This window comes from Phaethon aethereus (genome assembly GCF_964289735.1).
Source record: "Phaethon aethereus genome assembly, chromosome: 16".
Taxonomy (NCBI): Eukaryota; Metazoa; Chordata; class Aves; order Phaethontiformes; family Phaethontidae; genus Phaethon; species Phaethon aethereus.
In genome coordinates, this window is record NC_138592.1 from 15,297,371 (window position 1) to 15,368,404 (window position 71,034).

The 71,034-nt window shown below is 48.9% G+C and overlaps 2 protein-coding genes across 4 annotated transcripts; one reads left to right on the forward strand and one right to left on the reverse strand.

The window, feature by feature from the left end:
- Window positions 1–9,007: 9,007 nt before the first annotated feature.
- RALY (RALY heterogeneous nuclear ribonucleoprotein) lies at window positions 9,008–27,070 on the forward strand (the record flags this gene model as incomplete). Its single annotated transcript, XM_082007013.1, has 7 exons — window positions 9,008–9,263; window positions 13,749–13,821; window positions 21,627–21,674; window positions 21,903–22,063; window positions 22,670–22,783; window positions 23,398–23,543; window positions 27,026–27,070. 7 exons carry the CDS (start codon window positions 9,008–9,010, stop codon window positions 27,068–27,070), a joined length of 843 nt encoding a protein of 280 aa, XP_081863139.1.
- A 21,047-nt stretch (window positions 27,071–48,117) lies between these two features.
- EIF2S2 (eukaryotic translation initiation factor 2 subunit beta) lies at window positions 48,118–59,947 on the reverse strand. 3 transcript variants are annotated; one of them, XM_082007037.1, is made up of 9 exons: window positions 59,714–59,947; window positions 54,874–55,054; window positions 53,838–53,935; window positions 52,682–52,814; window positions 51,744–51,844; window positions 51,153–51,301; window positions 50,163–50,219; window positions 49,057–49,142; window positions 48,118–48,312 (listed from the first exon to the last, which is right to left on the reverse strand). In XM_082007037.1, exons 1-9 carry the CDS (start codon window positions 59,726–59,728, stop codon window positions 48,137–48,139), a joined length of 996 nt encoding a protein of 331 aa, XP_081863163.1. In that variant the 5' UTR covers window positions 59,729–59,947; the 3' UTR covers window positions 48,118–48,136. The 3 variants fall into 3 exon arrangements, with proteins under 3 accessions (XP_081863163.1, XP_081863162.1, XP_081863164.1); XM_082007036.1 differs by having other exon boundaries at window positions 52,682–52,817; window positions 53,832–53,935; XM_082007038.1 differs by lacking the exon at window positions 50,163–50,219 and having other exon boundaries at window positions 52,682–52,817; window positions 53,832–53,935.
- Between the last annotated feature and the right edge of the window lie 11,087 nt (window positions 59,948–71,034).

Sequence of the window (71,034 nt, forward strand, 5' to 3'; positions counted from 1 at the left end):
CCAAAGCCAACGCAGGTCAGCAGCTTTGGGGTAAAGGCAGAGCGTCATCGTCCCAAGGTGAGGAGCGCGTCCACGTGCACACCGCCAGTATCTGCCTTACAGGAGCCACGTCCTGCCCCGCAGGCAGCCTGCTTGGACGGACCTCGGAGTTTCCAGCCATAGGTCATCCCTTTATCGTGCTTACTAGGAAGGATTTAAAACTCTGATGAATAGATTTTTAAGGTTTCTGTAGGCATGAATAATAATATGGGACAGATGGTTACGAGCCGCAGCTATAAACTATATGCTGACCTGATAGACTTTGTAACCATCGTACCTTTAACAACTGATTAAATACATATTAAAACAGCTATTATTTATTGCTCCTTTATGAAGGATTTACCGGTTGCACTGAAATTGAAATCAGAGCCAGGTTTTCAAAGGATTGGCAGGATTTCTCCAGTTCAGAATGACTTGTTGTTTTAAGTAAAAATTAAAAAGGGAGGCTATTTGCATAGCAGGACGAGTCGTTGAAGGGAGGTTACGTGGGAGCTGACCCTGTTCACGCTGCTGTGCGCTGGACACCCGCTCGTCTGAGCAGCAGCACCCTGCACCAAACGGGAGTGAGCCCCAAGTTTGTGGAGATGCCACTCCGAACCAGAGGGGTTCAGGAAACGAGTTCTGCCTCGCACGCCGTCGTCCGGCCCAGGGGCACCAGCCCGGGGGGTGCAGATGTCCCCACGCTTGCAGGTCCCGGTGCTTCAGCGATGGGTGACGTGAGGGCACCGGGTGGCGGCGACGACGGCAATGGGTGCTGCAGCTACACCGAGCCCGGAGCGGCTCTGGGAGAGGATGCGCCGATGTAAAAATTCACAGTGCGTCAGACGTGGCACGAAGTAAGATGGATCGAGGGGACAGAGCCAGCCCCTCCTGCCAGAGCCCTGTGAAATGAAGAACTCAGCATCTGCCACAGGCTAATGGTGTCACTCTGGATTACTTGCTTGCGTCCTGCAGCAAATGTGCTTTAATGAACCAGACTTGGCAGGGGTTTTCTCTCCCTCCCGCTCAGCGGCTTTGCTTTTGCCTCTGCGCAGTCGCAGTGCGCAGAACAGGCGCAGCCTCCGTCTAAGCAGGGGTGAAGGAGGCCAGGGGTGGGCAGCAGCTACCCCCCACCCACCCACCCCGTAAACGGCGACCGGAGCGCTCGGCGAAGCACGCCGGCAACGGCTGGGTGCTCTCCCGTGACCCGGTGCCACCGCATCGCCGCACTGGTGGTGGCGGGCGGTCCCCAGCCCCGTTGTCTCCCCGCACGTCAGGGCTCCACGTGGTTTCATTCTGCCAAGGAAAATCCACATCCCCTGTGGAAGGAGCCCTGTGTCTGACGGGAGGTGGCACAGCCCAAAACAGCACTCCGGGGGCCCAAGGACCCTCCCGTACCCGGCTGCGCTTCATGGGGGGGAAAGGATCCGCAAAGGGAACCTGCAGCTGCACAAGCGATTCCGGCTCCTGCTGAGCTGCTCTCCCGCTTTCTGGCCCTTCCAGCTCGCTCAGCGTAGCAGAGGTTTCCCCAAAAGGCAGCCCTGGTCCTGCAGAACTAGTCTAATAATCGTGACATCTTTGTCTATCCCCTTTTTTGTAATAACTTTCTGGTCCCTCAACAATCATGCTCGGGAGAATCAAAACCGTTTTCCCCAGAAAACCCGAGGACTGGTTTTCTTCCAGTTCATTCTATTTATTGAACCACACAACAGTGGGAAGGGTCTTGCCGCTCTCCAGGAGGAGGGCTGAGCCCCTCCGGGTTGCCGTGCAGGACTTGTTGGGGACTCAGAAGTTATTAAAAAGATCGCGCAGTTTGTGTTGGTTATTAAACTAATGCTTTGGAGTTTGGCTCCGGCATTTGGGGACTCGCTAGCAAATTACTCGCAGCTCTTGGGGGAGGAATGATTGGCACCAGGGGTAGCAGGGACTTCACGTTTAAATGTGTGTGCATGTCTGTGCTGTCGACGGTGCAGTCAGGGCAGCCCCTCTGTCTTGAAGCCAGACATGTTCCTTCTTAAAACTGCTCGTTTTGGCTAAAAGAAGACCTGTTTTATTCCAAAATGCCTCAAAGCCAAGTGCCTGGGTTGATCGCTGCCTGAAGCAAGGTGCTCGCCATGTGACAGCCGCACCAGTTTGTTTGTGCTGGGGCAGGGTAACGGCCCTGTTCCTCCCCAAAAATCATAGAGTGCAAGCAAGCGGCAAGAAAGATGTACGGATGTTAAAGGTTAGGGGGGCAGCCTCCAAAAACCAGGGAGGTGGTGCAGAACTGGGTTTTGTCCTATGCAGGAGTATACGAGATGGTTAGAGAAGACCTGAACCAAGCTGCATCCTTCAGGCTTCCTCCAGCGCCGTCATTTGGAGCTGGGGACCAGCCAGCTCTCGCCGAGGTGTTGGTGGGTGCACCATGGTCTTCAACGTCCGTCACGCACGCTGGGAAGACACAAGTTTTTTTTTTGACAGCCCGAACGCCAAATTTTCCCCGAAGCTGTAGCTGCAGCGGCAGTGCAGGGAGCGGGTTCGGCCCTTCGCCCCGTGCCGGAGGTCCCTGCAGGACATCTGCGTCTGCCATCTGGCTCCCGGCGGAAAGCCACCGAGCTGGGAGAACCTGCTGCTGGACGGAGCCAGGGACAGGATGAAAAACCGCATCTCCCCGTTTGTGAACGAGCACGGCGAGAAGAGAGCGACAGCCCGGCCGCGTGTCGCCGTCACGCTGAAGCGGGGCGAGATTTCCGCCGGAGAGGGCCGTGGGCTCGGTGGCTGCCGCCGCTGCCCTTGGCGGCTCGTCACTAGGGCTGAGGCCCCGGCGGTGTTGGGCACCCGGCGCTCAATTAAACAGCTAATCTGTGAAGCAAGGCACTTCAAGCAGGGAGGAAAAACAGCTTATCAAGTAAACCAGCTCTGGCCTTGGGCGGTTACTGGGGTGAATATCGGTATTTTCAAGGGATTCCTGAACGTCAGCGGCGGCAGGGGCCGGGAGGTGCTTTCCAGCCACGCTGTCCGAGGGAGAAAGGAGAAGCGCCGGCAGGGAGGGGGCTTCGTTGTGGGGCATCCGGGCACCTCCGGGCGCTGCAGCGGGAGCGGTGCGGGAGCTCAGAGTGGTCCTCGCCACTGCCAAGAGGTGGCACAGGGGCTCCTCGGCTTCCGGGGGTACAGAGCTCGGTTATTCCGTGTTGTGTTTTCTTCTCAGCCTGGCAGCGGCAGACGGGTTTCCTTGTGCCGTGCGCAGCAGGACGGCATGTCCACGGAGAGCTGCGGGCCTGGGGTCTGTGGTGGGGTCAGATTGCAGGGATGGTGGCCAAAGGGCGGTCAGAGAGCCCCCGGGCAGACAGCCGGGGTGCAGACGCATGTCTGTCTGGGGTCACCGCGGTGCAGCTCGACTGCTGTCCCCCGCAGGGCTTGCGGGGTCCCCGCTAGCGCAGGCACCCAGGGACACCCCAGGACACGGGATGCAGGGGGAAGGAAGGAACTTCTGACAGTCCCATCCTTAAGTGCATCCATCTTTGGGGGCAGTTGGGAGTGGGAGGTGTCATTGTGATGTTTCCGGAAGCTTTGGAGAGGTCCCTGGCACAACCCCACCCCCCCAACCCCTGACTTCTCCCGTCTGGGCCTCAGTTTCCCTTGCAGAAAGCAGGGATCATCACACTGATCTGCCCCCGGCGTGCTCTGGGGTCCGACAGATGAAGGACCCCTTTGTACGTTCATTTATCTATGTCCATGTATTATTACTAGCTGCGTTTTGCCTTGTTCTCTTTTCCAGCTCAGGTCTGGGTTGTTGCAGTCGTAGGCGGGGACGCGAAAGGTAAAACACTAACTGTGAAAATGCATCTGCTGAAGACAGCGATAGTTATTGGAATATCAGGCTATAGCCAGGGATAGGCATCTCTGCTGGCATTATTCTTCTAATCAGACGTATCGCCAAGGTGCTCTGCTCTGACGCGCGCCCACGCGGTTTGTACGCGTCCAAGGGACGGTGGCTTGAGAAGACGTCGCGCTCGGTAGCGCTGCGCCGGCGAGCTGTGGTGCTTCACGTGGCGGGGCACCGAGACGGCGCGGCTGACGCTGTCCTGGATGCAGTCTGGGCGCAGTGCAAAGTGCTCTGCTGGAATGCAGTCAGGTGGGGTGCGAACTAGTAATATGCGATGATTAAAGTGTCCTTTTCCAGTTGTTGCGGGAAGGGGGCCAGTGAGAGGCGTGAAATGAACACCGTGTGTAAGAAGAAGCCCTAAATGGATGGGACGGAGAAGGCAAGGGAGGCTCTTTTCTCCAGGGGATGCCGGGCTTGCCGGAGACGGCAGAAGAGCACTTTGCATAGGGTTTTTGAACCCCCAGTGCTGAGTGGTTTGTAAGTTGCTAAGTGAGAGCTGTGCAGGCCACTTGTTAAGTGCAGGACATCACAAAAATCTCAGACCGATGCCATGCTGCAAGCCCAGAGTCCCAGCTCCCCTGCCAGAGCCCCGCTCCGGGGCAGATGGCACTGGGGGGGCATCCCATCCGCAGAGGCTTTGGCTCCTCGCTGGCTTCCTCCCAAGTCTTCCCCGGCGGCATGGCTGTCACCTTGCCTGACCTCGAGTTTGCCATCTGGTGGGCCCGTCCCGTCGCTCATCAGCCGCAGGCTCATCTCCTGCGCAGACCGGCGGTGTCCTGAGACGGCCCCGGTGCGTGGAGCTGCCGGGGCTGGTGAAGGCGAGTGCTCCCATCTCCAGCTCCTACAGCCGCAGGCTTTGTGGGGCTGGGGAGACCCAGCACCCGAGAGGAGAGGAGAGGAGAGGAGAGGAGAGGAGAGGAGAGGAGAGGAGAGGAGAGGAGAGGAGAGGAGAGGAGAGGAGAGGAGAGGAGAGGAGAGGAGAGGAGAGGAGAGGAGAGGAGAGGAGAGGAGAGGAGAGGAGAGGAGAGGAGAGGGGAGGGGAGGGGAGGGAGGAGAGGAGAGGAGAGGGGAGGGGAGGGGAGGGGAGGGGAGGGGAGGGGAGGGAGGGGAGGGGAGGGGAGGGGAGGGGAGGGGAGGGGAGGGGAGGGGAGGGGAGGGGAGGGGAGGGGAGGGGAGGGGAGGGGAGGGGAGGGGAGGGGAGGGGAGGGGAGGGGAGGGGAGGGGAGGAGAGGGGAGGAGAGGGAGGAGAGGGGAGGAGAGGGGAGGAGAGGGGAGGAGAGGGGAGGAGGCAGCGCAGGGGACAGGCACACACTGGTCCAGCTGCAGCAAGTCACAGGAGCCAGGACAAGGACGGTGCAAGGTGGGGTCGGGGGAGCAGGTTCCCCTACACACCCCCTCCGTGGCGGTCGAGGCCGTACCTTGGGAGTTGCCTTAGGAGATGTCCTTCTCCACGTGAGGCTTCATCTGGTGCCTGAGTGCCCCCCTGAGAAACACCTCCTCTTCACCCAGCTCTTCTACGTTTAAAGCAAACCCGTGGCGTGGAGGATCCCTTGGCAGCAGCAGGGCTGGCTCGTGCTGCACCTACTGAGCGCGGGCAGCCCGCTTGGAGATGGAGGAAAACACACATTTTTTTGCACTCACGTACCCACCCTACCCGCAACCTCCGGCCAGTCCTTTCTATTCCCATGCACAAAGGCAGCTTAACCCACAGGAGCTTAATCCCTCCCACGGAGGCTTAAGGAGCTCAGCGCCCTGATGTAGTTTGTGTTTGCAGCTGCAAACATCTGGTCAGAGATTCAGAGTATTGTAAATAACACACTCCTGGGCTCGTTAGAATTTGGGAAGGTTTTGGGCAAAGAGCAGCCTGGGGTTTCCGTAAGCTGGGACTGGGAAGGTAGCAGCAGTAAAACTCTGCGGTGATGGGATGTGAAAACAGAGACGGGGTTGTATTTTATTTGAACCTTATATTTTATTTTGAGCAAAAGAGCATTCCTCCTGCCTGTCTGCCACCGGGCCAGACCTGGAAACGGTGTGGCCAAATTGGACCACTTTCTGTGGCCGAGGATGAGACATGGGCGATGTCTGCCTTTACTTCAGGAAGGCGTTTGACGTGGTCTCCTGCAGCGCCCAGGCTGGGACACGGCAGTCCGGGGCGGGCCTGCAAGAGCGGTGCAAGCCGGGCGCTGGGCTCCAGGGGTGGTGATGAGGGCCCGTACGCTGCTCGGCGGCCAGCCGCAAGAGTTGTTCTGGGGGATGGGGGAGAGGAGGGCCTTGGGTGGGTTAGCAAAATGGGTTGGGGACTTGCATAAACTCTGGCAGATGAGCAAGGATGGAAGAATGGGAGTGCATCGTCTAGAGGGGAGGCAGCTAAGTGGGGCCAAGGATGTCCATGCGGCACAGGCCGGTATGGGCAAGAGGGGTCTAGAGACCAGGTGCCAGGGCAGATTTGCTCTGATACAAAAAATACGGGCAACAGGAACTGGGAATGGGCATCTCCAAGTATAAAGCCATACGGTACATCAGTGCCCTGCAAAACATCGCTGAAACCCCAGGGCAGGGAGAGCCACAGGTTCACGACGGCTCAGACTTGTCCTTGGGTAGCCAGACCATCCAGGGCTACCTGGACGCAGACACCCTGCACGTGTGCAGGCTCTCTAAAGGTCCTGCACAGCCTCAGCTCGTCCTGGAGGGTTTAGGATGGAGGATCCCTGGGCCGTCCTGGAGCAGCCTCCAGCTGGTCTTTTTGCAAATACTCGGGATTTCTGCAAAACGAGTCCTTGGGCACCTAAAGTGACCGAATGGCTGAAAACAGCCTTGGCTCTTCCTCCGTTTCTCCACCTTTGCACCAGGAATGAGGACAGTTTCCTGTGTGAACCTCTTCCAGACCACACTGCAAAAACATGTTAAAAATAGATAGCATTAAACAAGTGTTATTATATAGGCTGGAACTTTGAGCAACATGAAGAGGTTGGGCACCACTTGCCAAAGACATGAGGATTTAATTCACTTAGATGCCTTTAAAAGTCCTGTCCTTTGGTTATTTTTTCCACTGTTTTTAGGAACACTGTGTCTGCTGGGAATTGTTTTTAAAATAATAAGTCTCTGTTTCTTTTAATCCGTAAGAATGAAAGGGAAAACATAAGAAGCGAGACTCAGACAAATCTAAGGGGGTTTTTTGTTGGATATAGCAGGGAGATCACTTCCAGCCTCAATGGTAGGTTAGAGTCACAGGGGTTAGAGCCGGACAAGATTTACTGTGCGGTCGCATCGTCCCCTGCTCCACGTGGAGGATCAGCCTCGCCAGGTATCTCCAGTGCTTTGTGTGGTCTGGTGGTAAGCGATGAAAGGAATCGAGTGTCCAGTCCTCTGCGCTCTGAAAACTAAAAAGGTGGAGGTCTGGACCCCACAGCTCGTCTATTCAGAGCTCATTGACTGCAATCAGTATTAAAACGCCGCGTGTCTCCCCAGCTCGGGCTGCAAGCACCATGTGTGCGGGGATGGGCGAGCCCCCTCTGTTGCCTCTTTGCCTCCGTGCTGGACTGAAGTTTCAGACCCTGGGGACACAGAGCTAGCGGCAGCGAGCCCTCACGCCTTGGTGCGCGTCTGTGTGGGTGGAAGTACCCTCAGGCACAGTGGGACTATGGGCAGAAGCAGCCCCCCCGGGTGTCGAGGGGCGGGTGGGTGAGCAGGGCTCTGTCAGGAGGACATCCGTCACCTGAGGAGCCTGGGGCTCACCTGGCGAAGGGGAGGAAGGTATTCATGAAGTTCTCCTCCTAAAAGGCTCAAGAGGAGATGGGAGCAACCAGAGATTTTATGTTCTGTGCAGGAGAAGGAGAAGGAGGAGGACTTCGGTTCTTTGGATGTCTTGGGTGCAATGCCCAAAGAGCATGTCAGGGAACGTGCAGCTTTTTCCCAGGCCTCTGCCTGTCTCGTGAGGAGTGTAGGAAAGACTTAACTCTGTGCATCGCGGGCGGCTTTACAGACACCCCGGTGGCATTGCCCCGGCTGCCGCGAGTACCTGCCGGCACTGCTGAAGGGGCTTCTCTAAATAAAATGGGGAAGAGCAGCACCGCAACGTGCCTCATAAAATACCTTTCGCAGCTCTGAGCTGGCTTTTCCCAGGTAAATACCGCGCGCTATGTATGCAGTCCACAACGGCGATCCCAAAGCGTCTCCTCTGTTTCTGGAAAACGAAAACCAAACTGATGTCTTTGGACAACTGTAATTTTTGCCGCAGAAATGTGAGCAGGCAGCCTGATAGGCAGCCAGACTGTCTTTAAGTTCACACGTTCTCCAGCCCTGTCCCTTGGTCCTCTTAGTCCTCAGAGGTGGAGCCTGTTCTCAGGGGCTGCCAATGAAATACTCCAGGCAAGAAACTTGGAGGATCATGCCTTGCAGCTATGGGGAGCAGGTTAGAATGGCTTCCAGCTGATCTGGCTGATGGTTTAGTGATTCCCAGGCTAACAGTGACACCTCCTGTTTGCACAAAATTCAGCTCAAAGCCCAGCGTGTAAATAACAGGCAGGCAGCAGAGTGCAGATACCAGCCAGGAGCACATGGGCGGCTTCGCCACTTAAATCTCTTCATTTGCATCCCGAAAATCCAAGTCCTCCAGCGGCGAGCGCGGCTCTGCGGGGACGAGGCTGTCCCTGTGCGTGGTGAGAGCTGGCCTGTGCTGGGGGCGGCTCAGCGAGGGGATGCCTGGGACGTTGCGCATAAACAAGGGTGCTGGATGCAAACTGCTTCAAAAAGAGCAGTCCTTTGAATTGTAATTAAGGATAGAGAGATAAAAGCTTTTGCATAATAGCGTTAAAGCTTTTGCTTAGATGTAAAATTTATTTAAGTCACGTTTTGGTCCCCTAAAGCAACCGGCTTACACCCAGAGCGTCAGCCCGATAAACAGGTTTCCAGCGAGAGTTCTGCGCTGGCTGCGACAGTCACCTCCCCAACACACAGAGGCTCCCCGGCGATGGGATCCCCCCAGCTGTGACTAGTTGAAGTTGAGGAGCTGGTTCCCTCGCTCCAGGCTTGCTGGGAGATCTATCCCCCTCCCCGTTTTGTAAGACTCTGGCAATTCCCTTGCACACCTTCCTGACTCCTGATTTGTTCATTCAGGTGTTCAAGATGTCATTGAAGGTGCAGACGAGCAACATCACAAACAAGAATGACCCCAAGTCCATCAACTCCAGAGTCTTCATTGGCAATCTCAACACAGCTGTGGTCAAGAAGTCAGATGTGGAGACCATTTTCTCCAAGTATGGCCGAGTGGTGGGCTGCTCTGTTCACAAGGGCTACGCCTTCGTACAGTACTCCAACGAGAGGCACGCGCGTGCCGCTGTCCTGGGTGAGAACGGGCGCGTGCTTGCTGGCCAGACGCTGGGTAAGTAGTTTCTTCAGCTGTTTTGGGTGTCTGGGTGCAACACAGGTTGGTTGCTCCCTAGTAGGGGATGGTCAAGGGCTGGCCAATCCAAGGTCAAACTGGGACATCGATCTGCAGATCAGGATCAGGTCCAATGATGGTGAGCAGGTCAGACACAAGCCAGTGATGACCAAGCAGGTCCATAGTGATGAGGTAGGTCTGGGGCCAGGCTGGGAAGTCAGCCAGTGGGTCAGGACAGCAGGGTCCGTGGCCAAGCACAGGCATGGCTGTGACAGAGCTGGAGACCAGCACTCCTACAACACAGCTGAGGTAGGGGCTGAAGGCTCCCAGGTCCCATGGGGGTAAGGGTCAGAAGTGAGGCTGGTCATGGCCGTTCAGGCATATTAGTACCCTCAGGGCTGTGGCATTGTGGCCCAAAAACTCATGTTATGGGCTGCGATTGCAGAAGCTAAAACACACTTCAGAATCATCCCATGTCCTTGTCCTTGTCCTTGATCTGGTGGGGAAGAACAAGGGTGGGAAAAGACATTGCCTGGTTCCCTTTCTGAACCAGGCCTTACCCTTTGCCTGTCAAGAGAGGTGATAGTCCAGCTCAGACTAACTTTAGCCAGCTGATGTTAAATGAGATAACTTCCCCCCAGAGACATGAAAGTCTCTCGCCTGCACTGTTGTGCAATAAGAAATAACAAAGCCACCTCAGCTGCTCCCAGCTGTATCCTTATTTTGCAGACTGCTCCGAAGTGTCACATGCTGAGAAGCCCTTGTCACCAGCTCTAAGCTGAGAATTGGAACTGGAGACAGTATTTTTAATGAAATATTGGCATTTCCAAGCCTGCTGCATTCAGTGGTCACTGGGCACCCAGGAAGGCGATTTGCAGCCCATTCCCACCCTGCTTCTGGCACAGCAGTCTGAACTAAAAAGTTGCATGCTAGATCACTTTAAGACAGCGTGCTGTTTCCACCCATGGTTTATTCAAATACCAAAAACCTCTTTTCACTTCTCTTACGGCCCAGAGAGCAGAGCCGCAGAGCGAGGTGAAGCGCAGGGTGCCAGGGGTGCTGCCAGCCCCCGTGTGGAGTCCGTAGTCTGTTCCTGGGCAGGATTTTAGGGGAGTCCTTTGAGGTGATGGTAAAAAGGAAGGTCGGCTGCTGTCTGCCCGGCAGCTCCCGCCGGTCGCTTCAGCGGGGTGCGCCCGCGCCATCCTGCGGAAGAGCGGCCAGCCCCGGCTGCCGGGCAAGGGGCTGCATTCGGCGCGGCAGGAGCTGACGGGGAGGCCGTGCTGGGGCAGGTTTCAAGCTCCCGACCTGCGCGGGGCAGCGGCCTGTGGGTAGTGCCAGGCCACCCCTCCCCGGTGCCCGCCGGCGGTCGCTCAGCCGCGAGCCGCTGCTGTGCGGCGAGCCCTGGCTGTGCTGACGCGGCCCTGCCTGGCCCCGGCGGCCTGCAAGCGCCCTTCCTGCCTCAGCTCTTCGGGTGGGAAAGAGAATCTGCGCCGACGCTTAAGAAACGCTGCGGGAAAGCGTCACAGCTTTGCACGCGCTGTGAGCGCTGTGCCCAATGCGTCTGAGAGGGCACGGAGTTGAGGGACCTCGTATCTCCCCCAGCGTCCATCAAGGCTCTTGCAGCTCCTAGCAGACCGGGGAAAAGCGGGCCCCTGCAGAAAGCCTTGGGGCAGCGACTCGCAGCCGGCGCACAGCGGGCTGCGCTGCCGCAGGGCAGGTACACGCACCGGTGGGGCAGGAGGGTTCGGTCTCCGTCTGCTCCTGAGCGGTGATTTGCAGGTGACGTTTTCCAGCGCGTACCAGAATCTTTCTAGCTCGCATGTCCCAGCTTAAGGTCAGCTCTCAAGCTAAGTGGTCTGATAGTGTTTCTTCAGGATTTTTCTTTTTTCTTCTTCTTCCTTTGTCACCAGATACGCAAACAATCAAACTTGCATTTTAATTCATCAGCGAGTTACTGAGTGCGTCGTGAAACAAAGGGGTTTGAAACCACGGCTGTAGCCCATCGTGTGCTGGGACGTGAGCTGCTCTGTCCTGGCACATGCCCACACGTGGTCCTGGCAACCTCTGCGCTTTCTCCAGAGGCTCCAGACACCCCAGTCACGGCAGGAGGCAGTTACCGTTCCACGGAGGCAAGCTCTGCACTGGAAGCCAGATCCAGACCATAACCCGCCCCTGCCACGTTGGCCAGACAAAGCACAACCTCCCCGTTTAGTGTAGGCAAAGGTGCCTGGACATGAGCAGGAGGGATAGATGCTGCCACGGGGGGGGCAGGTGGATTCAGCGACGCAGAGGAGGGAGCCAGAACGGGAACAAGATGCAAAATGTGTCCAGGCTGACACGCACGCCGAGCTCTTCTCTCTCCTAGTTCACTAACAAGGGAATCCTGAGGGATCTGACTGCTCGTCACCACCAGCGGTTGAAAGTATAAATTTCCTGGTCTGTCTGCATGCACGGATGAAGGCTCCGCATTGCTATTTCTAGCCGTGCGTGCCAGCAAATTGAGCTAATTGTTGTCATTATCCACCATTGGGCTTTCATTGCATCTCCACTGAGGGGTGTTAATCAGCATGGTGCTGTCATTAGCTCTCTGTTTTGCAAGAAAAGTGACTGGCAGCTGGCAAGATGCACCCTGACAGCAAAAAGGGTTCACAACAAGGGGACTGGAGCTGAGCTGGGATGTGTTCTGGGACACACCAAGGAAGTTCCTCTCTTCCTTTGCAGCAAACAGCGTTGCCGGAAGCGTTGCGTCGCTCAGCAGACTCAGGAAGGCACAACCGCGTGCATAACGTTCACGCTGGCAGCAGTTGTCCACAGACCTGTCCTATGGCCCTGCTAGCGTTCAGGCTCAACGCTCGACTGCATTCCCCTTAGCAGTGGGGTGTGGGAGGGCGGAGGGTGAAAGGCAGCAACGAAAACACACGCTCAGATCAACACGCCTCCAGAGGAACGTTCGGCGTAATGGCTGAGCGACGCCCTGATACCACGCTCGTTATGCAAGCTTATAAGTAGGCTAAGCTCCAGCTTCGGTAGGAATGACATCTCTTGCTAGACCCTGAAAGGCAGTCCGAGGAATTGCACAGCGAGACGTTGGGGCAGTGGGAGCATGTCCGTGCTCCGCCGGAGCCGTGTCCCACGTGTGCAGCCTCTGCGCCTCCCGCTCAGGTTGTTCAGCAGTGCTGCAGCTTTCTCGTGCCCCTGAAGATGATTTTCTTGGCTAATAATGAAGTCGGCACGGTGTTCGCTTTGGATCACTTTGCAAGCTCCTTATTCTGATGGTGAGTGGACCAGCCTGTCCACATTTCTCCAATACAGTCCCTTCCTGCAGCATGAAAAAAGCAACGATTAGTAAGCTATTGAGTTTCACGGCATATCCTGCAAATCCTGAAGAGGGGAGAGCTGCTCTCCCCACCTCCTGCTGATGTCCAGGCACCTTTGCCTACACTAAATGGGGAGGTTGTGCTTTGTCTGGCCGGCTTGCAGTCACAGATCCATGAACCCTGAGACCTTCAAATCCACCTGCACTTCGGAGGCGGTCACTTGTGCCACCAGCTTAGCACGAGGACCTGTCCCAATGCCCAGTGCAAGCAGTGCTTTTGGTCTGCCTAGGGCAATCCTGTCTCGCTTGGCTCAGGCCTGGCATGCCCAGAGGTCTGACACCTATTTAGGACAGAAAGGACCTGAAAAACAGAAAAAGTTCAGGGCTGATTGGAGAAGCCAGCAGGGAATTTGCTCACTCCTGGGACAAGAAACAAAGAGGAGTTGAGGCCTCGTGCTCCCCGTAGCTCACCGCTCTCTGGTTCTGGGGCCACGCTCGGTGTTAGATCGCCAGGCTCTTGGCAGCTTCCATGAAATTGGCTGTATCCCTCTATTCACGTGTCAAAAGCACATTTGACACCAAGGCCGAGGTGAGAAATTTCCTCAGCGGATTAGAAGAGCTCATTCTCACCTCCCCTGGTAGAAGATGCTCTTCCGAGATCAGCTGGGGTGGCTGCAGGCGTGTGCCTACATCCCGTGCGGCTTTTAATGCAGCCCAGTCCACAGCAATGCCTGTCTGGCGCGTGCTTAGCATCCGTTGTTGTTCCAGAAGGAGCGAGGGATGAATTGTTAGCAGTTAGCAGCTGGCAGTGGTTTTATATATTGTCCATGCCTTATCGTAACAGCACCGAGCTCTCCCGAGAAGCCTGTCCTGAATTTATCTGTGCGGGTTAGACCATGTGCAGGGTGTTGACTTCAAAAATAAATGGCTAGTAGCTTTGTAAAGGAAAAGAGAGAGGCTTGCCAAGTGCAAGAACATACTCGCCTTCCTGTGGAGGTCCAGCAGGGCCCCAGGCATGCTAAAAGCAGGTGGAAGTGCGGTGGGAGGTGTGGAGGAGTTTGTTTCTGCTGATGGCAGGGCTGCGCACAGCCTCCCTTGCTCCGTGGTCGGGTGCGGCTGCCGGTGAGCGTGGACGTGCCGTGTCACAGCTGCGTGTCCGCTCGTTGCAGATATCAACATGGCCGGGGAACCTAAACCCAACAGACCTAAAGGGCTGAAGAGAGCAGCCTCCGCGTTGTACAGGTAGGTCTCCACCACACCAGGTCCCTGCGACCAGGTCTCCAGGCTGGTATTTGCCTTCTGGCTGGGGCTGATTTTCCCCCCCCCAGCTCAGGCAGCCCTGGGCACTGCTGCACATTCAGATCTTCTCCCTCCATGAGCTTCTTGGCCCTTGCAACACCCCTCGGTGGTAGGCTGCAGGGAGGAGAGCCAGCGAGAGGCGGCAGCGGCAGACCCGAGGTTGACCAGTGCCCATGGCGTTGTGGGACTCTGCCTGGGCACAGTTCAACTTGTGAATGGAGTTGGACCTGGAGGTTGTTGGAGAAAAGCGGGCAGTACCTGCTCGAACCCCATCAGAGGTCTTGAAAGAGGTTAACAAGAGGAGCACTCCCCTCCAGTTCCAGCTCCTCCAGCTGGCTAGTGGGAACTGGGCACAGTGGCACATGTTGGTGTTGGGGGAGAACAGGGATAATCTAGGGAAAGAAACTGGAGAACAGGGCAAGAGAAGAATGACAGGGAAGGGAGAGGAGAAAGGAAGAAAGTGCAAACAACACTTTGGCCAACAGGTGGGTGTGGGCCAAGGAAGTGGCCGGGAGAATCCCCAAGGGAGCCTGTGCTCCCTTGAGCAGTGACCAAGGAATCAAGGGAACAGGAGGGACGGGTGGGACGTGGAGTAGGTCTGTGGGAGATGTAGGGTGTTACAGATGTCAGAGTGAGCCTTCGGTGCCGCTGTTGCCGGCCCTAGAAACTCTATCAAGATTTCCACAAGAAGTGAAGATTTTCATTTAAGCCCCGGAGTCTGGTGTCATGGGAATATGGGAGAAACTCATTTAAGTTCTTGCTCCTGAGGTTGCAGAAGGGAAAACTTGAAAAGGTGTTTGGAGAGTACCCTGCAGGTTTCAAGAACCCAAAACCAAATAACAAAATCCCAAAATGTGTTTTATTTATAAATTCTCATAATTTTTATGCCAGTCTCATGGTATAGAGACTGGGGCACTGAGTCAGGATTTAGAAGGTGTGATGTTGGGAAGAAAAGACTAAAATCAGTATCAGGGCTATAGGTGGGTATAATAAAAAAGGAAATCGGGAGAGAAGTGCAGATTTTTTCTACAAAAAGAAAAAAAAGTGAGGGGGATGAAGAAATGAAAGAACCCTATGATTCAGACTCGGCCACGCAGTCCAACACCAGCGTGCTACGCAATGGCAAACCTCAGCGGTGGCAATGCTCTTCTGGCATAGGCAAACCCACCAGAGCTTCCACAGCCCCCCCACTACCATCCCCAAGGCATCTGGGGAGACCTTCCCCCAGGCTCTCAGCTGAGTTCTTCCACCAGGCGAATTTTTCCTCCCACCTTGGGCCAGCTGGGCCCTTCCCCAGAGCTTGGCCCTCTGGATTCACAGGGATCCCAGTCGCGGGGAAGTGGCCTCCCTGTGCATTACCCACGCTGATGTATGCAAGTAGAGATGACACAAATCTTTCTGTTTAGCTGCACGTATACTACTTACGTGGTGCTGGTAGCCATAATGCAAATCAATTCATTCCATACATCTTGCAGTAAAGAGCATTTCATTTACTCTTCGTCCGTGCCTTGACCGTTAATCCATTTCTGTTGAAATTACCAATATTTCAGACTTCCAGGCTGCCATGTAGGTGAAGAGAGAGTGAACGAGAGATGTTTGCTTCCTCACACAGATATGGATATGCTAAAATATGGGCCAGAGAACTACACTGCTCTGAGCTTCAGCAATATTTCATCCCAGATTGGTGACAGATTTAAACTTTGCCATCTGGACTAGCAGAACTTACGATATCTCATGGAAAGCAGGGAATCCAAGTTTGCAGTGAGCCGTGGTTATAGCTTCCCTAAACATCGTAAATTTTTCTAAATGTTAGACTTGAAAAATCACAGCACTATAATTTATAGAAATGCTGTGTTAAACACGTAAGATTTTTTTTTTCAGCGGTTGGGTTTTACTTTGCCTCACTCCCAATCTGTACGAGAGGGTCAAGGGGAAGGGAAATCTCATTTTGGACGTCGAGGAAGGAGCAATCTTGACAGTCTGACTTCATCCACCAACCCAGGGGGGTATCTGGCTGTTGGGTAGAAATCCTTCGGGATGTAGCCTCCCATCTACCTCCAGTAGGTAAAACATAAACCCAGGTTCATGCTATCATGAATTTTCTCAGGTGTCTCCACAAAAGCAACCTTCAGTTAATACCAAACCTTGCTGTCATCGCTGCTCTCCCCTGATCTCTCCGGATCTTCAGGGCCTCCCTCCCTCGGCCTCTGGCGTTTGCCAGAGCATCCCTTCGCAGGTGGAAGGTCCCCTGGGTGCTCCTGCCTGGCACCCCAGCCACCGCTGCTGAGCGCAGGCGTTCCTGGAGATACTGCAAACGCGTTAGTGAGGATACCTCAAAAAAAAAAAAAAAAGAACTTGTATTTTGACCATGTCCCCCAGGTATTCACATACTGTGTCTCAAAACCTTTTGTCTTCCGGCAATACCTTTTTTGCATGCGTAGCAAATGTCTGGACAGGATTTCTTAGGGCAGTTTGGGCCACATTCAGGTCGATGCCGGTGATCCTGCTGTGCCGTGAGTTGGCTGCTTGTTGCCGTGGGCTGGGAAGGGAAGATGGCTCTGCCCCAGGGCAGTGGGTTCTGCCAGTGATGCACTTGACCTTTGGAGACACAAATCTCTGCCCTTCCCTGTAATGCCGGTGCTAATGTTGCTGTGTCGCCAAAAGGACAGTGAGGACAACCTAAGCAAGAGCTGCGACAGCAACCGGCTGCCTGGCAGCTCGGTGGCCCGAGGAACTGTCTCTGAAACGGTGACGGACACAAACCGCCGCTTATTTTCGCGGTCTACAGATGCAAGCAGGCGATGCCCTCCCGGCTCAGCTGGCATTCGCATCTCTTGTTACAGCTGTTACGATCCCCGCAGGAAGCCGGTGTCAGCCCGTCTCCAGACGGCTCCACTCCTCCCACGCCTCGGCAGCGGCGCCGGGAGCAGGGACACCCCGGCAAGCGCCGGTGCCGCATCCGCACGGACCAGGCAGAGCAACAACCCCAGGGCGGAGGAGGGGGCGAGCAGTGGTACCCAAACCCCACAGACCCGGCTCTGGCAGTGGGGGTGTGCACGCCGTCCCAGCCCACCGCAGCCCCTCTGCAGCCCCGGCGCCTCGGAACTGCCGGGCTCCCTTCCCACGTCTCTCTCCCAGCTTCCTGATACCGTGGCTATTTGCGAGAAGGAAGAAGCTCGCACCAGATACGCACGATCTTAAAAGCTTACTGTTTGATCAATGCCAGGCTTTCCAAGTAGCTTTCCAGCGGGTGTTACTTCTACTGCTGCAATAATTAAGGATGTGCAACCATTAGTAGGGGGATACGAGCTGAGCACAATGTGTCACCTGCGATTATCGGTGCGGGGCCGTCAGCCTGTAATTAAAAGCACAGCCGCTCAAATGGACGTTTGCTACTCAGGTACGTGCTCAGAAATGGCACCGCAAATGTAATGCAAAGGCAGCACATACAAACAATTGCCCTTCAATTATGGGTAGTTGTATTTTGAGCCTTTGTGAGTCATTAATAAATGTTATCTAATTTCTAAAGAGAAACAAAGCAGAAGAAACGTGCTGGACGGTGGAAGCATCGTGTTACCGGAACAGCCTTATAGCCTTCTGCTGCCTCGCTCTCCGATTGTCCCTGGTTTATTTTTAAAGGGCGCAATGTCATCAACTGATTGAAAAATGGCAAAAATTATTGCTGTACACAAAGGAAGCCCTGCCAGGTCACCGAAAAATGATCCATCAGTCTCAGGAAGGTTTGTCCTACGTGCAGTGAAATTTTCAGGCACACAATGCCCAGATAAATCACCCATGCTAAGGCACTCGCTTTTTAACAGCTTTTTTTCTGCATTCATGTTAGAAGCCCTGCCTTTTGCTCAACATCTGGCTTCTAAGGATGCTGGTAAAAGCATCCAGCCACTGCCTCCCTGGCGTCATCTGTAAAGCCATGACCTGACTGGCATGTCATAGCAGGGTCATACAGTCACAGACTTCCAAAAACCCCTTGTTTCAGCCCGCTGCCTTCCTTGAGGGCTGTCTCATGGGTAGCGGGTACTGAAGGCAGTTCTGCCAGCGGCTGAGATTGGAGCATTTGCCGGCCCACACGGCGCCGAGTCTAAGGGTGGATTCATCTCACATGGATTCATCTCATGTGAGTCCAGCCCACTACGTCAAGGCTTTTAGGTGGTCTGGTTGTCTGGACTCCCTTTGTGCTTGCTGGATAAAAAAAACCCCATTTCTTCACTGGGCAGTGTTTTAGATGTCTGCCTTGGGACGTGATGCACCATCACCTGGAACTGCCTCTTTCTTTCCCCTCGACTTGGATTTCTCTCTTTACATTCCCAGCATCTGAAGCCAAGTGAGACGAATCCCAGTGTTTTTGGGAAGCCAGGCCCCAGCTCCCCAGGATGATTATGCCCCTAATTCCTTTTGAAATGGGTGGAAGTGTCTGCAGTCCCCTGAGGATTCGGGGCCAGGGCAGGAGTACCTCTCCCACCCCCTTGCTTTTCCCCCACAACCGTTAGTAGATGCTCTTGGACCCACTGCCCTGCAGCTCAGGCATGTTGCGAGCCAACTCCGCAGCCTCTGCGAACAAGCTGCAAAACTGGGCCAGTAGTGATTCCCACCAGAAGAACGCAAGGCTACGCAGCTTCGCTCACACATTCCCTGCTGCAAATAGCGTCATGGCGTTTACAGTGTTCATCACCCACTTTGTATACCAAACCGCTGTTTTGACCAGTCTTGAAAAAGGCTTAGGACTTCACCTGAGGTTTTAGGCTTCTCCGTCCTCCTCCAGTCCAGACCAAGTTGGATCTGCAAGTACATGAGGCCGGGCTTCGTCCAGTTGGTGCTGTAGCAGAACGCGGGAGTGAGGTGGAGGTGCCCAAATGCCACGGAGCAGGGTCGAGGATGGAGGGGGCTGGTGCCCACCCCAGTCGGGGCTCCGTTCCTTTGCCCGGTGCGGCGCTGACAGTGGCAGGGCAATGCCCGCACGACGGCGGTGGGGCTGCAGCTCCATCCCCACCTCTCCAGGGAGCCAGCCGTGTGCTGAGCCCACGGTGTCCACAGCTCTACCAAGGGGCCTCCCACCAGGGGGCAAAGGCTGGGGAAAAAAGCCGGCTCAGACCAGGAGCGTGACTGGGGCGAAGAAAGGAGTGTGGGCGTTTCAGAATTTTGCCAAATGTCCCCATGCTTTGTGTGGTTTACGAGCAAACGATCTAAAGCTGCCTCACGGTCTCCAAGTCACAGTGAGCTTCCCAGCAAGAGCAACAGCCCATGGAGGGAGTTTTTGCTGTGAATAAAGACACTGCTGCATCCCGCTTGGAGTCGTTGAGCCGCAGGGAGATGCCACTGTCTTCTCTTGCCTGGGGCTACAGAGAACATTGGCTCCAGGGCACCGCTGAAGCCAGCCAGAACACTTCACCAGAGCCTGTCAGGATTGAAATTGCAGCAGTTTCATTTAAGTTGAATCTAAGGGGGAAAAAAAAAAACCAAAAACAGAAAAAACCAAACCAAACCAAAAAAAACCTACAAAATGAAGAGAGGGAGTCTGACGGCATAGGAGCAGCCTAGCTCAATTTTCCTTTCAAATGACTTCCTATTTTGATTGTATTCTGTGTTTATCGGATTCAAACAGAACTGGAGTCAAGCATCCTTGGTGATCAAAATAGATTGGCGGGCTGAGGGGAGCTATTTTCTTGGAGATTTTCTGTATTTCCAGGTCTCATCCAAGGTCAGAATGAAAAGTTATCAGTCATGAAAATCTCCATGAAAATACATTTTGTCATTCCCTATTGCCCATCTCCTGAGCCATACAAACAGGCTGGTGAGCGCGGTAGGAATTACCTTTCCCTTTCAATTCAGAAAAGCACACGAGGGAATAAGTACAGATCACGCAGTGGCTGGGACAGAAGGCTGCCAGGGTGTTCATTTCTCCTCTGTGACCCACCAGAAACGTTGTCTACAAGTCAAGCCAGAAGGGGAGGACGCCAAGGCTGGAAAGATGCTGAAATTCATCTATGCCGAGACTGTCAGCGAAATGGCTGTTTTTTCATCACGCAGTTGAATTGGGAAGGCACATGGCAATAACACCTCCGTAGTCAGGTCTCGTCCCCCGCCCCTCCGGCCAGTGCTGCTTGCGCGGCAGCGAGACCCTGTGTTCAGCCTCCAGCCGTGGGTGCCGTGGGCCGCGGCTGCCCAGAGATAAGGTCCAGCTTTATAAATACCTCCTCGCTTGGCGTCACCATGGCAGTGCACGATGGTGGCAGCAAAGCCCAAGAGAGGCAGTAGGTGCAAATGCTGTCTTGTTGTCCTTAACCCCTTGTCTTTGGCCCCAGAGGAGCCCTGGTGTCTCCAGCCATCCAGAGTGTGTGTCAGGTCCCCCCAGGGCACAGGCTGAGTCCTCACGTGCTGCCACGGACTTCTGGGGAACCCAAAGGGCATCCAAGGAGCCTGGAAGAAGCCCATTTAAGAAACCAGCCAGTTACTGAAACGAAACACTGGGTGGGAAGCCCAGTGCCAGCACAGGCCGGGCAGGCGTCCTGGGTCAAGCCTGGAATTTCTGGTCCAAGCCATGCTTCCCACTGGCCGTCCTGCCCAGCCACACGTTCTTCTTGCCACTTCTTACCTAGGATGCAGGACACCAAATGTACTCTCAGCTACATATTTAAGCACTCATCCTTTCCTCTCCCTGTGCCCCAGTTTCTCCTGGCTCGGAGTCCTTCCCTCTCCCCGTCGCTCTCTCTTTCTTCCCATTAGATTTTTTTTACAAGCCACTTCAAAGGGTTTCAGGATGCAGGACAGACTTTTTGCTTTCAAGGGCTGCAATAACCATTTGTTTTGTTCAGAGCAGAGAGGAGGGAATGTCAGCATAACTCCATATTTAACCAGCACTAATTCAGCCAGCAGCACACGAGGGAACCAGACGCTGTGTTTCGCTGGGGCAGCGGCGTTGCTCTTCCCCGCTGCTGAGAGTGCGCCGGCGCATCGGGCAGTGCCGGAGCAGGTCTTGTCTCTGAAGAGCTGCGACTGCCCGCTGTAACCACCTGGTTTGTGTTGCCTCATGAAAAACCAGCTGCAGCAAGAGGGAAAGCAGGTTACGGGGTCTTCAGGGAGCGAGAAATGCATTGCTCGAACTGTGGGTTAAAATGCAGTTCCAGCTTAAGAAGACAGGACATGGGCAATGTCTCGCTGGGAGGAGAGAGATTTCAACGTCTTTGACAGCAAAGGTGTTAGATTAATAAATATCCCCTTCTCCCTGACTTCTCCCCCAACAATTATATATGGTATTAAAAAAAAAAGCGTACGAGGGTGGTGGCAGGGCAGCACCCTCCCGGCACGGCACGGTCCCGCCGCGCGAAAGGCAGGACGCAGGAACGTCAGCATTGCCGCGAGAACGGCTCAGCTGCCGCTCTCCAGCCACTGCCCGTTGACAGTACTTTCAGCTTCTCTGCACGGCCGCGGGGGACGGTCCCCACTCCCCCGGCCCAGCCCTCGCTCACCCCCCCAGGGCGCTTGTGGCTGTTTCCCTCCACCCCGGTTTGTAGGTTTAATCCACCCAGCCTGAGCTAACGGGGCAGCAGCCCCGCGGCCCCTGGCAGCTGGGAGGAGGAGTGCGCGCGTCCTGCCGGGAGGAAGGAGAGCGGCTCCCCTGTGGAGGGAGGGGATAAATAAAGGACCTGGGAGGCTCAGCAGGCCATGAGGGAGTAATAATAATAAATTGCCAGCACTAATTAACGCTCATGACCCTGACTCTGTCTCTGCAGCGGCTACGACTTCGACTATGACTATTACAGAGACGACTTCTACGACAGGTGAGCAGGGGAGGCTCCAGCCAAAGGGGTTTCCTATGGGGCACGATCTTCCCTGCAGCGCAGCTCCGGCCGTGGGGAGCAAGGTGGGGTGCGGGGTGGTCCAGGGCTGTGCCCGGGCTCACCGCCAGCGCTGCTTGGGTTCCGGCTGCGGCAGCCGATCACCGGCACGGTGGGACCGGGGGTGCTGCAGGGCTGCTTCGGCCCCACCGTCCTTCCCCCCCGCTCCAGGCTCTTCGAGTACCGGGGCCGAGTCTCTCCGGTGCCCAGGGTGGTTCCGGTGAAACGGCCGCGGGTCACCATCCCCCTCGTCCGGCGCGTGAAGGCGACGCTCCCCGTCAAGCTCTTCGCCAGATCAGCTGCCATCGCCAACAGCTCGGCCAAGCTGAAGCGTGAGTATGCGCGTGGGGCGCAGCGGGACGGCACGGAGACCGGCCTGCGCATGGTCCTCCCGTCCCCGGGCATTCACCCACAGGGACAGATGCTCCTGAGGAAAACCTGAAAAACACCAAAACATTTGGAAAGAGCAGCCCAAGCGAGGGCCATGCAGAAGCCCGCAGGCTGCGAACGCAGCCGTGGAAGGTGCAGGTACCACCCGAGCGCTCCAAAGCCCGCTGTCAGCCTCCACAACGTGCCTGGACAGCAGACACGCGGGCTTTTTCGGGTGCACCCGTTCACCCGCAGCCCCGCCGGCTTTCCCTGCAGCAGGCAGCCAGGCAGCAAGGGCGGGCGGTGGAGGAGGGCGCGTCGCTGCTGCCTGCGAAGCCAGCCTCCCCTCGCCTGCCCGCCGAGCGCGGCGGCTGCGTGGGACGCCCTGCGCACCACCTCCGCCGCGGACGGGTCCGGCGACCCCGCGCGTGCAGGGGATGTGTTTCTAGCGTGGGGCGTGGAGCTGGTGCTTTGACTCGCTCGGCGAGGTGACTCGGGCCGGGCGGAGGGGTGAGGCCTTGGGTGCTCCACGGGGCACTAAATGCCTTTTTTTCCTTCTTTCCTCCAAGTGAAGTGCAGCGAGCTGCAGACAATCAAAACCGAGCTGACGCAGATCAAATCCAACATCGATGCTCTCCTGGGCCGACTGGAGCAGATCGCCGAGGAGCAGAAGCTGTCTGCAGGTCGGTTGGGTGCGGGCAGGTGCCTCGCGGCTGGTCCGAGAACAGGGGACGCGCCCCACAGAGCTGGCCTTGAAACCGTCGTGGCTTACAGCGTCCTCCGGGCTGCGACGGTGAAGTGCCGACCCCCAGGTGCCAGGGTGGAATTACAGGCCAAAATGACCTGCCAAAATTGCTCAAATTATGGAATTAGGTTTTAGAATTATGAGATTTTTTTTCTTTTGTCATATAGTTCGTATTTTTTTAGTTTGCTTTTTTGCTCTATTCTACTCTATTCTTTTCTTTTCTATTCTATTCTATTCTATTCTATTCTATTCTATTCTATTCTATTCTATTCTATTCTATTCTATTCTATTCTAATCTGCCTCCCACACTTACTCCAGAGGGATGCAGAACAAATCACCTGCGCTGCCCTCTCCAGGGTTGCTTTCAGGCAGCTTCCTCAAAACCAGCAAAACTTCCCATTGCAGGGAAAAAAAAAACAAAAACACACAAAACCCTAGACCCATTATTTACCTACCAACTGAATTGGGGGGCTCACTGAGTTAGTGTCAACGGGCTCCAGACGTTGCTTCCCCCAGCCCCTGATCCTGGTGGCTTGGCTCTTGCTCTCACAGAGGTACGGAAGAAGGCGGATGGCAGCAAAAGCGAAATCTTGCAGGAAGACACGGCATCAGAGGCAGAGGTCACCACGGAGGAGCCGCTGAACGGGGACGAGGGTGAGGAAGAGGGTCTCGCACGGGATGAGTGTGAAGATGAACTGGTAAGAGAGTTTGGGTAACACCAGCCAAAGGCGTTCAGTAATGGACCACAGTTTTACTGGGACTTACTAAAGGCCCAGAAAAACAGGTTTTCCTTCCTCAAAAGAAATGGCTGTATTTAAATCCCATGATTGTTTACAACTGGTTCTTTCAAACTGTTCTGCTGCGTGCAAAAGCATTGAGCTAGCAAATGCATGTGGAGACACTGAAGAAATGTGGCTGGCTCTTGAAATTCGGACCACATTTATCCTTGATTTCACAACTAATTATTAAAACAAGTTGCTCTGCTCCCAAGCAATTCTCAGATGGATTGAAACGTAAGGCAAAGACAGGCCACGTTATATTACCTGCGCTTCCCTGAGAATGTGCATTTGCAGTGCCCTGGCATCTGGATGGACAGCAAATGGCATAAACCTGGTTATAAGGGCTGAGCAAGCCACAACCGCTGTGCATGAAGCTCGATGTCCGTGGCAGGGGCAGCACTCGAGCCTGAAGTCATGGTGACATCAGCCCTGATGTCATGCCCACGTCAGCCCCATTGGTGCTAGTCCTGCCCCGAATAAGGACACTCCCAGTGAGCAAATTTTGTGCCTAAAAAGCATCTGGGTGGCAGCCCTGTTCCTGGGTACCCTGATGGTAAGGGTCGTACAGGGCGCTGTGGAACCACTGTCGTTTATCCCAAATTAAGACTCCTCTGAGAATAGGGTCAGCTCCAGACGCAGGCAACAGGGTGCTGGGATGGAAGGACAGCCCTGCTCGCTGGCCGCACGATCGCAGCCCCGGGAAGCTGGGCTGGCTGGCACGGCTCTCCCGCAGAGGCGTGGGGCACCTCGGGGCCGCCTCTGAGCCTGTACTGAGTGTCCCCTGCAACAGCTCCGCTCCCTCCCCACCCCGACACTGGTGGCAGCAGAAGTAAGGATGAAGCTCAGCATCCTTTTCTTCTTCCTCACCCCCTCCCCGCTGGGGTGGCCGCACTGCATTGCCGGTGCATGGCACTCCTCCCACAGCCAGAAAGCTCCTCTAACTCAAAACACTTCCCGGCTTGTTTGTGCTCTTCTACACTGCCCCACCTTAGGCACGATGGATGAGGGATCTGCACGGGGTCTTTCGGCTGTTCTGGTTTCTGGGGCCTCATAGCTGAAGTCCATGACTCGTGCTAAATCTAAGAAGAGATGATTGAGGGCAGATACCATAACAGACACTATAAAGAGAAAAGGCAAAAGCTGGCCTCCCTCTCTATGTCAGTTAGGGTAAGGAAGGCCGGGTTTGAATTACATCAAGGGAAACAGATGGTAGAAATTAGGGGGAGACTTGCTGATGCTAATGATGATAAAGCAGCACACAGCCTGTCAACAAAAAATATGGACTTTTCTGCCATTAGTGGGATAAGAAAGCAGAGTGGACAGACATCTGCTGGCAATAATTTAAGAAGAGCAGATCTGTATTAAGAATAGATGAAGAAGAGGACTGTTTCATCTCCCATCTCTATTTTCTGTAACTCTCTGGTCTTAAAGTGGCGTTGAGATCAGAAATATTTTACTGCCAGCATCAGACAGGCTTACATGTGCTCAACTTGGGGCAGGTTAATGTGTGCAGTTCATCTGCAGGGATGTTCTCTTAAACGCTGCAAGGCAACTCACAAAAGCCATCCTTTATATTTTGCTCCTGACCTTACAACACTGAAGAGTTTTGAAGTCTTTCCAGTTCCTGGGGAGTGCCCACTTTATCCCATGTCTTTTTAGCTTATGCACATCAGTGTAGCCTTCAACACCTGCTGTCCCTGGACATGTCGTCCACACTGGTCCCTAAAAACGTTACCTTGGCTCTGAGGGGCAGTGGTGTCGCAGGGGAAGAGTCAGAGGTCGTTCAGACAGATCTGATCTAGTAGTTAGTTTATTGAGTTCTAATCATAAATTTAGGTATGTAAAATATTTAATAACTACAGTTGGATTGGCAGTCAATACTATTTACTACGCTCAAAGTTAGTATGGGATGCAAAGATTATCATGTAAGCTTACTATACATATTTTAAAAGTGACGTGCATGCAAAAAATGTCACTTACCAACCCATGGGTGCCTGGTGTCAGGTAAGGGATCTCTCAGCATTGAGGGGTGACCTTGAGAGGTGTCCTTGCTCAAGGGAGATCCCCGCCGCACAGCCAGCAGCTGTGGACAGAGAGCTCAGCGGACCCTGATGGCTGCAGATACTTATAGCGTGAAGTGGTTGTTCCGTAGTCAGATTTTCTGCTGTGTTCATGCAGTTTCGGCCGCTTGTCAGCCCAGTCTCCAGCCAGACTGTTTTTTTGGGTTTGAGGCTGGGTTCTCACTGATAGCCTCACACAATAGGATTAACTTTGTTTAGGCTTACTTGCTGAGCATCTGCCAGGACCAAAGTCGTAGAATCGCAGAATCATTAAGGTTGGAAGGGACCTCTAAGATCTTTAAGTCCAACCGTCAGCCCAACACCCCCATGCCCGCTAAACCGTGTCCCAAAGTGCCATGTCTACACGTATTTTGAACACCCCCAGTGATGGTGACGTCAACACTTCCCTGGGCAGCCTGTGAAGTCCAGTTGGTTCAACCAGGAGGAGTGCGTCCGTCACAAGTGGGAAGGACATAGTTCATGCAAGGCAGGAACCAGCCCTGCCAACACTTGGGCAGAACCCGGCACAGAGGCTTCCCTGCCATGAACCTCTTTCCCATGGTGACAAGTGGGGCAGATCCAGTTGGACTCAGGTCTAGGTCCCACCTGTGCCCTGCAGACAGCTGTTGGATGTCTCCTGGGGCCCAGGAGGCCTGAGCACCCCTGTTCATAGCGGAACTCACTGAACCGGAGTCCGTGTGAGAATACTACGGCTAAGCAGAGCGGTGCTTGGCAGCGGTGATGGCCCCAGCTGGGTGAGGGGGAGCATTTTAGACCCCAAGGGAGTCAGGCACACAATTTCCATTCAAAGTCAGTGGGAGCTGGGCAAATACTTCCTTTCAGCCCCACTTGCAGTGCAAAGTTGGCTGCCCTGGTGGTGTGCGCAACTCTCTGCTTGACCTTGGCGACCTTTCCACCATCACCTGGGCAAATCAAGTCCAAAATACATGGTGCAGCCCACTTGACTTTACACAAGGGAAGGTGGGCTTAATTTCATCCCAGTCCCTTTGAGGTTCAGCAGGAGCCAGACTTCAGAATCCAAGAGGGAGTCACACATCCCAGGTCTGTTTGGCAGAGCCCTTCCAGAATAAGGAGTCAGCCGAAATTTTTGGTTTTGCCTGGGACTGTGTCTGCCAGAAACCGCAGCCATGGCAGCCGGTGCCCACATCAGGTGTGTGTTGTAGCTTCTCCGCCACGCAGAGCAACCTGACACTGCTGGCAGCCTGAGAGCTCTCCCACACCGTGGCACCAGCCGGTCGCCACACGTGAGGTGCCCGGCGTCCTGGCAGGGCAGGAGGGACACGTGGTGATTTACTGTTTCTGGTTCCTTTTTCCCTCCAGGAGAACAGCCATTACACAGATGTGGAGGATGCCAGACTACAGTAACCAGGTACAGCTCACATGCTGCTTTTTAGAGGCCAGTTCTGAGCAAAAGCCATCATCCCATGATGTTGGGGGCAGGGGGTGCTGCTTCAGAAGATGCTCTTTATCCACTGACCCTCTGTGTTTTCCTCAGACTGAGCCTGGCTGCTCAGCTGGGTCACTGAGCAGCCCCTCAATCCCTTTCCTAAATCATAAATCTTTGAGGTTCGAAGAAAATAATGTGCCTTTTTTTCCACTACCCCCCTCTCTCTTCTCTCCGTGAAGCCCAGTCAGAACAGCAGTGAGCAGCAGTGCAAGGAAAGCCCGAGGCTAAACCCTGTCCTGGCACGTTGAGCGAGACAAGCTGAATTGAAGTGCTGCTGTCATCTCTACCCGGCATTCAAAAGGAGAAACATGGCCCGACATCTTCCATCCATCTGTAAAGCAAAGACAAAGCAAACTCATCACCCCAATGAATCCCTCCTACCCCATGCAATGGATTCGGAGCTCTGCTGCCAGCAGAGGCAGGAACCAAACCGTGCGCAGCCCATAACCATCACCAACTGGGTAACGGGAGAGCGGTTGTGTCACCAAACGAGTCAGAGACGTTACAGAGCTTTCTGTGGGCGAGGAGGGGGAGCTAAGCCTAACCCAACAAAGACGTTTTTTCCCGTGCTAGGTGAGAGCCAGAGCATTTGCTCACTGGGAGAAAAGTACTGTCTCAGTGTGGACAATTTGTCTTCTCACGCTAAAGGTCCTGTTGAGGAAGAGGGCGTGGGGTGAGCTGTCCTCCCAGAACAGTCACCTCCTGTCGTGTCTCTTCCGCCCCGTGAGATGCCGCGGGTGCACAGCCCCGTCCCGGTGGAAGGGAGTTGATGCGGGCACTGTGCTCTTGCAGCTGCTTGAAGAGAAGGGGAAGGGGAAGGGGAAGGGGAAGGGGAAGGGGAAGGGGAAGAGAAGCTGCCCGCAGGAAAGCGAGTGATCCCGAGCAGGAGAAACAACATGTACGTCATCTTCAAGGGTTTGGTCTCCTCGTTCTCCCCTGGGAAACCACTATGTAAAGGCTGAGCAAGTCTCTGCAGAGTGAGAGGATGCAACCATGTGTGGATGAGACCCTTTTCTTGGACCAGCTGCTCCCGGGAAGGGATGTAAACCACCCACCTCTCCAGCCCAGTGCTGGAAACATCAGCCCCTTCCCCAGGGTGCTCACATCTCCTCTTGCCCCAGCCTCACTGGGTCTTCGCACCGAGCGGGCACGCCAGCGGCGCGGCACAGCAGCTCCTGCTCCTGCCTGCCAAGGCTGTGCTCCATCGCCAGTCTGACAGGTCTGCGCAGCATGACGACTTGCCTGAGCGAAACGAGACCGGTAACGGTGGACACCCCACGCACGATGCGTGTGGGCGTGCAGGCACCTCCCCTGCCTCCCTCCGTGCGAGCTGCCTTTGACCCACGCCGCAGGCTGCGTGCAGCTGGTCGCGGGAAGCCCCTTGTGCCACGACACCCAGGAGTGTCTCGGCCTTTCTCTTCTTCTTCGTTCTTCTTTCGTGGGCTTACCCAGTTTTTCTGAGTTCAGGGGTAGATGGGACTGGAACTCACGCAGCACTTTATTCAGATCAGTTATGTCCTGCCCGTCTCCCCTCTTTCCCCTCCAACACACACATCCCCCCCAGTGCTTTGAATCCAGAACAGTGTCCACACCTTCTCCTTGGTCAAACCCTCCCACAAAACGCACGGCTCTCAGGTCGCATGGAGTGCTCTGAAAGGGGACTCCCGCTTTCTGCTCCAGCGCTCAAAGCCAGACCTCATCTACGGCATCTCTCTTTGAAGGGTGAAAGGGAAAACACGTCCCGGGGGCAACGCTTCCCTCCCCTGAGGGCCATCCTGGAGCAAGCATGGCTCTTGAAGCACAATGTTTTGTTTGCATTTCTTAGTTTCAAATAATTCATGAGGGATTAAAGGGATAACCGTGCTTTCCCCTACCTTTTTTTTCCGGTTCCTGTACAATTTACCCATTGTGTTGTACTGAGCCGTTGTAGAGCTGTAGGCTTTGAGAGATGAGCTGCAGTTTTTGCTATGAACTGACTGTGATGCTGATGTTCGGGAGAAAGGTGACCTTGTATATACAGTCCTGTAAAATAAAAGAAAGAAATCAAATTTGCTTTCTCCCTCTTCTCTCTCCGTCATACGTACACAAACACACACACTTTTTCCCTCTCTTTCAGACACGTAAGTCGTCTTCCCCTTTCTAAGCTTCAGCACTGCCCACAGGATTTGCTTTCCCTTACACAAGGTACATCCCACTGGGCTGAGCGTAACATCTGGGTGCTGGGTGCTGAGGGCGACCACGGCTCCGTACCTCGGAGGAGGGCAGAGCGCTCCCTGTGCCCGAGCCCCTGCCTCACCGGCCCAGCGCTGAGCCTGGCACCGGTAGTTGCGGCGTGGTGCAGCTCATCGGCTTCAGGCCATTGGAGCATGGCCAAGGTCTAGCAAACAGCTGGTTTGGTTCTGTCGATTATTTTGCGAGGAGAGTGAGGGACTTCAGGAGCTCTTACGGTATTTACTGTAGCTCTTCTGGCAATTACCGTACCCCTGTATATAAATACTGTACCCAGGTAATTAAGGCTGCTGTTGGCTGGAGGTAGCGTCTCGACAAAATGAGTTCTGGGTTTTTTGTGCTCATTCAGTTCTGTACGTGACCATCCAGAAAATCTTGGCGTGAAGAGGCAAGGGCACAGCAGGGGGGTGGGGAAGGGAATGCACATCGCCCCTCCCGCCCTTTGAAGGCCACAAAGCGGCCGCAGGGCTTCGCGCTGGCTTGGCCGGGCCCGTCGAGAGGGGAGCAGAGGGAGGGGAGGCGGCGCCGCCGCGCCCCGAGCGCTGCGCTCCCGGGGACGGGCCGGGGGAGGCGGACGCCCACTGCGGGGGCACGAGGCACAGGGGCAGAAAGAGGCGGGTGAGAGCACACGGGCTGCAGGTGCCCGCGGATTCCGGAGCGTTCGTAGCGAACACACACACAGAGTGCGGACAGAGGCATCTGCGTAAGCGTGCACAGGATCACAGTCAGCCCCCGTTCCCGGCTCCCCCATCCCGTCCTCCCAAATGTGGACACGCAGCTGAGATACGGTGTCGCGTGCTGCACACTCGGAGCACAACGCAGCACTTTAAGCACAGCCCGTCCATCCTCATCCTCAACCCCAGCCCAAATGCCGCTCTGCTGTCACAGGGCAGCAGACGGCAGTCGGGAGGAGAAGCCCCATTACTGGGCTTGTCCTGGTTAACAGAAGGATGTGTGGTCCTCCCCAAGGCATTTTAAGTATCCATGACACAAAAAGATCCATCAGATCTCATTAGCTGTTGAAGGAATATAAAGGGGTCGCCACCCTACAGGCAGCCAACCTCCTTTTCCATGATCCAGTGTGCCCACAGAGCCACTCCCTGCAAATCGACCCTGCCCTACTGGGATGTGGGAAGATGAGGGTTGGGCCAGTCCATTCTCCCCAGCATTTCCCCCAGGGCAACAGCTAATTCAACAACTGCACATTCCGAAGAAAAAATACCAATATAAACTGAGCAACTCAACTGAACATACACACAGTTTCCATCTTGTGAACTGGAAAACAAAATGCTTTTGTTAAAGCCTTTCCCCATCGTCCACAAAGGCAAGATCTCATTACCGAGTGCCCTGGACCTCATTTGGCTTCTCACATTTGCTGGTCTACTTGTCACCATCCCGTCCGTGTTTGGCAGCCACGGCAGCGTGGTCTTTGTTGGAAACAGATCCAAAGGTCTCAATCCCCACCGCCTTGCCTGCACCTCTGCAAAGGAAAGATGAAACGTATGAGGTTGCCGACACGCTTTGGGCTTAAATGAGCTTAAATGTGCTGTTGTGGGCAGGAATAGCAAACGTGCAGGAAGTTTTGGTGGTCTGCGTTTTCATACGCTGGCCTCAGCAGTCATTAGAGCAATAGAGCAGGGTTACTGCAGTCCCAAATCCTCCTCTTATGTACTTCTGGACATGGAAAGACAATCTTTCTGGCCAAAACGCCTGTAATCTTGCATTCAGTTTGGGTCAAGAGATGCAACAAAAGCCCCCACTGATTTTAATAAATCTTATTGACTTTAATGAGCATCACAGTTAAAAGTCCACACAGCACTTTGGAAATACTTCAGTTGTGGCAGCTGTAACAGGACCCATTCTTTGGGGAATTTGTAGAAGCCAGTTGCTGCCTCTGTGAGAGTGGTCATATCCCTCCTGCATTGTCGTCCCATTATCTGCAGTAGATTTAATTCCATATTTTTCCTCTTCTCAAGAAAGTTGTGGAAACATTTGGCAATGTGGTTGAGAACCCCAAGGGCTCCTGGTGGGGTCTGTCCATCCTCTGCCAGGAAAACACACCCAAGCCTCAGACAAGGACGGTCCGACACCAAAAGGCATCGGCCACATCCAAAATCCTCTGCACAAGTCTGGCAGAGGGGCCTGAGCAGCCATTCCTGCACTGAGCCCCACGCCACCGGCACCGCTTGCGTACCCACCGTGGCAGCGTGTGGGCAGGCACGTGCCAGTATGGACACGCTGTTCCAGTCTAGCGAGAAAACCCTCAGGTTCAGCACCTTTCCGTTGCCCAGATTTACTTCCTGGCAGTTGGATTGTTTTCTCTGACAGGTTCCAGGGGGTTCCTCAGGCACAGCTGCCTATGGATCCCAGCTTTCACCCCCCCACAAAACTAGGATAATCTTAAACATACCATAATGAACTGTCTTTGTACCTAAAAGCTCTTCTAAAGTAATTCACATACCCCTGGCTGACTGGGTATGAATGAGGAATCAGAAATCATTTTTATGTACTCGGAGCACTTAGAGCCAGTGCAGCCACCCGGGACGTGCGTCTGCATTCAAAAGCCTAAACTTCAAGAGACACTAGAGAGATAAAAGGAGAAACAATGATGTGTTAACAGCAATGTGGGAAGGTGGCTTTAAGGTCCTTTCCAACCTTAGTGATTCTGTGAGAAAAAAAAAAAAACCTGAAAGAACAGCAAAAAAAAAGAAAAGGAAGACATTAAGAAAATTAACAGCACAGGCACCCAACCCTCCAGGACACCTACGGTCGCAGCCCGAAGTCTAACCCAGCAGACAGATATCTCCATGAAATTTTCCTATCGCATACCTGCACATGTGACAGTTTTCCCAACGAGGCCACCATAAAAATTCCTCCTCCTTCCTGGCAAGACCGGGAGCGTTCGCCAGGCCGTGAGCTCAGCCCTGGTCAGCGCAACGCCGCAGGCAGGAGCGCGGGGATCAGAGCGGCGCTGCCGTGGCGGCACTGAGGCCCTGGTGGGAACGTGGCCCAAAGCATGGCCGAGATGAACAACGCTGACACCGCAAAACCAACACGAAAAGTCAAATGCTTCACAACCAGAATAGCAAAAATAAGGACAAAAGATGTATTTGGCTTCTGTAATTCACTCCAGGTCCCGCTTTCAAAACCGCTCGATGCATTGGGTATTAAGTTCCTTTGAAAAACTTCTCACAGCTGTGGATGTTGACACTTGGAGCTGTGCTACGAAAAGCTTTTCAGAAACCTGGTCCTAAGTGAATCAAAAGCGACAGTCCATCGGGAATTCTTCCCATCTGCAGAAAACCTTAACAATGCATTTGAGGAGCAATTTTCCATCGGGGTAGAACAAGGCTCGCCCACCCATCCTCGCCGGGCTGGTTACCTCAGCCGTCCGCAGCACTGGGAAGAGGGAAGCCAGAGGAGCTAACGGGGCTATGTGATGGGGCAGCAACAGGCAACACACAAGCAGGACTTTTCTGCTCTTGTATGGGACAACATACGCTTTCCATCGTCCGAGATCACAATCCATCACGGCACTCATTTAAAACACAGACACAAAAATCAAGCGCTGCTTTTGTAACTGCTCCTCACCGCTTTCAGCTCATGGATCCGAATTAAACGCCCGGCAGGAAAAGCGTTTCCCCAGCAGCAGAACGTTCGAAACCTGCACTGAACCTGGGAGCGAGGTACCGGAACTGGCTGGAAACCACACTGAACCAGCCAGCCAGGGCAAAAGCCATAGCACTCACCTGCAGGAGGCACGTTCCATCGGTCGTGGTTTTAAGACTGTTTCTGTCTGTCATATCGCTTCACTGTAAGGAACAAAAAATCCTGGGTTTATTGCCATCATTTCAGCTGTTTTTCTGATAAAAGACAGCTTTTTCAGTTAATTATAAAAGTGTATGTTAAAAAGTCTCTTTTTACATCAGAGTAGGGACCATTTCACAGAATCACAGAATCACTAGGTTGGAAAGGACCTTTAAGATCATCAAGTCCAACCATTAATCCAGAACCACCATGTCCCCTAAACCATGTCCTGAAGCGCCACATCCACACGTTTTTTGAACACTTCCAGGGATGGCGACTCCACCACCTCCCTGGGCAGCCTGTGCCAATGCCTGACCACCCTCTCAGTGAAGAAATTTTTCCTAATATCCAATCTAAACCTCCCCTGGCGCAACTTGAGGCCATTTCCTCTTGTCCTATCACTAGTTACTTGGGAGAAGAGACCAACACCCTCATCACCACAACTCCCTTTCAGGTAGTTGTAGAGAGCGATAAGGTCTCCCCTCAGCCTCCTCTTCTCCAGACTAAAAACCCCCAGTTCCCTCAGCTGCTCCTCATAAGACATGTGCTCCAGACCCCTCACCAGCTTCGTTGCCCTTCTCTGGACACGCTATTTCCCACATTATAGTTTTTGTTGTGGGATCGTTTTTCAAACCAAGACAGATCTCCGCTCTTTTCTTACCAAAGAAAAATTAATTGCATTGGCGAACGAGCGGCAAGGCTGCCTGCCTTTCAGCCACCAAGCCCAGACGTATGTCCCATGTCCTCCCCAACCACAGCCAGGAACTATCCCAATAGGATGGGATTGGTGTCTTGATATCCAGCTTAACACCTTCGCTGTCCATCACCACTGGTTGTGTGCGGACAACGTCGGCCTTGGAAAATTGCTAAACACGTAGCCGGGACCAACTCCAAGAGTCTGCTGAGCTTGAGCCAGTAAAGAAACTGCTAAGAACATGACGGCACAGAAGGCATGCAAAGAGCAACGCACTTAGAGACAGAAAAACCCTGCTCATATGCTAATTCCTATGTGGTGACATAAAACATATAGACAGCACCAGTGAAAAAGGAGTATATATAGTCTAATCCCTCTGTACTTCAGAAGACCAGGACTGGCCATAGGGACGGCTCGGCAGAGCACTCAGTGGGAGTGCAGAGGGACGGGCTGTCGCTCTGCGCTGTATTAGTTCCTACCTCTGTCTCGTCCATATCAGCTCTGCTCCTCACAGCACTCCCCTCTTCCCTTCCTCTGGTCTCTTGACTCCTTTTAAGCACCATTTCAACCCAAAAGGCCGTGGATATACGAGAAAACACGCAATGTGTAACAGGCAAAGCGTGGTGCGCTGGACACTACAATCCAAATTAGAAAGGTGATCTATATACACAATCACCTTTCTAACAGCAGAGCTCTCAAACAACAGTATTTCAAGACAGCAGGAAGACTAACCCAGAACCAGTGCCCCTGCACACAAAAATCGATACCTTTCTGATGACATTTCTTTGTTTCTTCTCTATGGCATTTGCATGCTTGCCCAGCCCTCGCCTTTTTTTATTTCTATCCATTAAGTTTAATCTTATTTTTTTGTTACTATTATATTATATATAATACATTACATATTTCCTTTCTATCTTCAAGAGCCCTTCAACCTTCACAGCAAATCGGTTCTCTGCTGCACGGGGACGACCGCAGCTCCGTCTCTGGCGGCGTGGCAGCAGCGGGACTGCCACGGTGGCAGCAGGAGGTGCGAGATGCCGGCCCAGGGGGGCTCAGGCTGCAGGGGGGAGGTTAGCCCAGGCAGGAGGGGCTCAGAGCCACAACAGTGCAAACACTCCCCGTGTTTGCTTGGAGTTTCCTTCTGCTGGGTGATCCTGAGCCATTCAGGGAGAGGAGGACAGCACCGCTGGGACATCCACTGCTGATCTTCACCCTATGCTCCAGCTTGGCCCCCTCCTTACTGCTTGGAAGATCCCCTTCATATCCGCTCATGCCAAAGCATCCCGTCTCCTGATTTTGGCCAGCTCAGAAGACACCTCTCTGCCCGCAGCATCTCCACGAGGTGCAGATGGGGCTCCAGCCCCAGCACACTCCTCATTCTTCAAGCCCGAGTACGTTCTTGGTTGGGGGCAGGATTTAATGGTCACCTCCCTCATCCAGAACAAAACGTAGAGGGAAGCAATGTGCTTCAGCAAACAGCTTAAACGAATTTGAGAGAGTGGAATAGGTCTGGAATTAAAAACAAACTGTCATGTGCAAAAAAAACCTGAGACCACACAGCCAGCCCCAAGCAGCCTCGCCCTAACAGGGAAACCTCAACAGCAACCAGAGCCTCAAACCTAAATAACCACTTCAAGAGAACCCAAGAGATCTTTGCACAGCTCCTCCAGAAGTAAAAAGAAAGAAATGCAATCCTCCCTGCTGACTGGGACTCGTAGGAAAGCAACCCATTGTTTGGGAGTGCCAGAAAGTGTGGGGACAATGCTAGGGAAGAAAAACATTTTAAGCTTGATTTCAGATGGCCTCATGTTTCACAGAACTTATTTCTTCACGTTCGTGGTAGAAAAAAGGCTAATTTGGTGCTGAAGAAAAACACAGCACAAGGCCTGCAGCGGGCTCGGAGCAGAAAGACACTTTAGTCCGCAAAACTAAAAAGAACAAAAAATTTATTTTTTACTTGCTTGTTTTCAGAATGAATCACATCTAGCTTTTCTCCCTGTAATAAAGGCAAAACAACACCCTTTTCTTTTCCTTTTTTAATGAAAATGAGTATTATCAGAAGAGGACTGTAAGGCCACATTAGAAGCAGCTAGATCCAGCTGTGTGACCTAACACTGGTGACAAATAGGGCACGAGCATGGTTTGCCACCAGAGCGAAAAGTTTCCACGTGAAAGAACGAAATACACAAAACCTATGGGTTAATTACCCAAAGCAGCAAGCAAGGCTAGGGGAAGGAACAAATGTTTGAAAATTAATTTGCTTTAATGCAGAACATAGAACTGAGGAAGCTGCTTCTGTGTTAAAAAACCCAAAGTCTCTGTGAGCCCAGAGATCCACTATGGAAGACACAACAGGCTGAAGAAGGGAGTATCCACACATTTCTGCTGAGTATTCAGCAGGAAAATGATTAATAACACAGATTTAAAGTTCTGACTGCTTTATTTTAGAAATATGCAGTTGTTTGCAATATGCAAAAAGGTAAACGGATGAACTGCGAGCTTACAGAGCGAGGAATGAGCCTGGCGTTATAGTCACGTGCAGAAGTGAAGCAAGAGAGTCTTTTTGTTCCTGCAAGGAAAAGCCAGTTCCTCATGTCTATCAGGCAGCAACTTGTTTCCAGGGCCAGCTTAAATTTCTACTTCTGTATAAAGAAGTATGGTTGCTCCCTTGGGCTTGTGACAGAGACCAACTGCACTGGTTCAGCCATATTCTTATATACAGAATATATAAGAATGTGTAGCATATATATGTATATGATCCCTATGTGAATATGTATATATCTATCTCACTTATATTCATCTATGGTGAAACACCTACAGTAAAAGCACACCTTCCCTAGGCTCTTTCTAAAAACTAAGAGACTGGCTGCATTGCCTCTGGAAGCACTTCCCTGTCGTCATTATTGACTACAGAAAGAGCTGAAAAAACTGGATTTCTTAGCCGAGGGACTGGAGCCAGGTGAGGTCCCTTCAAGCCAAAGGCTTTTGCAGGTGAAGTAGCATGCGTTAAAGATCAGCAAAAGCCCTTGAAACCTGTTTCTCTTTAGGATTCCACAATTTCCAAGTAATATCTGCTGGGATCACCCTGCAAGGGCTCGACCTTAAGGAGAAGGAGCTGTGGTAAACAGCTAAGAAGAAGCAAAGGAGCGCAGGAACACCTGCAGGCAGCGAATCCTGACTGTGTGAGAGGCGCATGGACAGCGCGTGATATTTTGTATATAGCCAATTGCAATAATGTGTGTAACAAGCTGTAACCAATCATGAGTGTGTGCGCGGTGGCTAAACAAAGATTATGATATATATTGGAGTCAGACAAGACAATAAACGGCTTCGGAATATAACTCTCATAGAGTTGTGAAGTCCATCCTTCTCCCGCAACTGGTGACCCCAACGTGATACGATCTATGGGTTCTCATCGTTGAACACCGGTCGAGCGCAGAGGACGCCGCGGGAAAGCCCGGTTGGAAGAATTGCAGTCCGCGGGACTGACGCAAGGAAAAAGAAAAAGGAATACGTTGCAACGGAGAAGCACCCAGCGAGGTGAGGTGAGCAACCGGGGTGGCATGGGGCAGAACACATCGCATGAAGAAGGGGTGATAGTCAGACTCCTGCTGCACATGCTCTCTAAGAGAGGACTGAAATATGATGAATATACACTTAGAAGGATTCTAATTTGGAGCCGAAAGAAAGGGTACTCCCCGATCCGTCTGTGGCGTTTAGGGCAGAGACGTGGGAGGAGATAGGAAAAATGTTATGGGAACATATTGAGAAAACCGCCACAGAGTTAGTGACGGCGTGGAAGTTGATATTAACCACATTAAAAGCCTTAAAGGCAGAGAGAAAAGCTGCAGCTGATATGGAGGAGGCTGTTAAACCGCCTTCAACCAATCCCTTCTTAACCGAGTCAGAGGGTCCAGGACCTTCAGTGACTCCGGCTGCACCTCCTGAGGTGCCAGATGCACCGGTTGAACTGGCCGCATTAGATAGGTCAGAGAAACAGGTCTACAATGATATATGTGAGGGCAAGATGGGACAAAGCTGCCCAGAACAATGTACTCAATGTTCCCCTGTGTGCCCGTGTGAAAGATTGATGGGGTGGGCTTCACCACCCCTGAAACCACCCAGACTTAACCGATCGAAAGCCGTAGTTTTGAAGCCCGCAGCCGAGCCCCTGCCACCTTTACGGCCCCCATTGCCTGATAGCAGTGATAAAGGAGAAGAGCCTGTTGTAGAGACTATAGGGAGGCAAGAGCCTAGAATGAAAGGCGTCCCTAGGGAGCGGTGGAAAGACGTTTTTTTAGGAGCGATGAAAGACGAGGAAACGGAGTTACTGATGGCATTTCCTGTTAGTGTACAGCCTCACGGGCCCGATCGCTGGGACCCATTTCATTGGGACTTGATTAAGGAAGTGCGGAAGGCAGTACAAAATTATGGCTTGCAATCACCTTTCACGCAAGCTCTATTAGATAACATATTCACGGGAATGGTTCTTACACCATGGGATTGTCAGCAGATGATAGATACGTTGTTGACACCAATCCAAAGGTTATTGTGGGCAGACAGATGGTATAAACTCTGTATGCCAGAAGCCCTGAGAAACCTGGAGTGTCAAGACGGCGATCCACTTCAGAACATTACTATGGAACAAATGACAGGCCAGGGACCATTTGTGGATTTGCAAGCTCGGCTGCCCTTAGAAGCCTTGCAATTAGTTGGGCGACTAGCGTTGAATGCGTTGCGAACAGTCCCTGATGAGGGAAAGGGGCAACCATCTTATACCCAAATTAGACAAGGGAGAGATGAACCATATATGTCTTTTGTTGATCGTCTGAGAGACGCTTTGAATAAGGTGTATACCAATGAAGACGCAAAACTAGCAGTGCTGTTGAATTTAGCGGTAGAAAATGCCAATGTAGATTGTAAAAGAATTTTGTTAGCTTTGCCAAAAGAAGCAACGTTAGTACAAATGGTAGAAGCCTGCAACAGAGTCGGCTCTGCCACACATCAGGCAGAGACACTCACAAGTGCCTTTGCAGCAGTGATTAAGCCATTTATAAATGGAAAAGGGGAGAAAAAATGTTTTAATTGTGGAAAGACAGGCCATTTTAGAGCTCAGCGCAAGGCCACAAGGAAAGGACCTAGGCAGATTGAGACAGGTCATAAATCCTTCCAACAAGGACCCTTTCAGCAAGGAATAGGCCCAGCAGGAGCACCATGTGGTCGATGTCAAAAATTTGGTCATCAAGCCTCAGAATGTTGTTCAAAGTATCATCGGGATGGTATGAAATTGGGAAACGGGCGACCAAGCACAAAGGCACCCCACACGACGACACAAATGGGGAAGCACCACCAGGCTGCTTGGCAAGCCTTAGCGCCCGAACCAGAGGGAGCGCCGGAGTGGACATGGAAACAACAGTAGAAGTTACCTTATGGGACATGTCAGTTTATGATGGCCCGACTAACGTGAATGGACCATTAGGATATGGATTGAGTGCTTTGTTATTAGGACAATCTTCAGCAACAAAGCAGGGACTTTTTGTTCTCCCTGGAGTCATTGACGCTGGTTATACGGGAACCATCAAAGTAATGTTGTGGACTCCATCTCCTCCTGTTGCGGTTCCTGCAGAAGGAACTGTAATAATACTATAATAATAAGGAACTGTGTAATACCTGCAACGGTATTGCACAACTGGTGCATTTTACTGCTTCTGTACCTCAGGCAGCGCAATCAGTGAGGGGGAATGGAGGGTTTGGCTCAACAGGAAGACCACAAATCTTTCTAGCATTAGATATCAGCAGAAGAAAACTGACTTTGAAAATGAAGTTTAGGCATCCTGACCCCACCGTGCGACCGTGACAATGGACCATCGATATGTTAGCGGATACAGGAGCTGATTTGACCATAATCAGTCAGCGAGAGTGGCCGCCAGGCTGGCTGGCTCAGTCTCCAGCTCACGGACTTGTAGGGGTTGGTGGGTTTTCTGCAAAACAACAGAGCGTAACAACCCTAACCTGTGAAAATCCAGATGGGCTAGCGTGTTCAGTACGACCCTACGTAGCTGCATTACCATTAAGTTTGCTTGGGCGGGATGTACTGAGTCAAATGAATGTATCACTCTCTAGCGATCCGCAGGGTTTTCAGTAACGGCCATTGAAACGCGACCTGTGCTCAAACTGGAATGGAAAACCGATGATCCAGTGTGGGTAAATCAATGGCCGCTGACCGCAGAAAAGGTCGCCCACCTGGAAGATTTGGCAAAAGAACAGCTAGAAAAAGGCCATATTGTGCCAACCACTAGTCCTTGGAACACATCTGTTTTTGTGATTCCAAAGAAAAGTGGAAAATGGAGATTATTGCATGACTTGCGAGAAGTCAATAAGGTTATAGTGGACATGGGAGCCTTGCAACCAGGGCTACCATCTCCCTGTATGATACCCAAGTATTGGAAGCTTTTGATTATAGATCTCAAAGATTGCTTTTTTACAATCCCTCTGCATGAAGACAATGCCAAATATTTTGCATTCTCAGTCCCAAGTACAAACAAGGCACAACCCATGCAAAGATATCATTGGACAGTATTGCCACAAGGCATGAAAAATTTGCCCACGATGTGTCAAATTTATGTAAATTGGGCTTTACAGCCAATCAGAAAAAGGTAGCCTCAATATCTCATTTATCATTATATGGATGACATATTGCTGGCTGGTGATCAATTAAATCCGGAAGAAATGATCGGGGAGCTCGTTGAGCTTTTAAGACAAAGTGGGCTGCAAGTGGCGCTGGAAAAGATACAAGCTGAAGCGCCTTGGAGGTACTTGGGGTGGATGATCACTGAAACGTCGATAACCCCCCAGAAGGTTGAATTAAGAATTCAGATTAAAACATTAAAAGATGTACAAAAATTGGTAGGAGACGTTAATTGGATTCGACCTATTTGTGGGATCACAAACCAAGATATGGAGCCCTTGGTTCAGCTCTTGCGAGGGGATAGCAGGTTAAACTCTCCTCAGCAATTGACCAAGGAAGCCCGGGAAGCAGTAGCAAACATTTCTGAAAAGGTGACTCAAGCATTTAGTTCTAGGGTAGACCCCTCAATAGGGATCACTTTGGCAGTAATCAATCATGAGTGACATCCCTATGCGCTTATAATACAGTGGATAACAAAGCTAGAATCAAAAGCGGACCCATTGAGAATTTTAGAGTGGGTCTTTTTGCCTCAGCAGCACAGAAAAACCATCACCACGAAAGCAGAGTGTTCTGCAAATTTGATTATGAAAGGGCGCAACAGAATTATTGATATATCGGCAAAGGACCTGAAAATGATTTTAATACTTTTACAACAAGAATATTTGACTTGGGCTTTGCAGCACTCTGTTCCCTTGCAAACTGCATTAGCAGGATTTGAGGGTGACATTCAGATTAATTATCCATCACACAAAATGTTTACCTTTTAAAAAAAAAAAAACATGAAGCAGAAGAAAAATCAAAGTGTAGTCAATATCCAGTTCAAGGTGCTACAGTATTTATGGGTGGTGGTGGGAAAACAGGCAAGGCAGCAATAGTATGGCGAGAGCACAGAGAATAGAAAGAACGGGTACTTGTCATGCCAGGATCAGTTCAAAAGGTAGAACTACAGGCAGTAATTGAAGCCTTTAAATTATGGTCTGAAAAACCTGTGAATATAATTACTGATTCTTTATATGTAGCTGGAGTACTCCAAAGATTGGAAGGTTCAATCCTCAGACAGGTACAGCAGGAACAGCTATATCAACAATTTAGAACACTTTGGTTTTTATTGCAGAAAAGACGACATCCTTATTACGTTATGCATATACGCAGCCATACCAGCCTTCCAGGGGAATTGGTGGAAGGAAATGCAAGAGCTGACCGGCTGACTGCCGCAGTATGGGCTGGACCTGCCCCGGACCGTTTAGGTCAAGCACAAGCCTCTCATGCCTTTTTCCATCAATCTGCCGAAGTTTTAGCGAGACAATTTAATCTAAGTGCAGGTGACACTAGAGCTATTATACAGACTTGTGCCGATTGTCAACAAATAGGCCCAGGAATCGCGATTACAGTAAGTCCCCGAGGATTGCATTTGCTACAACTATGGCAGATGGATGTGACACATGTTGCTGACTTTGGAAGATTTAAATATGTTCATGTTTCAATTGATTGCTATTCTGCAGTAGTTTGGGCCACTGCACAAACAGGAGAAACTAGTAGGCATGTACAAAAGCATTTGCGAGCTGCATCCGCAGCCCGTGGTATACCCCTACAAATTAAAACCGATAATGGTCCTTGTTATGTAGCCCAGTCAACCCAACCATTTTTCGCTCAATGGGGAGTGACGCATGTTACTGGAATACCGCATTCCCCAACTGGACAAGCTATTGTTGAATGAATGAATCATTCCCTGAAGTGTTTATTGCAAAAACAAAAAGGGGGAGAGGCTACCACACCACCCCAAGAACGTTTGAATAAAGCCTTATATGTGTTAAATTATTTGCGTCTAGCAGAAGGAGAAACAGTACCTCCCATAATAAAACATGTAAAAGGAATGACAGGAAGTCTGTTTGAGTTAACTCAAAATGTGCAAGTAAAAGTTAAAAATTTGGAAAAGAATATGTGAGAAGGACCTTTTCAACTGCTAACCTGGGGACGAGGTTATGCTTGTGTCATTACAGATTCTGGAACTCGTTGGGTACCTGCAAAATGGGTAAAACCATGGGCGAAACAGTCACCATCGTCGTTGTTGGACACTTCTTAACACTATCAGGTGTCATCGCAATCTGGATGCCACCTCAGCCAAAAGAAAATGTATGGGTAAATCACACTGAAATTAGCAGTATCATTAGAGGAACATGGAAAGCTTTTAGGGCAAACTGCTCTATAACTACAAATCCTTTAGTAAGATATAATATTGGTTTTCATAGCTTTGTGCAGGCGCTTTTTCCATCGCTAGGAGTAGTTTCCATCGCTAGGAGTAGTACAGCTAGAATTGTTTGCCTTGTAACATTCTGCTATTGGCTTAAGCATAGTTGATATGTGACTGCTGGATTATGGTAAGATGCCATGTGAACAAAGCCTACGAGCCAATAGACGGGATGGCTGTGGCGCGTGCAGCACGTCTGGCCAGCGGGCACATGCGCCATAGGCTCCCTGTGTTGAGAGGTGACAACCGAGGCGTGTTCCGACACTCGCTGGCCACGTGTGTCGAAACTCGTTCCTCGGCAAATGTATAAATACCGGGATTTCCTGAAGGGCAGTGGGCCAGTGTACGGCAAGGCCACCGTTGCCTCCGTGGGGACGCTCACGTAAAGCTGGCACCTACTGACTGCTGGGCTGAGCTCGCGGCACAGGACGATACAAGAATGTACAGATGGTCCATCTTCCTCACAGTCCTTGGGTTGCAAATGATCCATCAGGTTTTGTTTGTAGATAAAAAAAAAGCGGGAGACGTTGGGATCACCCTGCATGGCTCGACCTTAAAGGAGAAGGAGCTGTGGCATTGAGAAGCTGGTAAACAGCTGGACATCTGCACGGCTCGGCCTTGAGGAGAAAGAGCTGTGGTAAACAACTAAGAAGAAGCAAAGGAGTGCAGGAACACCTGCAGGCAGCGAATCCTGACTGTGTGAGAGGCGCATGGACAGTGCGTGATATTTTCTATATAGCCAATTGCAATAATGTGTGTAACAAGCTGTAACCAATCATGAGTGTGTGCGCGGTGACTAAACAAAAATTATGATATATATTGGAGTGAGACAAGACAATAAACGGCTTCGGAATATAACTCGCAGAGTTGTGAAGTTCATCCTTCTCCCGCAAATATCTTCCTTCAAAAGCCTTTTTCCTCCTCCTGCCACGAGATCATTTAAGCAACTGATCAGGATCTGAGCAACCTTTCTTTCTTCTCCATCAGCTCTCTGCATTTGAAGGCATACTGAAGAAAAGGACCCATGGAGTTAACGCTCCCTTCTCTGCCCTAGGATTTTACTGTTTATCCAAAATCCTTTTAGCTATTAGCCCAAATTGGAACCACTGGAGAAGAGTTTTCCCAAGGTTGACAGACACCTGGGACTACAGCAAGCCTGACTTAGGTTAACTGCCAAAATCAGAATGCAAGGTAGAGCCATACAGGTCCAACCTAACCCTGGCCAATCCCCACAAACACTGTGGGAATCACCTGCACACTTCATCTGTGCTAGAAAGGCCCAAGAGAGGCTTTCATCAGGACAGGCTTGTCCTGATAGCTGACCACTAATCTCTAACCTGGGTGGTTCTGGCCATTTTCCTCCAGGGACACCAAACTGCCCATTTTCCCATCATTTGAGTCCTTCATGTTTCTAGGGAAGAGTGAACTTAGTGGCTGGAAAAATCAAAACAGTTAACAGAACAGCTCAGAAGCAGGGTAAGTGAACCCAGACGTAGCACCCAGGGGTACAGCACATCCATCCAGAGTGATGTCCTGCTTCTGGCAGGGGCCACAAACAGGTTGCTTCAGGGAAGAGCTTGCACTGGAGCAGCCAGGGTGCAAACATAGCGCGAGGGCAACCACTTGTCAGAGGCAAAGCTACGGAAAATTATATTCTGCTACTCAGGCAATATGGGACTAACCTTTACTATGACAAAAACAACTTTAAAATAGAAACGCAAGCAATTATTTTGGAAGCTGGTGTGGCTTTGCAGTTTGTTGTCCCTACAGGCTGAAGCTGAACTGGTAATTCTTGTGCAGCTTCTGTTTTCTGTTAAACATCTGCCTTCAATTCTTTCTCAAAGCTTGGCCTCCCACTTGCTTGGATACTCTTCTAGTAGTCTGGTAATCTGAAATAAACCTCTGGCAAAAAACTGAGCAGAGGGGCAGAACAGAGAGAAGGAGAAATGTTACTTAAAACATTAACAGTTCTAATGAATCTTAGGTGTCAGCATCACACTCAACTTCATATTCTCTTGACTTTCAGAGCTTTCCTGCTGTTTCTATTTCTGTACTTCCTCCACTAGATACCATTATATCCACTTTCGCCTGCCTGCAGCAGAACAGCCCATGCAATTTTTGTGACAAACCTTGTCCTGTTTTCAGCAGCAGCAGCTTCGAAAGTCTGCTTTTTCTTCTTGCTTACAATCCTAGGTGACCAAGTTTCCCCATCAAGAAGGCCCACAATTGACACAAACTGGGGATTTTAGGCTGTGGTGTACATGTCTGGAGGACAGAATGCATGTTACCCATGCACAGTACTGACCAGAAATCCTCCCCGCCTCAATGGAAACTTTTTATAAATGCTTCTCCTTCTTAACACCATTTCTGGTTATAAAAATACTACTGCTTTGATTAAATCCTTGCTCTGGTCAGAAGCTTCCATGAAAAGAGTTTAATCTCACTTATTTTCATAATAGGAAACAGTTTTTCAGCAGAACAGAACCACACCACCTCAAAGGCAGATGATTCCACTGTATCTGTGCTGAACCAGGGAAACTAGATCTGTTTTCATTTTAATGGTTACTTTGGTAACCTCAGTAAGGTCACCCAACCATTTGAGTTCAAACCCCTAACTACTCAAATGGAGATAAAAGCATTTACCTGGCAAAAGTGGGTTATAGGGAGATTATTCTTCTTACAAGGATGTCAGTACACTTCAGGCTGACAGCAACACTTCTGTATAGTTGTCCTAGGACCTCCAGTGACAAGTCTCAGATTTTCCTTTGTATGTTCTGGGCTGAAAGATGTGTTGCATCTTTACTGCTGGAAAGGAACAGACCTGCAACAGCTTACTTAGACAAGGTGTAAGAGAACTCTGGGCATGGCAGGTGCCATGGAGAGGAGCAACCCAGCTGCATCACTGTGCTCTTTGTTAGCTCCCAGGCTCCTCTCCAGCCCATCCAAAGAGGGATTCCATTCTGCTCTGCAGCCTTTCAGTACCTAAAAGAATCTGGCTCCGACATCTCCATCAGCACCATACAGGCAATTTTCAGCTCTCACAGAATAAAACATGGAGAAACACAGTTCTCTCTGCCTCCAAATACACACCTGCATGCAGACCCAAGGCAAACAAAGCTACCACCTTACCCTGTTAAGAATCCCATCCTTAAGCTGCTTACTTACATTCAGCTGAAGTACAAAACTCTACTTTTTTGCCTCTGAACACATCACTGAACTTCAAACTGGCATCAGCCTTACAAGCAGCAAGAGGCATTTATGTTCGTACAACACTCGTGGTAGGCTATGCTCCTTTTTGAATGTACACTGGAAGAAGGCGTTTGCTTTTAAAAAAAAAAATAATCAACCAATATCTGCTCCTAGACACAGAAGACTTTTCATGTATCAGGGAGGTTATTCCACAGGTGAATTAGAGTCTACAGCTCAAGATGTTTCACTCAAGTGTTAGTCATCAAAACCAATGCCTTCAGGATTTCACATGCAGACTCAAAACACATCCATAAAATACACCTATAAAGCTCTCCTGTAAGCCAGGAGAGCTGACAGATGATGGGTTTGGCCACTTTTTTATTCCTTTAACAACTTGATCTTTTTGATCCAAATATACTGAAGTCAAACTTTGTACTTAATGTGCTAAGATACAGTACCAGCTCAAGGCCATACTGTATTTTTTTTAAAGTATGTTAAAGGTGTTTGACCCAGGAAAAAGCAAGCATTTAAAAATGGAAAGTATCATTGTTGTTCAGCTATTTCAGTGCGTCCCAACAGCAAGTCACTGAAACAAAAAGGGCAACTAGCACTTCTCCAGAAAGTTTTACTTCCAAGAGGAGAATGCCTATTTGCTAGAGAAAAAACAAGAATACAACAATAATGTTACAAGAGGCACTGATCCTGGCTTTATTCACTTAAAGATACATCCAACATTTGTTATAGCTCACTTTAAATTCAAAATGCTTTTAAGAAACCAACCATAAAACCTTGATTTTTTGCCTTACAGTGCTGTCAAGTTTTCAAATAGCAAGTGTCTTCCCAGCAAGACTTTGTTGATACATACAAAGATTAAAACTTGGTAGAAACCCTTCAGCTTCTGTATTTGATGAATTGCATTCAGAATGACCACCATTTTCTCTGGGGAGGGGGCTACTCTGCTTACCTGCAGGGATGGGTGCTCAGGGTCCTGAGCTACTACACCTTATTCTGACCCTGTGCTATTTTGGCGATTCAATGAAAACTGTCCCCTCCCATGGTACTCAAGAGGGACTTTGCTCCCCATTTCCATCTTTGTACTTGGCAGCTGTAACAAAATTTCTACAGCACTAGAAAAAACTAGTTAGGACAGCATTAAGCATGTCCCCTAGAGATTACTGATACCGACTGCTAGCGGAGAGAAGTGCATGTTATGATCAAGAAGCATAATGTGTTAATTTGGAACTCAAACTACTTGGCAGTATCTTCTGTAAATTCAAGATTTATATAAGACAGTGTGTTGCAGCCATCATATAATGTTACCTATATACTTTTTTTTTGCTGCATGTAGTTAAGATTCTTTTTAAAGTGATGAAGAGTGCAGGACTTAAGAAATATAAACATTTCTCTGTTAGAAATTGCAAAATTTAGTATTATGACACTATGAAAGCTTACAGTACAGTTTATCAATTCTATGTTAAGATTCAGCATCAACATGGTGTCTGAACTACCCCAGAGCTACATCCTGCCTAATTAAGCAGTATCAACATGCCCTGATGCCACTTCCTGTGCAAAATGCATTCCCATGTCAATGTGGCTATAAAAGCACGAGCAGTTCTCATGTTGGTATATCATCCCTGTGACTTTGTGACTGGTTTCTGTTTAATGATAGCTTAACTAAAAATAAGCTTGTTATGTAAAAGCAAAATAACCTTTATCTTAAACTTTATTCTGGGTCTTGGACATAGTTCAGTGACATGATCTGCAGAACACCACGCCAACCATTCCCATGAGCTGTTTAAAGAGGAACCTGAAGGAAAAATCCAAATCGAAGACACTCACTGTTACAGTATCTTTAATTTATCTTGGGTTTTACAGAAGTCTGAATGGATTAAAAAGCACCTCCTTTCCCATCATGTTCCTTACAGTTGGTAAAACATATTCAATGAGCAAATGTATGTGAACAGCTTGAGGATCTGCATCTTGCAAGGATTTCACAGACCAATCAAAAGCCAAATTTCTTGTAGTTTTTACAATCTTGTTTTAATACAATGGTAAATCCATTCCGATTGTAAACCTGTCCAGTCATATCTCCCCAGAACACTTTGCAAAATCCAGTGTTGATTAGCAAACTAGTTAGCTTTGGCACGGAGCTGTGCTCTCTTGCCTGTGACAGCCTGGAAACCAGTTTTGATGCTGGCAACGGAGCAGCGAGAGTGGCAGGTCTCACACTGCAAGAAATATAACCTGGTGTCCTTCTGTAGGATTGTGTCTGGTGACCGACATGTATGACAGGTGACATACTCCTCTGCAGAAAAGGAATTAAGTTGCAGTTAAAAGATAATGCATTATCAGCAGACAAGCCACCACTTCTTCAGCCTCTAGTTCAACAGTTGTCTTGAAAGGCTGTTCAAATGCATCTACTAACTTAGAAGTGGCTTACTGTGAAAACCACAGAGGCTGAGGCAATCCAAAAATTCCCCCTAGTTCCCAGGTTAATAAAGACTAGGTTTCATATGGTACATTATGCACTAACACTGGTGTTTTAAAAAAACCAACCAGTTAGACTACCCACAGGCGTTCTGTAACTTCCTCTGCTGAAACAGCATTCCAAGATGTCAGCAACTCTTGTGAAGACACAGCACTAAAGCACTATTTTTTGTTACATATAATCTGTGAGTCCTCTGGCCAGCCATGACACACATACTGTGTATTTGCTGTGTACAACAGACTTTAAAATTAACAATTACTGTTTTTTTCCATAGTCCTGATCAAAGCCAAGAAATGAAAGTCTGATAAAAATAAGCAATTCTCAAATGCTTACTGTTTTCCTTGGTAGGTTTTAGTGCCAGGACAGAGTACAACCTATGTGCTTATTATAAGCATGGTAGAACCACCTGTAGTTGCATTATTCCATTATAAAGCTGCAGCGAAGTTGCACCTTCTTGGCACAGAATCTCCACAGCATGCACACACGTGGGCCATACACGGGCCACTGGTCATCAAAACGGGTCTAGGAGAAATCAGTAGTGGAAAAGGGAGTTATACTTACTGATATATCTTCTCAAGACATTTTCTATCTGTTTTTGCTGGAATCTTCCTTTGATTACAAGTTGGTTGTTACCATCTATTGAGCCACTAATTTAAAAGAAAAATTAAGTAAGTATTGGATTTGCAGAAGATGTCAAGCATTAACACAAGTCAGGAACATGAAACAAGATAATGATGCATTCTTCAAGACAAGAGTAAGCCAGAATTACTTTGTGGAAAAAAATGCAAAACTCTGAAGGCACTTAAAAACCTACAGGATGTTTTGCCCAAACATAACCCTCACTGCAGTAAAAGCAAACTCCAGCAGAGATCAGGCTCATAGTTAAGCTACCCAATCAGAACAACTTTACAGAATTGAGAATTAACACCTGCTTAGCTCACAGAAGTGACCAAGACAACTCCCTAATAAGGTGTAATATGACTAGTAAGATCCTCTTCTAGCCATTCTGCTGTAGTAAGTTGAGTGTTTTTTCACATTATGGTTTCCAAGTTTAAGCTGAAGAGACTCCAAAGCCCAATCAAATGGGCATTTGTTATCCACATGTTGCAGACTCCTTGATTCTCTATGTCTACATAACAACATTGTAGTCTACAACAGCGAAATTAATAGGCAACCAGAAAGTACACCACCACAGCACGAGATCTTCAGTAAGATGCATATAAAATCAACACTGTTTTTATGCTGAGACAGGTGGATTTAACTGCAGCATTAGACAGAGTAACTATCTGCAGGCCCACAGGACTTGCCATTAGGCAGTCAGGCGTTCTCTCTTCCCTGGCTATCTATCATCTGCCTTAGGTTGATACCAGCCACAGAGCCATCCTCACCAACTGGGACAACCGACTCTGCTATCAGAGCATCTTTGAGAAAGGTCCCCAAAAGGGAATTCAAACATGCATCCAGACGGTTCCCTGGGACTTATAGTTTGCCTCCGTACCACTTCCCTAAGATGGCATCTCTTCAATCACCCAGCACAGCATCTACGTGCAAGGAAGAAAAGCCTACACAGACCTAAGCCCAAGAATTTTATTTTTGGTCAGACAGCGTCAACTATGTTGCCATTGCTTCCTATATGCATAAGCACAAACATAGCCCAGTAGCCTTACCTTGTGCCCAATTCTGCCAACAAAAATGCCAGGAGATGTTTTGGCTGACGATGTAATCTAAAAATAAAGCAAGGAAATGTTTAACCTTCCCCCTTCAGAGAAATTCGGTATTTATACAGGACTGGCAGGCTAAAACAATCTTAAACAACGAAGTTTAAAAGGGCACAGTGCCAGAGGGTCTGCACCAAAGAGTACAGGCAGCCAGTGACTGAGGACACAAGAAAGCTGAACAGTCCACAAAAACACACCCATCTCAGCACCCCCCCCCCAACCAATCTCACAATTACAGTAACTATTGGAAATAAGTTTTGTATTTGAGTTTTCCATTCTTATTCTCCTGCCCCCCTGCTGTTCCCTGAAAAAAGTGTTACTAGCTACCATTAAAAATTCACTTTAGTATACTACCCAGATCCTCAGTATGATTTCCATCAGGACTGTTTTCTGGCACACTTATGAAACAAATCAGATATACTTTCCCAGAAGTGCCCACAAAGAATAGAACTGCCTTCCCAAGAAATAATTAAGGCATAGAAAGCACTGCAGGAAACAGTGGAAAAAAAAATTACTGAACTCCATACCATTTACCAAGAGAATAGCATTTGTAGCCAGCTCAAATTAGAAAGAACTTTCCCCACACCTCTGCCCAAGCCTTGCAAATAAATAATCACTGGTGACCCAACTACAGACTTGATAGAAGCCAGTGAACTCACAAAAGCAATAGGTTTAGTTTCAGTCCATGAGGGCCATGTAGCAAGCCTACCATTTTGATAATTTAAGTGTAAAATAAGAAATTATCTCAATAAATCATCTTCATAAATATCTCCTCACAGACAAATGTAGAGGAATGAGCAGTACAACTGAAATAGCTTTCAGTTTTACTTCTGGTTTGCCATAGTTTTTTGCTAGAGAACATGCATTCAACACAACAGCCAACAGCACAGGAAAGTGCATTCATCTGCTATTCCTGGGAAATCCAAAGGGGAAACTTACAATTTGCAGATATCTGTAAAATTGACAAAAGATGTTTTCTTGGTCCCTACTCTTACAACCTGCGGAGGCTTCATGACAAATTTTCGTTTTTCTCCAGCTACCATATCTGGGTTTTTTTCCCGCATGATGTTAAATACTCTATTGAGCAACTGCAAAAAAAGAGATTCACATCAACATGAATACCTTGCATTTCTCAGATGAAGTACATCACTTCTAAAAAAACCTCGAAACAGCATTCACAATGAGTATTAGACCGTCTTTGCTCATCAGCATTTCCTCATATGCTTTTGGACACACACTTAAAAAAATGTTCTGATAAATGCAAAACATAAAAGCTGTTTCCCCAAGGTTTTACTTCATAATCTACAAGTACCTCAGCCTATTTGCAGAGGTGTTTTAACTGTCACTAATACTGCCCTATAGGAAAATTAACTGTGCTAAAAGATGTGCTTTGTTATTTTTCTGTTCATGAGCTTCTGAATACAAGTCCTTTAATTTTACGTTAGAAACAGGACATATCAGCATAAGGCCCTGCTCTACTGATGCACATTAACATGGAACATATTTTTTAAAAGTTTTTTTAAACGTTACCTCATCATATGTGTAGTCCCTTTCTGAACCTGCCCACGCAGGTCCTGACTGAAGGCTAAAAGAAATTCCATCATCTTTTTTGCTATCTTCATCCTCAAAAGCTGTAAAGAAAGTTGTTTGGGATTCATTAAGAAGAAACGAAACATTCTTGAACCTCATGCTTACACCATTTCTAAAAGGTACAGCAAAAAAGATTCCACTAAGATGTGGTGTCCTGGTTTCGGCTGGGATAGAGTTAATTTTATTCCTGATATCTGGTACAGTGCTGTGTTTTGGATTTGGGATGAAAATAATGTTGATAAGACATTGATGTTTTCAGTTGTTGCTGAGCAGTCAAGGACTGTCCGGCTTCTCCTGCTGGCGAGGAGGCTGGGGGTGCATGGGGAGCTGGAGGGGACACTGCCCCAGGCTGGCCAGAGGGATATTCCATAGCATACAACATCACGCCCAGTATATAAACTGGGGGAGTTGGCTGTGGAGGGGCTGCGGCTCAGGAACTAGCTGGGCGTCGGTCAGCGGGTGGTGAGCAACTGTGCTGTGCATGACTTGTTTTGTATTTTCTTTTATCATTCCCCACCATCCTATTAAACTGTCTTTACCTCAACCCACAGGTTCTACCTTTTTTTTTTTTTCCTGATTCTCTCCCCCATCCCACTTGGGCAGGGCAGAGGTGAGCAAACAGCTATGTGGTTGTTTTAGCTACCTGCCGGGTTAAACCACGACATGTAGACACAAATCTTCTCTGCCTACAAGGGACACCAGCACTTACGGCAAATTTATATAGTGCTTTTATAGAAAATTTTTCTAATAAAGAATATAGTGGTAAAGGTAGCAAAATAAATTTTGAAACAAAAAAGGCACCTGAACAGAACTTATTCACCTACAAAATGGACTACATTTCACTTTCAACATCTCATTGAGCTAGGTTATACTTTTACCTTCATCCTTCTCCATTATCTCATCTTCATCTGGAAACTTCACATTCTTCTTCTTCTTCTTTTTATTGCCCAGCATGATATCAAGGTCATCTTCAGGTTCTACTGCTTCTGGCACATCTCCTTCAATTTTCAAGTCCTGCAAAGAAATAAAAAGACTACAGTTTACAGTACTAGACACAAGTCTCCAGAGCATTAGAAATACTAGAAGCACACTATACTAGATGAATACTAGTAATACTCACCACAATCCTGAAATGTAACAGATAAGAACAGAACTAAAGTATGTTGAAGAGAGCACTGCACTACTATCCTGAAGTAGGGCTAGATTTTTATCTTCTGGTCTAACTTCTGGCTGGTCAAGAACAAGGTCATACTATACTTACCTAAAGGCATCAGCCATTTTAAGGCATGAGGGAACAAAACACCCTACATGCCAGACAAGGTAAGGCAAAGCTGAGCTACCTGCAGCCACTCCAATTTTACCATCACAATTCTGCACATGTAGAGAACAGAGAGTAAGCATTTTGCCTGTCTGGGGCAGATGAGAGGGACATTTTCTTTGCCAAAAGGCAGAATCCAAATAAGAGGTTTACACATAACATTTCTCTGTCCTCTTGCTCTCTGGGCTTACCAGTTACACTGACACGCAATACAAAAACACCACTTGGAATAAAATTTGAGAAGAGTAAAAATATCTTGTACATCTCCTGGAACACAGAGCAGTAGCCAATCATTTCTAAAGAAAACACCAGAGTAAAAACAGATTTCTTAGCAGATATATACCCTTTATTTGAAGGGCTGGCCTTTAGAGGACTCTTCTGTGGGTGGCTTCTAACAGCCTGTTGACCTCTCTCACCCCAAATGACAATTAACCTTGATGCTAGTGAGCCCTTACTACAGATTACAGAATTACTTGCTCATCGTGCAATCAGTTGGATTTTTTTTCACTTCTAGGCAAAAAGCCCTGCAGGAACAAGATGTTCAACAGAACCTACTATATATGAAAGACATGGTGAAACCTAAGTTTCATTATTAACTGCACTAAGACACAATGACAAACTTGAAACAACTCCTGCACTGCCAATCCTGAGACAATGAAAGCAAGAAAGTTTTCAGCCATAGACAAGATGGTCTAGTTACATAAACAAACCTTTACACCTTCTTCTGCTTCATCTATATCAAATATCTTTTTTGTTTTTTTCTTCTTTTTCTTTTGATTGAAGAAGTTCAAATCATCCAGGTCATCTGTTGTATCTAAAAAAGAAAATAAGATTTCCAAAAGAAGTGTAACGGTAGAAACAGTTTCGACATTAAGGTTTCTAATTTACATCCAAATCTTCAAAACATTACAGTAAGACATAAGCAATGATCTGTAGCCTCTACAGGTACCCTTCAGGTTTTAAAGAGTTCATTCCCCTCTACCTCCAGCCACCTCAATACCATTTTACAGTTTCTGCATCTTCGAACTGCATTTTCTTATTTTTTAAGTGCTTAATCATTCTTTCTGCTGTACAAGAGAAACTAGCCACTTCTGTCATTATAGTAGAGATGCTTGAAAAAAAAAGAGAAGAAAACTGTAGGAAGAAGTTATAGCTTCTTTGGTCTACTGCAGGAGCCAATTTTATCAACAAACTGGATTGAAGTTAACAGCATTCCCTGAATCAGGTCATCTTGAAACGGCATTGGCCTCAATTTAAAAAGCAAGGTTATATACACAATCACAAGCTTATTTCCTGAAAGATTCCAACGAACACTCTAGTTATCACATTCTCAGTTGTCAAAAACTAGAAACCCTTTAAAACATATTTCTGTTATTCACACTATTGCTTAATTATTCAAATAAAAGAGAGCCATAATTGTGGATTCATTGCAACAACTGCATGTGGAAGATTTAAAACTTCATGCTAACTATTTCAGGGATTCTCTTTTCATTGCCTCACACAAAAGTGTGTTTGGTCAGGAAAGTGGAATTTACATAAGGCACTGGTAGCTTGCTGAATGTCTGTGAATGTGACTTCAAGCAGGAGGGAAATACGCCCTCCAAGCAAGCAGCAGAGTATTGCTCATAGGCCTCTAAACAAACTAGGGCCCCAGCATTATACCCTGCGATGCCAAATTTTTGAAGTGGGGCTTGTAGTCTCAAAATACCAAAGGACTACGTTTGAGAGTTTATCTACGTAGATTCACGTTACCTTTCTTCCTGCTGTCTTCTTCATCTGCTTCAACATCTTTGTCTTCTGTTGGTTCTGGTTCAACTTCTTTCGTTTCTGATTGCTGAGTCTCTTCTGCTTGTGTATCCCCTCCTTCCTCATCCAACATAAAGGGCTTCTTCTTTTTCTTCTTCTTCTTGCTCATAGTGGGATCGAAAATCATCTGTAAAAGTGAAGAGTTCCTCAGCAGCATAATAATCACCTGCCATTTAGCATTTATAACACCTTTAAGTTTCTCTCAACATTCCTTCAGTAACTCAAACTGTTCCTTGGCTTCAATCTCAACTACAGACTTTTCTAGATCTGTAACAATGTAATACAAGTTAGCTGACTCAAAACAGTGATTACACAGGCTTCTTTAAAAACTTGACAGATCTTGTCCCAAGGCATAACTTATGTGATCAGTTACAGGAGAAGACTGCTTGACAGTTTAGAGCTTTTGCTACTTTTCCTACAATAGTCCAAGTTTCCTGCCACCTATGTATTAGTTCAGCTGAAAATACATTAAAGCTGTGAATCTTTGACAGACTAGCTAGCAGCTACTTCTCCATCTTACCATCATTATGGACTCAAATTTTGAACTAAGACTATGTGAAGCAATCACTGAAGCACTCAGCATAGGAAAAAAATGAAGCACACCTCTACCACAGAGGCTGATTACATGAGTTATGCTTTGCACTTCCGTTTCCGAGACACATTAATTTCCACATTTATTAAAAGAAAAGATTTACCAACTCTCTTGACAAGAATGCTCTGGACTAGGGAGAAACCTAGAAGAGGCTGGTGACACAGCAAGACCTGTATCAGCTATAAACATTATGAAGTGGCAAAGTTCTCATCCTTTTCCCCCATAGGTGGGAAACTGAAGTTCAGACAGCAAGTGATTAAAAGCTGTTAAGGAGTTCTTTAGCCAGCAAAGAAGCTTAATTCACCTAGTCTGACTGTGAAGAAGGCACTAACCCCAAGACTCACTTTTAACCTATTCATCATCTGCAGACCCGAGATAATTAACACAGGAGCTCTTCAGTTTTCCAACTAAGGAATGCCCCTTACTATTTTCACTTAAGGTGCAAGTTTGACATCATAGCTATTGGTCAGTTTTGTTACATACATCTGGCTGTATTTTCACACCACAGTATATATTTAATACATCAAACAATTTTAGACAATTAATGAAACTCTCCCTCCAGTTTTTCTTATGTAGTAATTGAAGAGTATTCTCACAGACAGTTAAAATTCAGCATCATGAATACCCTCACTCATGAAAATACCACCACTTCATCAAAGGAGCAGGTCTCCAACTTCCTGTTTTGTTACACCCTGCAAGTTTGGGGGTTTCCCTCCCCCACGAAGCAATCTATTCCTCGCACTTCTCAGTCTCCTCCACATGATATTCTTGCAACATTTGTCCAATTTTGTGGAACTTACATGTTTCATAAAGGCTCTACTGAAAGGCAGTAAATTGCACATATGGGTGTTCGGGACACTGAAGCTTGAAGCTTTCAAACTGATGGAGTGTGTCTTTAGTTGTACGCATTGCGCTTAGAAAGACTTTCAAAACAGTTCTGTCGGAGGCCTTCCCTCTCATGCTTAGACACACGTATGAATCATGCACAGTAATCAAAGAATGTGCACAACCGGTTACGCTGTCTGCTGGCTTCCTCTTGTAACCTCCACAGTCTGCCGAAACAGAAGGAAAGCTGCCTGCATAGGCAAGAGTCCACAGCTTTGGGAACAAGCACAGGAACAAAATTTTCAAGATCATTAATTATTTCAATGAAACAGCTTTGCAAGACTCTGAAGAGTTTTGTATCTTCTCACTAGATTAAGCAAATGTAAGATTACGCTTAAGACTGGGTGTAATAATTTCTTAAGAAGGAACCAGCCCACCTGCACCAAATCACTCTTTGTGAAGAAAAAGACAGCTTTCATCCCAAACCACCATAAAGCATACCTCGTGCCTATAAGAGACAGAATGCATCTTCAGTAGTAGCCTGCTGAACTGAAGCTAACGCACAAGGGCAACTTCCAGATGCGGGAGATTGTTTTTTCAACATTCAAACTATGTAGCTGGCCTTGAACAGAGCACTGCTCTGAAAGTCCACTCCATCCAGGTCAAGCCAAGCTTCTGTAAACCTAAGACCTAGTCACAATAGGCTAACTGCTCAGGAAACTAGGAGTTCCACAACCTGAGAAGAAGGTCTATGCATGAATTCTTTTGTTCATCAAGAGCTTCAATGAAAACTAAGCAGGAGTCTTAGGTCACACGTGCTTTAACAAATCATGATATGAACTAACCAGCTCGATAGCCAGGCTATTCTGTGTTTTGCCTTTCTGAGCTAGACATTTCAGAAATTTCTTCCTTCGTTTTCTCTATTCAGTATGTCTGATTAGTCAAAACATTATGACACCATTTAAGCACTGAAAAACTCTACGCAGGCCCTCTACTGAAGAGGCTGCCCCAGCCCAAATACACCAAACCCTATGCTTTTCCTGTGTAGACAAGGTTATAAATTTCCATCCTGTTTCTGCTCTCAGAGCCACATTCCCACACCAGGTTTTCTCTTCTGTAGACCACACAGTTCTTTCTCATATCCAGCTTCATATATCTACTACTTATTTCAAATGCCTATACAGTCAAAATCACAACTTACAGAAAATAAGCAAGCAAAAGAACATAGGGGAAAAAACAAACAAACAAAATAATCAAAGCTTCATAGTCCAAATGCAACTCTCAAGATAGAAGCCAACAATACTCTAAACTGCTGTGGCAGTGGCAAATGCTGGGGATTCTAACAGAGGTCACAAATTAACCCCCATTTCATTAGTCTGAATAAACACAGGCATGTCGACAAAGCAGATAGCAACTCTGCACTGTTAAAGTTAGTTCAGGTATTCTTACACTACACTGAATTGACGTCTATGATGAAGTGCAAAATCATTAAGACCAATCTGCACCTAAACCCTATGGCTGCTCAAAACACAGCATTCTCTACTATGATTTCCTGGAGCTTCATAAAACTACAGAGTCAGCAGAACATTCCGATATCTAGTAGGATTATATATATCTAGTAGGATTTTTAATAAAGATGTTAATGGACTGCTTCGCCTTATAAATAGGGCCTGTGTTACCTTTGCTGTGCCACACTCCTGTGCAACACTCAGACAGTAGATGTTTCTACCAAGGAGTTTCATTTTGTATACAGCTCCGAAAATTTTAAGCTACAGTCCAATGCAACAAAACAAAGTTTTGTACCATCTATACCAGTTTAAGGTGGAAATTTGTCCTTGTGTGTCTTCACCCTCCTCAAATTCATCGAATCATTAAAAAGTTTCACCAATTTAACATCAAAAACAAACTATTTGGCTCCTAACAACCAGACACACAGAAGTTCAGGAAGGCACATGTGCTCGCTCACTCTCACACATACACTAGCCAGAAGATCTAACAGTGACAGTTCAACTATGATACCTGCTACCATTTTTATTCTCTGTCAGTCATAAAACAATCCAGAGATAGAACTTTACTATAATAGATATTCCTGATATCACCTCAATGTCAGAACAAATGCATTATACAAGAAAAATAATTTTACTGACACTTAAACTAAATCCAAACTAGAAAACTCCAGATGAATTGCTCTATGGTCCTATGATCACATGAGACAAAAAGCACCTGATGCAAGGGTTCCTGGGTCCCAAGTTCTGGAACCAGAGCACAACCTAGACATTAGAACAGTCCCTGCAGCTCCAGGGACACCAGTACATTCATTTGAGATGTTAAAGTAGCTGAATAAGTCAGTCTCAGGTACCATTAACATAATTAGTAATTACACTAGTCCTCCTTTATTACATAGGAAAAACTATGACTTGCCTGTTTCCAAGGCCGGAGTGATGGCTTTGCTCAGACAGAAACAAGCCACACAGGTATTTTAAACACCACCAGAAAAAAGGTACAAGACCAAAAGCAGCCATCTCATGGATTCAGCCAGTGCAACTTCCCACAGTCATCCATCAGGGTGCTCATAACCTTTTACATGTAAAACTTTCCTTTTCCCCACGAGAGCAATTGAAATAAGGTTAGTAAAGGTACCGATACATGGCATCTACAAGGCTTGAAAAATTTCTCAGAGATAGATATATCTACTTCCCTGGAAGTGTGCCTAAGCAAACACCATGGGATCTGGAAAACCCGACACTATCATTTGTTAAGCTATAGCTATTTAGCTCTCAGGTTTGAAAGACAAGATTATTATTAAAGCTTCAGAAAGAGAGAGTGGTTAAGTAAACTAACTAAACGCCAAATATCACTGGAAGAGCACGCAACACGATGGAGAATGGGTGGCAGGGAAATCTGCCTTCCTCCCGGCCCCCCCTCGGCCAGAGGCGGGCGCCGGCAGAACCCGGGGAGCTCCAGGCGAGCGTTAGGCCTTCCCACGACGCGCAGAGCCAGCCCGCGCACAGCCGCGGGCCAGGCGGGACTCCGCAGCGCGCAGAGGCCGGGCAGGCTCCGGGGAAGGCTCCAGCCCCTACCCAGCCCGGCCTCCGCCCCGCGCCCCGCGAGGCGGCCGCGGCCCCCCTGCTCGGGGTGGGCGGCGAGCAGGGCGGCGAGCGGGGCAGCGGCTGGGGCCGCCCGGCGGGGCCGCGGGATCCATGCGCCGCAGCCCGCCCGAGCACCGAGGGGCCGGCTCTGTCCCCGGGCAGCGGCCGCCCTCGTTGCCCGGCGCAGGCCTCAGGCCCGGTCTCCCACATGGCGGCGGCCTCGGCCGCGGCGCAGGCCCCGAGCCCGGCTCCCCCGAGGGCGGTGGCCGCCGGGTCTCACCTCGTCGCCCGACATGGCTGCGGCCGGGCGCGGCGCGGAGCGGTGCGTGAGGCGGGCGGAGCGGCGCGCGCTGAGGGACGCAGTCAGCCGTTGCCCACGACCGCCGCGCTCGCCTCTTGCATCAGCGCTCCCCTCCCCCGCAGCGCCGCGCTCCCCCACGCCTGCGCAGCCGCCCCGCGCCTGCGCGCCCCGCCGCGGCGCCTCGCGGGAGTTGTCGTTTCCGGAGCTGCGCCTGCGCCGGGAGGGGCGGCGGCGGGCGGGACCCGTGAGGGTAAGCCGGGCCGCCGCCCGCGTTGGCATCTGGCGGGCGCTGCTGTCTGCCCCTCGGCATCCCAGAGCCAGCGCAGGCGGCTACAGTAGACACCTCCGTCCGGGCACGTTCCCCTGTGGCAGGGCCTGTGGAGGAGTCGGGCAGGGGCCGCTGCTGGGTTGGCAGGAGGGCACCCATGAACTCAGGGCTGTGTGCCCTGAGGGGACCTTGGTGTTCGCAGGGCGCCTCTTCCGGGGTTTATTTGGCCCAGGAAGACTAACATTTCTTTCCCAGGTTTATTGCACAATAAAGCATGAAGGGAATAGGGGTAATACATACCAGAACATGACAGGGCTGAGGCACAGGGGAGGGCGAGGACGGGGTAGTTGCTCTGGTCAAAAACGCAATACTGCTTTGTCCATCATTAAAAACAGCAGATCTACGTTCCTTCCTTCTCCAGAACTGTAGACTCCTTGGTGTAGAAAAGGGCTCCTGGAGAGCACCTGGTCCAACCTGCTTGCTCACGCAGAGTCATCTAGAACAGGTTGCTCAGGACCTTGTCCTGCTGCATTTTGCATATCTCCAAGGATGGGGACACCACCACCTCGCTGGGCAACCTGTTCCACCATCTTCACAATAAAATGTTTTCTGTGTTTAAGGAGAATGTCCTGTATTTCAACCTGTGCCTGCTGCCCCTTGTCCTGTCACCCAGAAGAGTCTGACTCTGTCTTGTTAACCCCCAATTTGCTAAGATCCCCCCGAGCCTTCTCTTCCATAGGTATAACAATCCAGGCTCTCCCAGCTTCTCCTCGTATGTCAGATGCTCCAATCCCTTAGTCCTTCCTCATTCCATTTCCCTAATACTAGCTAATAAAAGAATATGGCACTAATACACAACAGAATTTCTTGCCACTAAGCATGTGTTAAAATTCTGCCTCCCAAACAACTTTTTGAAATTAAAAGGTCATCCATTTCATGCAAGATTCAGTGTTAAAGCAGACAGAGCCATCAGCCCAAACATTGTTACAGGGTGTTTTACATTTTAGTGTTTCCAGATCATTTGCATTCTTGGAATCCCATAACTTCCCGTTATGTGACGTAAACTTGTACTATTCTCTTTACGCTAGCGGGAGGTTATGCACACTGTATCATTTAACTTTTTAATCATTGACAAGAAAAGATGGCCCATCATGTCTATCCTTGCTCTTCCTTTCATCTACCTTTCTCGCTTGCCTCAGTTGAAAATGAGGACAACCCAGCATACTCCGTATGCAAAGCCATCAGTTTGGAGGTATAGTAGGCACCAGGACAGGATCAGTTTTAGCTTTTCCCAGTATGACTAAAGTATTTTTTCTGTTAAACCTCTGAAACCTAACTTCAAAATATTACTTTCCTTTCTTGCTTCAGTACCACCACATTTCCCCAGGTATTTGCAGCATTTCTGTCTTTGTCACTTGCTGTTATGTTGCAGGGATGCCATGGATTTTCAGGTACCGCAGGCAGCTGTTATTTAATGCCGTTGATAAGCCGAGCAGACACACTTGGTGTTGCTGTAGCGCTGAAGATGGTCTCCCACCAAATTCTTCTTCCTTCTTTCGCTGCAAGTGTTTGCTTCAACATCCCTGTCATATCACACTGGTCATGCTGAAACATTTCTCATTGTCATAAAGCCAGAATGTGTGGATTGCTAAGGACTCTGCCTGCAGTGGCCTACCCACAGCCCAACGCCCTCCTCACTCCCCTGAGCTCACCTAGACCAGCCTCCTGTCCTGAGACAGAATAACTATGTATTTATATATAATACCAATTATAGATAAATCACATTTGTCTAAGCTGTTCTTAAAAACCATCATGGACAGAGATTCTCTCTGCAGCCTGTTCAAGTGCCTGACAGAAAATTTTCCTCATCTTCCTTGCTGTGACTTAATCCAATGCCTGTTGTAGTGTCCCCTGAGGACACAGAAGTTCCCTGTTCTCTGCATGACAACCCACAGGCCTTTGGAATATCGCTGTGCCCTTTCTTGTCTTGCGCCCACAGTCTTCCTGTTCAAAAGATGCAAATACAGCCGCTCCAACCTGTTTCATGAGAACATAACTTTTTGTTCTCTTCTTAATTGCTACCTTCTGCACCTCACTTACTTACCTACGTATTTCTTAAGGGCATTGCCCAACACTGGGCACTGTACTTTCATCGTATGCAAATAGAGCAGCATAATTTCCCCCCATATTTCATCCAAAACATACCTGTTAATACATTCTAGAGTAAGATTCACCATTTTCTTTGTTAGTAATACTTGGGGACTGAGTATTATTGGTGACAAATACCCTGAGATACTTGGTGATCAAAAATCCTGAGATTTCCTCCTGTTGGGCTGCCTAATGAATAATACATAACATAATGTCGTGCACATGCACAATATGCAATCTTTGGAAGATGTCAGAGGAAAAGCAAGTGGGAGCCGCGAGAAGTGCTATGCTGGAGTTACGACCTGATCTTCAGATAGCAACCGAAATGCTGTCTTTGAAGCTCTTGGCGGCAGACACTGCAACATCAAAGGCATGCCGAGGAGATCACCTTATATTTATTTTTTCCCCACCTCTGCTGACAGACTATTCAGGATGTAGGACTTTCTTGTTCTATTTTCTTCTTTGCTTTCCTTGTGAATGAAATAAGTTCCAGAAACTTAAGAGTGCTGCTAGATTTAGTTGTCAGTTAGTTGTTACCAGTTACAACAGCTGGCCAAGAATAGCTTGGCCCAGGAAGTATCTTTGATCTGATACTTGGGAAAAAAAATACTACATGAGTTTTGGTAAAGAAAGCACAGTCTGGGTTAAAAAGTTTGCAGAAACATACAGAGAGAAAGGTTTCTTTTTCTTTTTTCTTATTTTGTTGATGAGCAATAGTCATGATATTAAGAAAGAGGCATATGATGCAGCACGTCGAGTAGAATTTTAACTTCACTAGCTAAAATTCAGATACTTAAAGCTCAGAAATTGAGTGCACTGTAAGTATTATGCAGTTATCCAAGTTACAGCCTGAAAGTGATGAACAATCACAGTCTGGGATGAATAAACTTTTCAAATGCAACCCTGAATTGGGGGGACGGCACAATGAAAATCTCAATCATGTGAAATAAGCTTGTGGAGGCTGTGAGTATGTCTTCCCTCTGAGGAGAAGCCCTCCAGAAAAAGACCTTTTGAATTTGCCTTACTGAATTCTGAGCCCTGCTCTAGAGCTCCCTGTGATGCTGAAGCCATACTTTCATACAGTGCCAAAAACTGAAGACGTCAGACATCTATTTTAAGTAGCTATTACACACATAAAATGAGGTTATAGACTTGTGCATGGCTGTTTCAATCTTAGCTGTGTTTGTATGATTTCCTGGGGAGCAAAAGGATGAATTTCATTCTGGCTACTGTTAGGTGATGGCCAAACATCTCTTTCTGTACAGAGTGAAGTTCACTCTTCCACGGTGTTGGTGGAAGTCTAGGCACAATTTAAAGCTTACATGAGCATTGAGTTTTAAAGTAGATTTTGCTTTAAGTTTTGTGTAAGTCAGTTTTTACTAAGTCTATGCATAGCACTGAATTCTGCTCTCAGTAAGTAATTTAGTTTTAAAATGTCTAGTCTAAAGATTGCTGTGGAATATGTGGTGTTAACAGCCAGGTTTAAACTCACTGACAGAGGCTTAACCAACTGCCCTTCACTTAAGATATCTATAAGACAGAATTGTAGCCCTGTTTCCACCCAAAAGGAGAGGAACACACAGGGGTCCTTGGATTTCAGATACTCACTCAGCAGAGTGAAACAGCAAGAAGAAGGATCCTCGACGGAAATCTGGAGCAAACAGGTCTGTGCTCTTAGGGAAGCCCAGAGAACAGGTGAAGTAGGTTTGGAGAAGAAAGTAGTTGTATGGAAAAAGGCGACTTTCTAGCAAAGCAGCCCAGACAAACAGGACCCCTCTGAGGAGGCGTCAGACAGAGGAGCCCTGCAAGGACCTAATCACAGCCTGGGGGTGAGGACAGAGAGAGATCTGCTCCACAGCCGAAAGCCCAACTGGTGGGGACAGGGGTGATACAGTTCTGGCTGTGCAGAAAGGGAAGAGCCAAAAAGGGGAGGATTTCAAACCGTTCCTGTGGGTTAGCTTTTACAACACAAGTTTTTCAAAAGCCAGGTTTGCATTTTAATTAGTGCATTCATACAGTGGTGAAAGCTCTTTCCAAAGGGATCCAACACTTGGTCAAAATGCCTCTTTTTGAGCCTTCTCCCAGTCCACAGTCTAGCATCATTCAGGCTGACTGCAAATTTTCTTCTTTCTGTCTTAAACAACCTCCAAATCCATTCTTCTTCCTCTTTGTTACAATACTTACAAAAACATAGCAGCACTTAGGCTGCTGATGTGCTAGATTCACTGCCATTGTTTTCTTCCCCATGCCTCTGCTGCTTCTTGTCTTTTTCTTGATTTCAGTTACTAAAAAACTAATATAGGTTCTGTACTTGCTTTCTTTTGAGGCAGACTGTCCACCAGTGTTTTGAGACAAAAATGGAAAATAACTTCCAGAGCACTGTGAAATTGTTTATGAGGAAATGGAATGTGCCAAAATGATCCTGAGTTGTTGCCAACTGGAGCGAAGAGTAGAATCACCTTCAAACAACGTAAAAACAATTAAGTGAATATTACACTGGACTGCAGTTGCATGAAAATGCACACAAAATCAGCGTTTGAACCTCCTGGCAAAATTTTAAGCAGTGGGTTTAAATTAGATAGTCACTTTTGGGCGGTTGGAGAAAACCAGAGACACAAGCAGTGTAAAAAAGGGTGAAAGTTATTGTCCAACACTGAACTTCATGGTAACTGGCAGACTTAGCAGAACAATAAGCCAAAGGCTGGGGTCTTAAAGGAGAAAACTCTAGTTAACAGGCTTTTTCGTCCCTGTTTTCTTTCGTTTTCTGTATACAAAGCGTTTCTGTCCAACTGCTTTCTCAGGTGTGGAGAACAACTCTGCATCTTCTCATGACCAGAGATTATTTTCCAAAACCTGTCACTAAAAAGTTGTATATAAAGTCCATTTTCCCAAGAGCCACAGTGGATGTATTTACTCCCTTTTCTGCCTGGAGCAATCACATATTAAGGCACACCTTGCAGGCATTTATGGCCATCATCCTCTAGTAAACGTCTCTCCCAACTATAGTCCTGAAGGGCTTATTGAAAGGGGTTTACGGTAGAAAAGGCGTTGTTCCTAAATAGGGTCTAGCCCTGGCACTCAGCACCTTAGTGATACGTCTCTGTAAGCTCCTGACAGGTTGTTTGCCACTTCTCCATGGTGGGGTTCCTTGGGGTGACGACTATCAGCTGTCTCCGCAGGGATGAGTAATAGAGATTAAGGTGATCATCACTTGTACCATTGTCTTCCTAGACTGGGTTAATCCCTGAACCTTTTCCAATATCCTGTCCCAAGTCACCTGTGAGTTGGGAAATGTGTTGGATTGTTTTCTTCCCTCCACTTCATGCCCTGAGGGCTGGGAAACCCCCTCGCAGGTTGAATGCCGAATGCCCAGTAGGCATCACCCTTCTCACTGCATGGGACTTGCAGACAGTTGGCTCAGCTGTTTGTGTCATTAGCTGAGAGTCTCACAAAAAGGCATCTCCTGCAGAGGCGCCTGAAGCGCCATCCGTCTGTTCGTCTGTCCCCCCTGAAACTCCCAGCGGCCACGCTGTGCTGGGCAGAGGAGAAGGCACTGCTGGGAGCCTGTTGCTCACCAGCGTGGCCGGGTGTCAGCGCTTGGTGCAGTTCCTCCCGCCACCCCTTGCCTCCCCTTTCACCCGTGCGGCCCGTACCCCAGGGGACTCTGCAGCTACCGGGAGCTGCAGAACGGAGGGGGCATGTGGGGAAGAGTGAGGCCTACGCGCACACACCCCCCCCGCACACACATACACACCCCACACACACATACACACCACACACACGTGCATACACCCCCCCACATACATACCACACACACATACACCCCATACACACCACACACATATATGCACACACACCCCCCCCCACACACACACACCCTACACACACCCTACACACACATACAGACACACCCCACACACACGCATACACATACCACATGCACTCCCCACACACACCCCTACACCACACACACCACACCCCCACGCATACACACCCCCCCCACATGCACACCACATCCCCCCACACACACAGAGCACACACACACAGCACACACATACACACAGAGCACACACACACCGCACACACACACAGCACACACATACAGAGCACACACACACCGCACACACACACAGAGCACACACACACACCGCCGCCGTCCCCGCGGCCGCCGCCAGAGGGCGCCAGCGCAGAGGCGGCGGGGCCAGCAGGTGGCGGGGGCGGCCGGGCCCGGGGCCGCGCTGGGCCGGGGCCGCGCTGGGCCGGGGCTGCGCTCCGCCCTGGTGCCGAGGGCCCGGGGGCGAAAATCCAACAACCCAACCCCAGTGTTTTGTTGTAATTCGCCTGGGCAGAGCCACAAAACCATAAAAAACAAAACAGAAACTGCAGATTAATGAAAGGGCTTTTGGGGAGCGGGGCGGTTGTTTGGGTTTTGGTTTGTTGGCTTTTTTTTACCAAAATAAACAAACGCATAATGCAACCAGCGCACCCTGAAAGAAAACAGCACCCAAAATGCTTTGCTTCAAGCTGGAGCCTACAGGGTCTGAAAAACCCCAGGACCCGCTGGTGGGTCTGGATGGTTTGCTTTTATGGCGAACGTTGAATCACAGAATGGTTTGGGCTGGAAGGGACCTTTGGAGGCCATCTAGTCCAACCCCCCTGCCATGAGCAGGGACACCTTCAACTGGATCAGGTTGCTCAGAGCCCCGTCCAACCTGACCTGGGATGTTTCCAGGGATGGGAACACCTACCACCTCTCCGGGCAAGCTGGGCCAGTGCTTCACCAGCCTCACTGTCAAAAATTTCTTCCTTCGATCTAGGCGAAATCTCCCCTCTTTCCCTTTAAAACCATTACCCCTTGTCCTATCGCAACAGGCCCTGCAAAAAGTCTATCCCCATCTTTCTTCTAAGCCCCCTTTAAGCCCTGGCCGGCTGCAGTAAGGTCTCCCTGGAGAAGGATGCTGCGGTATCATGCAGGAGCATCGCTCTGTTTCTCCTGCATCTCTTTTGGGAGAGGGGATCAGTGAGGAGCATGGTGGGTCATGGTAGAGCTCAGAGCCCTTTTTTTCCAGAACATTGGAAGATGAGCCAGCTTTCAGTTCAAATCTGCCAGAAACAGCTAATATAGAGGTTTACGCTTGAAAACTCTTGCTCATTCGTTGCAAAGGAAAGTTTAAACACACTGTTCACAATTTTAGAGGAAGGGGGTAAGGCAGGACTTAGTTCTTCTCCTAACTGTCTCCAACTCTTTGCTATTTTGAACATGGTGTTTGCAGACATTTTCAACAGGTGCTAAGCAAATCAGGTGCTCAAAACCCATTGAAGACTGGATTTAGAGAACCTGACTCTCCCATGGTACAACTTCGTTTTCTAAACTTTCTGCCTGGGTAACTGCACAGAGTGTCCTTTAAAATAAACATTTTGTTCAGTGTGTGAGGAATTCTCAGTCTGGGAACCACAGCCCTTGTAATGTAGCATTTATAGTCAGATTCCTGGTTCCCTGATTTGGTAGCTTTGGTAGCCATAGTCTAGGAAAAAAAAAAGGGTTCCTGGAAACCTAAAGCACATGCTGTTTCTGTCTCTCCTATTGCTTTGCATGACAAAAGTCACAGACAAATCCATTCGGGAATGAAGTAATAAACAGGCAGAGGTTTTGCTATGTACTGTTTTCGGTACAGATGGAAAATAGGAAGAGAGAGGGGAAACATCTTTGGGAATTAAAAAAACCAGAAAACTGAACGCAGAGCCTGGACAAGCTCTAAATACGGTTGAGAAAGAGACAGCAAAACAAGGCTTGGTCCTGGAAGCCAAGAATATCGTTCATGTTCAATTCCTCCTGCATACATAGGAACAGAGAACTTGTGTCTTTTTTTGTATGTAAGCAAAATTGCATCAATACTACCTGTCTCCATCAGCTTTTTTCCTCTTACAGAGGTGCAGAAACTACCTGCAAGACAGTCACATTTACAGAGGTGTCACTTTTTTCACTTAAGACTTTCCTGCACTTGGGGGTTAATTAAGATCAAAAGCATTTAAAACATCATTGCTATTCTTGAGTAGCATCTCACTCAGCAAAAATTGTCAATTGGTTGTTGTTCTTTGATCAAGAACAACACCATGTGTACGCAAAATTTTAGTTGCATCCATTTAAACAAGGAGTAAGTCCTAACTTAATTGCCAGAAAACACACTGTCTATATTTCAAAAAACTGCATGTGGATAAAAATGTCAAAGATATTTCTAGAAATTATACAAGACCATAAACAACCTTTTCCAGATTTGATGGAAACGCCACCTTCTGTCACAAGTTTTGATCAGACGAATATAGGAAGAAAATGGATACACACGAGCATATGTTTTAGATTATTTTCTCATCATAGCCCCTTAACCGAAAGTTGACACATACCTATTAGTTCTAACTGACAATATGAATCAACACAGTATTTTACGCGTTGACAGAACCAAATTGCATCTCGGTTCTGGAATTCAAACAAAGTCCTGGGGAAAAAAAAGCGAGCAATTAGATCCATTTCTAAACTGTCACATAGGCACGGGTCTTGTGAATGCATGTATTTTACTTAAGCAGCAGCTTATCTTTCTATTCCTAAATTTATAAGTGATTGACTTAAGCCTAGTCAAAATAAATCTCTCATAAAGGAAAAGGCAATTTAAAAATCCATTTCAAGCAATCTACTATCTCGCACAGACCAAAGATACTCTGCTAAACGTACGGTCTTGCCGTTATAACTGCATCTGCAGTAGAAGTTTTGCAGGGACAAATGTACCAGTCAGACAAGGTAACTAATATCAGCATAAGCTGTACAAACAAAAGTGTGAAGTAGGCTGTGATAGAAAAATCAGAGGGATTAGTAAAAGTGCTGTTCAGTCGTTTTTTAATTAGCATGTTATTGTACAAGCTAGGAAAGGTTTTCAAACACTGGAGCAGTCAGCTGGGTTAAGTTGCACTGTGCAACTCATCCACATTCCTAAACAGGATTTCTGCATAGTCATGGTTGAAAAATGGAGACCCAGTGTTTTCCATAGTTCTCCGATTCTCGGTACACAGAACAAAAAAAAAAAAAAAAAAAAGGTGCCATTCTAGGCATATCATGGCATTGCATACAGAAAAGTTATGAAGTTGCTGTTGCCTCCGACATCCTGAAGTTCAGTTGCTGGCCCTAAGTTGAGGTTAATTTTCATCAATCTGTCAGTAAGGATCTGATTTGATTCTCTGAATTATTTAAAAATCAAAAAGTCCAAAATAATATTTGATTCCTTGATCTTATATTCAAATGCTAGTATAGCAGAAACAAGCTGGAAATACCCTTCCTTCTAGGCGAGGAAGACTATTCAATCAATAAAGATCAGTATATCTGAAAGATTAACAGCATTCATTTAACAGCAAATATCTTAGCCTAATGATGACAGCAAATCCACAGTGAGGATCAGAGCCATTCAGTAAATTACAAAGGAGCTGATCTGGGTAATGTGGCAACAGCTTCATTAGTCATGCATTTTGATAGACTCCAGTGCTTCGGCAGTCACTGTCATGGACAATCAAAAAAAGACTCTTAAGACTGCCTGCATGACTGCACATAGCATCATACCATCTCCAACAGACAGTAATAGGGACCTTTTACTTCACTCAATAACTTAACTGGTCCTGGGAGCAAATAATGCTGCCCATGGAAAGCAAGGGAAGATTGTATGAGTGCTTTTTGATGGGACTGCACAACTGTTGTGACAGTTCCTGGACTAAATCCTTCCTTGCATTGCTCTTGGCCTTTAGAGACATGGAGCCAGAAGGAAACACTTGGGCTCTGAGGTGTTGATGACATTGAGGCCATCAGGAAAGGCCTTCCAGTGCCTTGCAGAAGAGGAAGCAGCACATCGCTTTCTGAGGTTTGTACCCCAACTTGGCCTTGCCTCTCTGTATGATATGAAGAAAATTACTTTGGGCTGGACCTGGTGAGACCCTCAGCCCCCAGAGTGAGGTCTCACAACACAGCACACAAGCAGAGCAGGAGCCTCGCAACCCAGTCAACATGCTATGACCAGGAGGCAGCAGCTCTGTCTCCCACAAACATAGAACCAGAACACTCAGGCTGTGGGAAAGCGAACAGTCTCCATTTCGTTTCTTCTTCCATGGCACAAAGTTGAACTCTCATCACCCATTTTTTCAGCATACACTCTAATTATGGAATTATGGGGCAAAGTGGACAGCAGGGTATTCTGTGGCTTCCTTCAAAGCTGCTCTGCATTGCATAAAACACTGAAACCATCCAAGCAGAGGTGATTGTTCTGAAACCGCTAAGCAAAATGCTTTTACCACTGGCCATCTCTCTCATTTCCTCTAGCTTGGCAAGTGTGATTGCGTATATGCCTGCTGCAGAAATAAGAGTGGCATGGGAAAGTTCACTGGTCAAAACTTGGGCAGGGTTTAAGCAAGGTTTGAAGGATCTCAGGACTGCTGACATTTCGTTTTGCCCCAGGCTATGAGAAGATATTAAGTGCCCAATTCCCATTAATTTCAGACACTTGAATATCGTCGGTAACTCAGGCCTTTCCTTCTGTGTTTTTTTCCTTATCGCCTCTTCTGGCTGTAGGAGTTATGAATGCATTGGAAGAAAGTCTGTTCCTCAGCACGTGTGTAGGTTGTGCTTCTCGCTGCAGGACCTGCTAGTGCTGTGCAGCCCCTGTAGCAGATACACCAAAGTGGTCAGCCTTCCTTGAGAACAAACTGACAAACAGGCAGTTGTTTAGAAAAAATGGAAGTAATATTTTTTTGAGTTATCCAGAATGCAGATGGATCTGAGGGGGGAAGGTGCTGAAAATGTGAAAAATAGCTTTGTAGAACAGCCAGATGATTCAGCTATGCAGTGAAACAG

Bases quoted from the DNA above. Each gene is read 5' to 3' on its own strand.
- EIF2S2 (XM_082007036.1), bottom strand. The intron at 51,302-51,743 runs GTAACGTTTAAA...CTTTTTTTGCAG, and splicing joins GGGACTACACATATGATGAG to TTGCTCAATAGAGTATTTAA. The intron at 49,143-50,162 runs GTAAGGCTACTG...CTTTTAAATTAG, and splicing joins TTGGCAGAATTGGGCACAAG to TGGCTCAATAGATGGTAACA.